General features: G+C 49.6%; 5 protein-coding genes and 1 long non-coding RNA gene across 14 annotated transcripts in view; 2 read left to right on the plus strand and 4 right to left on the minus strand.

Moving 5' to 3' along the window:
* The window catches only part of Dnah2 (dynein, axonemal, heavy chain 2), a 125,053-nt gene extending 124,896 nt beyond the window's left edge, over positions 1 to 157 (minus strand). Inside the window, exon 1 of the mRNA XM_039087612.2 lies at positions 1 to 157. This exon is cut by the window's left edge and continues 388 nt beyond it. The gene's annotated coding sequence lies outside the window, so the exon portion shown is untranslated.
* A 6,779-nt stretch (positions 158 to 6,936) lies between these two features.
* Efnb3 (ephrin B3) lies at positions 6,937 to 14,382 on the minus strand. 3 transcript variants are annotated; one of them, XM_039086314.1, is made up of 5 exons: positions 12,437 to 14,382; positions 10,010 to 10,302; positions 9,732 to 9,824; positions 9,517 to 9,621; positions 6,937 to 8,298 (listed from the first exon to the last, which is right to left on the minus strand). In XM_039086314.1, exons 1-5 carry the CDS (start codon positions 12,556 to 12,558, stop codon positions 8,249 to 8,251), a joined length of 663 nt encoding a protein of 220 aa, XP_038942242.1. In that variant the 5' UTR covers positions 12,559 to 14,382; the 3' UTR covers positions 6,937 to 8,248. The 3 variants fall into 3 exon arrangements, with proteins under 3 accessions (XP_038942242.1, NP_001094450.2, XP_038942243.1); NM_001100980.4 differs by having other exon boundaries at positions 6,937 to 9,093; positions 12,437 to 12,902; XM_039086315.2 differs by lacking the exon at positions 10,010 to 10,302 and having other exon boundaries at positions 6,937 to 9,093; positions 12,437 to 12,563.
* A 145-nt stretch (positions 14,383 to 14,527) lies between these two features.
* Positions 14,528 to 31,574, minus strand: Wrap53 (WD repeat containing, antisense to TP53). 3 transcript variants are annotated; one of them, NM_001007610.1, is made up of 10 exons: positions 30,784 to 31,306; positions 30,564 to 30,662; positions 29,757 to 29,868; positions 16,599 to 16,687; positions 16,285 to 16,375; positions 16,048 to 16,180; positions 15,401 to 15,609; positions 15,151 to 15,254; positions 14,892 to 15,029; positions 14,530 to 14,788 (listed from the first exon to the last, which is right to left on the minus strand). In NM_001007610.1, exons 1-10 carry the CDS (start codon positions 31,164 to 31,166, stop codon positions 14,548 to 14,550), a joined length of 1,599 nt encoding a protein of 532 aa, NP_001007611.1. In that variant the 5' UTR covers positions 31,167 to 31,306; the 3' UTR covers positions 14,530 to 14,547. The 3 variants fall into 3 exon arrangements, with proteins under 3 accessions (XP_038941374.1, NP_001007611.1, XP_038941375.1); XM_039085446.2 differs by lacking the exons at positions 30,564 to 30,662; positions 30,784 to 31,306 and having other exon boundaries at positions 14,528 to 14,788; positions 16,599 to 16,717; positions 29,757 to 29,835; XM_039085447.2 differs by lacking the exons at positions 14,530 to 14,788; positions 14,892 to 15,029; positions 15,151 to 15,254 and having other exon boundaries at positions 15,432 to 15,609; positions 16,064 to 16,180; positions 30,784 to 31,574.
* A 951-nt stretch (positions 31,575 to 32,525) lies between these two features.
* Positions 32,526 to 43,955, plus strand: Tp53 (tumor protein p53). Of its 5 annotated transcripts, none has more exons than NM_030989.3 (10): positions 32,526 to 32,647; positions 39,363 to 39,445; positions 39,708 to 39,729; positions 39,827 to 40,099; positions 40,786 to 40,969; positions 41,048 to 41,270; positions 41,582 to 41,718; positions 41,797 to 41,870; positions 42,713 to 42,819; positions 43,425 to 43,955. In NM_030989.3, the coding sequence occupies exons 2-10, from the start codon at positions 39,372 to 39,374 to the stop codon at positions 43,504 to 43,506; spliced, it is 1,176 nt and encodes a 391-aa protein (NP_112251.2). In that variant the 5' UTR covers positions 32,526 to 32,647; positions 39,363 to 39,371; the 3' UTR covers positions 43,507 to 43,955. The 5 variants fall into 5 exon arrangements, with proteins under 5 accessions (NP_112251.2, XP_008765995.1, XP_017452507.1 ...); XM_008767773.4 differs by having other exon boundaries at positions 32,588 to 32,647; positions 43,330 to 43,955; XM_017597018.3 differs by lacking the exon at positions 32,526 to 32,647 and adding an exon at positions 33,472 to 33,606 and having other exon boundaries at positions 43,330 to 43,955.
* Positions 43,956 to 51,127: 7,172 nt separating this feature from the next.
* On the minus strand, positions 51,128 to 57,363 carry Atp1b2 (ATPase Na+/K+ transporting subunit beta 2). Its single transcript, NM_012507.3, has 7 exons — positions 56,680 to 57,363; positions 54,842 to 54,970; positions 54,452 to 54,556; positions 54,145 to 54,350; positions 53,870 to 53,926; positions 52,937 to 53,035; positions 51,128 to 52,825 (listed from the first exon to the last, which is right to left on the minus strand). Exons 1-7 carry the CDS (start codon positions 56,789 to 56,791, stop codon positions 52,661 to 52,663), a joined length of 873 nt encoding a protein of 290 aa, NP_036639.2. The 5' UTR covers positions 56,792 to 57,363; the 3' UTR covers positions 51,128 to 52,660.
* Positions 57,364 to 57,512: 149 nt separating this feature from the next.
* On the plus strand, positions 57,513 to 59,342 carry LOC134480815 (uncharacterized). Its single transcript, XR_010055667.1, has 2 exons — positions 57,513 to 57,621; positions 58,367 to 59,342. It is a non-coding gene; the product is annotated as an uncharacterized LOC134480815 (long non-coding RNA).
* Positions 59,343 to 60,948: the final 1,606 nt, after the last annotated feature.

The following is a 60,948-nucleotide window of genomic DNA, read 5'->3' on the forward strand; positions in this document are numbered from 1 at the left end:
ACCCGGGCCCCCAGGTGTGTGGGCTCCGGCCTGCACGGGTCCAGCAGGTGGCGCTCGGGGTGCTGCCTGCGAGGTTCGTTCACCTTCTAGAAAACTCTCCAGGATTTCCAAACAGCCACGGCTGCAGCTGGGTCCAGGGGAAAAACCGGGGCTGGAGCACCCCTGCCCTCCTGCTGCTCCCGCTTCTTACCCCGGATTGGGGACTAGTATTGCTGGGAGGCACGGGGCGGGGGAACCGGGTGAAGGCTGGAACTGGATTTTTTTTTTTTTTTTTAAATCAGAGGATTGGCTTTGAAAAGCGTTGCTGGTTTTGGGGGGCGAACGAGAGGCGGGGACTCCCCCGGGGAAGGTGACCCGGCCTGGGAGGAGCTTTGCTCTCCATAGGAACAAAGGCTGCGTCCCAGAGCAGCTTGGAGAGCACTGGAGGGGCAGCACTGAGCGGGTGCTAGGGGGCGCTGCATGTCCTGGTGGCTGGAAGGCGGAAAAGACAACTGTACCCGGGGTCTAAAGACGCTTTGGGGAGACGTGGGAAATGCAGTGAGGAAGCAGAATCATGGGAATAGGGAGGCGCCCTCCCTGCTTCCATCAATAGTGCCTAATTAAGACAAAGCCAGCAGCGAGCCCACTGATTACATTTCCATGAGGAGCTAAATTGATGACATTTTCTTTGCTGGATATGAAGAGACGCTGGCACCTCAGTTCCCATTTTCACACCTGACAGGTCTCATTTTGCCGGAAGTGGCAGTCCCTAGTACTCCTGGAGGCCAATATATTTATCTAAACTCTGACCCAAGCCACCATAATTGACAAGTCCTCCCTTAACACCACCACCTTCCCTGTTTGCAGTGTAGCTCAAGCTGGCGTCAAACTCTCAAACTTCGAGTCCTGCCTCTGCCTCCTGGGTGCTGGAATTACAGGGGTGTGCTGCCACATCTGGCTACCGCCATTATCCTGAAGATGGGTTTCCGGGTTCTGATTTGTGTGGTCTTTGGCCCAGCCCAGACTCGTGTTGCTGAGAGAGCAGGGATTGAAGGAAAAGAGACTCTGCCACACCCTAAAACCAGCAGCTGGGATGGAGCACATAGGTAATCTTCCAGCCAGATAGCAGAGAGGGGTAATGTGACTGGTCAGAATCCCAAGGGAAAGGTCCCAAAGGACTGAAAATTTGTGGGGAGGCTTGGAATGGGGATCCTCCAGGGTGGGTTCCTGAATCCCTCAGGGGAAGGAACTTTGCATAGACCCCTTTTCTCTTCTGACTCCCCTCTCAACTGTGGCTGTGTCTAGGGATCCCAGCCCCCCACATTATGCTAAATAGGTAATCAAACATCTTGCTTTGCTAATTGCTGCTCAATCCGATTAAACACCGCTGAAGCTCATCAACAGAGGTGGAGGTAAAGGGAAGGATGGGGGGGGGGCCGCCACAGCTGTGATGGGGTGCTTGTCCCTAGGGGCTCTAGGGGACAGCTGAGAAACACCCAGCGTAACAAGTCTAAGCACATCCCAAAGGAAAGGGACTGACCATTTGTAGCCTGGAGTCAGTCCCTTAGCCGGGACCACCCCAGATGTAGGCTTTTCCCTCCTGCCAGAACCTTATTACCCTCAGAACCCAGGCATCCGGCCATTCCCACAGCCACCCACACACACCCCTGTCCCAGATTTAATAAGGTCTGTTCTCTCACTGTCAATATTTGATTTCTCAGAGCCATCTCCACGGAGAAGAGGGGCCTCAGTCCTTCTTCCCCCCTACCTTGGTCCTTTTTGGCCCACTCCTAGTCCCTTTGTGCTCCCAACCTTCTCTGAACTTACTGACTTAATGAAATGATATTAAAGTCTTAAGCAACTCCAAGAAGAATGGTTGCTATGGTAAAGGGAGTGGGCAGGACGCCTGGGTCCCTGAGGGGAGTAAGGGCTGAGAGGGAGAGGGAGCCAGAAGCTAAGACCTAGAAGTCACAGGTCCCCTCCACAACCCTCCATGGGTAATAGCAGATTCTGAGTGAGGTAGGGTGCCATACCTCTAGTTCTTGGTGAGAAGCAGGGAATGAGGCTTGGGTGCTAAGAGAAAGTTGAAGGACAGATGTTCAAGGGGCCAGGGTCTCCACTGGCTGACCAGAGCATCCATCAGGAGAGAAGGGCCAGTCTGGGAGACAGGGTCTCTGTGCCAGCAATCTCCCTGCTGACCATGCCCTGGACCAGTCCCGTGAGAACCAGAGTGGATTCATCCACAGCCCTGACTCATCTCTCGGCCCCCTTTCTCCACCAGCAGCCCCCCACAGGTGATTTGTAGCTGATGCCCCCACAGTGGCAGGAACCAGGACGAGTCATTCCATGACATGAAGAACTGAGGACTTCCAAAGAGAACACAGGCCAATGGCTGGAAATCGAAGCCCCACCCCAGCTCCCCACACCCGTCCCCTTCTCACTCCCCTGGGGACCCTGGCCCAGCCCCAGTCCCCTTGGGGTGGTGGGAATGCAGGGACATTTGGCTGAGGCTGATTGATGAGGGAGGAGGAAGCCTGTGCGTGCTAAGGCTGCTGTTTGCTGAGCACACAGATTCCTCCCCACTCACCAGCTGCTGCCCCCTGAGGCTGTTTGTGGGCACCCCCACCCCACCAGTTAGTGCCACTGGGGGAGCCGATGCCTACATTCCTGATAGAGAACCAGGAAGTTGACTGCTTCTTGGATTCCCTCATGAGAATCATAGATACCTGGGACCTGGTGGCTTTGAACTCCTTTCAGACACCTGCCCTGCCACGCATGACTCTTGCGACTCCGTAGTGGCCATTCATTCTGTGTCTTTCTTCCTAGCCCCTACCTACCGCTCCAAGCCCAGGCAAGCCAGCACCCTGCCTCCGAGCCACCCTGCAGCTCCTTTCCCAGCCTACCTGCAGATCTTGACCCTGTCCCTGGGAAGGTGGAGCCCGTTTCTGGGGTGGGGGTGGCCCTTTCCCTTTAGGAAGCCCCCACATTTCATTCTAACGTAAATCTCAGCTTGTAGCATCCACCGGATATTTTTGCTGCAGTCTGGTGAGTTGGCTTGGTGACTCAAGGCACCTGTTGCAGAGCCTGATGTGTTCTATCCTGGGAGCCGGGAGGTAGAAGAACCGATCTGACTCTGCTGGCAGCTTGGCCTCTGCCCTCCACACGCACGCCCTGGCCTGCGTGCATGCTCCCCACCACAAGCACATAAACACACAGTGAAAAGAAGAGACGTCTATCGAAACTCCTCACCCCCTTTCATATTGCCAACACCCCCCCCAACACAAACCAGGGTGACAGTTGTATACCTTAAGCTGCAAAGGCTAGCCAAGCCTGTGCTGCTACAACTCAGCCCCCAGGGACAGCCCAGCTCCATCTTCCTTCCACTGCTGGAAGGGCAGGTTTAGGTGTCTCGGGCGGGCCCTCGCCTACTTGTTCTGTTAGTTCTGCTCTGCTCGTCTGGCCCGCTCTGGACATGGCCCTTTTCATTGTGTTGTTTATTTGAGGCAGGGTTTCCGCTTCGTAGGTTACACTGGCTTCAAACTCAAAAGCCTCCTCCTCCTCCTCCACCACACCTCCCAAATGCTGGGATTACAAGCTCTTACCACCTCACACTCAGCTTCCTGCTCCAGTTTTCATGTCTTCTGAAAGCTCAAAACATCATCTTTGCCCTCCTCCGGCTTAAAAAGCTCTTGAGTAGAACTAGTCCATACACAGGAAACAACGGGGAGAAGAGGAAAGACCAAGCAAGCCAGATGGGTCTCCTCCCTCTCTCTCTCTCTCTCTCTCTCTCTCTCTCTCTCTCTCTCTCTCTCTCTCTCTGTCTCCCTTCCTTCCTTCTTCCTCCTTCCCCCCCGCCCCCCTCTGAGACAGGGTTTCTCCCTGTGGCCCAGGCTGGCCTGGAACTCACTCTGTAGACCAGGCTGACCTCAAACTGAGAGATCCACCTGCCTCTGCCTCTGCCTCCTGAGCGCTGAGATTAAAAGTGTGCGTACACACCTGTCTAGACCAGCTTCTTGGAGTGACTTTCTGCCCCTTGGGCTGTGGCTAGAGACAGACGGAATACCTGGACAAAAATAAGGTGGATGTCTGTCCTTATTACCAAACGCGTCAAAATCTCTCCCTTTGCATCTCTGCTTCTGCCTTTCCCAGTGCAGTTCCTGGCTGCCCCTCTGCTCCCAAACACACACCTCTGAACCGGAAAGGTTCACCTAGTTTCCCTGGGTTTCCTTTGTTTGTTTGAACTTGTTTCATTCTCCACGGTCTCAGCCACTCAGGTTGGCTTCAAACTCCTCCCACCTCAGCCTCAATATTGTTTTCATGAACCGAGGTTGCAAATGCTTGTTCCCCATCAAAATGTGGACTTCAAGTGGGGTGTGGTGGTGCATGCATGCCTTTCATCCGAGCTTTCAGGAGGCAGAGGCAGGTGGAGCTCTGTGAGTTCAAGGCCAGTCTGGTCTGCAAAGTGAGTTCCAGGATAGCCAGGGTCCTGTTACACAGAGAAACTCTGTCTTGAAAAACCACATCACACCCCCCTCCCCCCAAAAAATTATTAATTTTTTAAATTGTGGACTTCAGAAGCTAACCACAGGCCAGAAATGGAGTTGCACACCTTTTATCCCAGCAGTCAGGAAATGAAGACAGGCAGGCAGGCAGGCAGATAGATCTCTTGAGTTTAAGGCCATCCTGGTCTATATAACAAAACCCTACCTTCTTTGTTTTGGGTTGGTTTTTATCTTTTATTTTTTAAAATATTTTTATTTTTTGGTTTGGTTAGTTGTTTTTGATTTGTTTTTCCAGACCCTGGCTGTCCTGGCACTCTCTCTATAGGCTAGACTGTCCTTGAACTCATAGTGGTCCCCCTGCCTCTGCCTCCTGGGTGCTGAAATCAAATGCATATGTCACCATTGACCAGCAAGAACTTGTCTTAAAGTCAATCAATTAGTTAATCAAACAACCAAACACCCTGGGCTAGTGTGAGACCCTGTCTCAAATGCAGGTGAGAGGGAGGCTAGAGGGTCAGTGATGTAGTGGTTAAGAGCATTTACTGCTCGTGCAAAGGACCCAGGTTTGGTTCCCAGCACCTACACAAGGCTCAACAACTCTCTGTAACTCTGCTCATACAGCATCTGATGCTCTCATGACCTCCTCAGGTATGAGACACAACAGGGTACACATGCATACATGCAGGCAAAACTGTTCAAATTAAATACATCTTCTAAAAAGTGGACCTGGGGCTGGGGGCGGGAGGGAGTGTGGTTCTTGTCCAGCATGTTCAAGGATCTAGGTTTGACACTAACACAATGGCAGGGGTGGGGGTGGGAATAAAACCAGTCAATAGACCAAAAAAAAAAAAAGTGATTTTATGAAGCAGGGATTTTCACTTTAGCACGCAGTGCTGAAGTAGCACCTGGAATACAGTAAACACAGAGGAGGGCTGAATGAACAAGTGGACGAAGAAGTAGCTCCCCTCCCTTCTATTCTTGTCATAGTTGTTACCCTGGGAGTGTGTGTGTACTTGTATCCAGAAAGCCAACAGATGGCATGTGCAGTTCTATGTGGAAGTCACCAGCATTTTCAAATAGCTTAAAAGACAGGCAAGTCACTGCGCATGTGAAAGGCTGTAGGTGTTGTGAATGTCAGGTGGTTGGCAGGGGGTCTGTGGATGCCAGTGCTCAGAGGGGGTGTGTCCCAGGGGCTGTGCAGTATGTGCTGTTTCTCTTCCCAGCTGTGCATCCGTCCCCAGGTGTCTTCCTGTCTCTCATCGTGTTATGATGTCCTGGCTGCTTTGGTGATGTGTTTGTCAGGGAGACTATTTATCTCTACTTCTCTCCTCCTCTTGTATCCACCTGTACCTCTGGATGTTTGTGTCAAGGGGACTCTCAGAGCCCTCGTCCCCTCACACTAACAGCCCTACCCCAGTCTTGGACCCCTCCCTTTCTCAGTGGGCCCTGTTGCTGGGCTCTGTGTTGCCATAGTGACGGTTGCCAAGTCCCTGAGGCTGATAGCCAGCGATGGGGCTGTCGGCTCCATCCACGCGGGAGGCTGAGGGGGGCTTCCCATTGTGTAGCGAAGGGGATGTTTCCAAGACGACCAACCCCCACTAAGGGCCAGGGACCAGCCCTTCCAACCCCCTCAAGCCTCCCCACTTTGGGTAGCTCCAGGGTGGGCTCAGAAGGCAAGAGGAAATTCTACACAGCCCAGTACCTGGTCTCTCAGTTTTCAGCTCCCCTCCTCCAGTACCTATACCATAGAAGACTCAGGCATCTTGTTGAGATGGGTTGGGGTCTCTGGGAACAGAGGGGAAGGGGGACCCTTTGACCTCCAGGCAGATGGGAGACAGTGGGAGGGAACCTTAAGTCAGGGGAGGGCAGCCAGGGCAGAGGTTGTGACCCTGCGGACTCGCTCCAGCGATGTTGCTGATGGCAGCTTTTGTGGCTGGAGAATGGGGTAGAGTCTGGGGGGGGGATGGGCACCTGGGCTTTTGGGGGAGAAGAGTCTGGGTATATAAGCAGACACTAGCTGCCTGGGCCCCTGGGGTCTTCCTGCAATTTTTTGATCAGCTCTATCCCCTACAGCAACACTCCCCAAGTACCTTGGGGAGGGGTCGTAGGGAACAGAACCTCCCTCACACAAGTGCACATTAGTATCACGATGCTGCTAATGGTGACTGTGTCCTCTCCCACGTGCTTTGGCTGAGCACAGTACTCCCCCATGTGTGACCAGTATTGGCACATATCACTCCTGGCGTGTTCCAGCAGCTCCTCTCTACAGGTGGTTTCCTTCCTCTGCCTTCTGAGCCCATAATTCCCTCTCCAGAAACTGCCCACCTCACCACCCCAACCAATGTTCTTTCCCCAGGCCCCCCGGGGTTCCCTGTGACCCACCCTCAACCTGAAAGCCATTCTGGCCATCCCCCCCCCTCCCAGATTCATGTCCAGTCATTTTCCAGCCTTCTGGTCAACTTTTAAAGTTTTTTATTTTTTTCTTTGTTTTTTTTTTTTTGTTGTTGTTGTTCTTGTTCAAATTTCCCTTTTACAGTAAAACTATTGAGGTGACGGCCACACCCCGCCACCTCCCCCATGGCAATATCAACTTCCTGTTCCCTAGAAGGAGCTGGGAACTACAGCGCCAGAAAGATGGCTTGACCTCTGGTGGACAAAGCGACCATTTTGGCTGGTGATTGAGGTGGCCAACATGGTGCCCAAGGGCAGCTTTGATCTAATAAAACTGAGCTGGGAGGATACTGAAGCAGCAGCCCACTGCGCACTAAAGGGTGGGAAGAGGTATAGGCTTGTCACTATGGAAACAGCATCCAGTGCTAATAACTGTCATCAGTCCATGGACCACCTCTTCACTAACAAGGGCGCTGGGTTGGGTTTGAAGGGAAGAAGGCATGAACCAGACAGCTGCCTGGTTACGGGGGAGAACATGTGGATTCTTGGGGTAGTCCTGTTGATCAACAGAGATTATATCGGGGTACAGTAAGGGGAGAACAAGACAAATCGGGCCTGCCACAACAGGTGGCAGTCATCTTAGCTGTCCTAAAAACCGCACAGAGCACAAGGGGAGGGGAGTCCTTGGGAAGTGCCACTGAGCACTAAGAAAATTCTCAGTCCACATCTGTCCTCTCACAGTGGTAAGCTCCAGCTTCCTCCTAACACAGGAGGTTCCTCCTGCCCCTTTCTCCACAGGGTAAGAACCATCCACTTCCCATGCCCCCACCCCCACCCCCACCACCTCCCCAGACTAAGCCACTTGGAATTCCAGCCAGACCACTTCCTATTTCAGAAGTGCGACTTCCTGTTCTGGACGAAGGCACTTCCAGTTCCTGCTGCTGCCACTTACTTCCCAGGCCATTTCTGTCCAGGCCTGGTCACTTCTTGTCTGGAACAAGTCACTTCCTATCTGATGCCCATTTAGCATCAGATCCAGTCCATCATGTCTTCACTGCTTCATGTCTTCCTATCAGCCACTGGATACAACAGGACACTTCTTCTCAGGGTAGTTTGCTGTGGCCCAGTAACCACCCCAAATGGCTGGAGTAAGTACATAGAAAGGCAGGGAAAGAGGCCCTGTGCCCATGCCTGGAGCTGGGGGGGTAGAGTGCCAGAATCTCCCCTCCAACCCCCAGAAGCCCCCGTTTTTGGCAGACGGAGGGGAGCAGTTGGTATGAAAAGTTGGAAAGGGCCAAGAGCCGAGGGAGAGATACTTTGATGCCCCAACCTAGGAGACACGTGAGAGGCACAGGAAGGACAAGAAGCCAAGAGGGTTAAAGGAGATGTAAGGAGGAGGAGGCTAGGGAGGAGGAAGAGAACAGACCTAGACACAGGAGAGGGAGAGAGAGAATAAGAAATAGAGAAGAGAAAAACGGTGAGAGGCAGAAAGAGGTGCCAACCAAAAGACAGACCGTTCCCACCCCTACTCTGGGTGGGCGAAGGAAAAGGACACCTGTGTAGTGATTGAAGGAGGCTGAGCCTGTGCCCCCCTCCCCTAAGAGGCAGAGACAGAGGGAGGGCAGGAAGAGGTGTAGTCGAGTCTTAAGGGATCCTAAAACTGGAGATGGGGGCTATAGCCAGAAGGAGCCAAAGAGCCGGTGGGGCAAAGGGGGCCAAAGTCATGGCGCAGGTGTACCTCATACCACAAATTACACTGGAGGAGCACCCCATGGGCGACTGGATTGAGGAGAGCCAAGTGGGAGGAGCCCTCATACCTTGTAGTAGATGTTTGGAGGGCTCTGGGGGGGGCCATCCTGCACAATGTACACAGGGTGTCCGTAGTCACCACTCACCTTCTCATAGTGAGGGCAGAAGGGGGGATCTGCAGCCCCACCACCCCGCAGGGCTATTCCTAGCTCCCCAGGCTCAGCCTCCCGAGGTCCCATCCCCCCTCCACCACCCAGGCCCAGAGACCCTCCTCTCCCAAAGGAGCCAGGACCAGGGTGGCGACTCTCCGAAGGCTTGGCCCGCCGTCTCCGCCAACACATGGCACCCCCAGCCCCTGCCACGCCCAGCAAGAGCAGCGCCAGCCCCCCTGCTGCCCCAGCCACCGCGGGCATGCTGGGAGGGGGCAGGGGGCCTTCAGCACCCCGGGAGGTTGCATTGCTGTTGGGGTCACCTGGCAGGGAAGGGGTGAAGGAGGAAAGAGGGGGAGGGGCTGAAGGAACCATCTGGATATTGGATACACCCAGCCCTGGGGGTCCCCATGGGCTTCCCCAGTAGTGCCCAGGACCCTTAGGTACCCCACATTCCCTCCCCCAAGCCCAGATCGAAATCCAGGTGTCCGGCCTCCAGCTCCCTGCCATGTACACCCCCCCCCCTTTCTCTGACAGCCCTGATTGAAGCAGTGACTTGGCTAATTAGTTCTAATTGAGTCTTTTCCTCATTTGGCTTCCACTTCCCTCCCACCCTCCCATCTTCTCTTCTCCTCTTTCCTGTATCACTGCCCCCAAAAAACGGGAGAGGGAGGGCGGGAGAGGGTGAAGGCAAGGCGGCTGGGGTCTGACAGCAGAGGAGGCAGTGCCTGGCTCCTGGTTCCTACCTGGTATGCTGTCCTTCCCAGGCTCCTGGCTGTGAGCTGCCCCTCGGTCTCTCTCCATGGGCATTTCAGACACAGGTTTTCGGGGTACAGCTCCTCCTCGGGGACCTGAAGATGGGAAAGATGTAAGAAAGAGGGGCTGAAAGAACTGCTCCTGGTTTGCATGTACCACCTAAACTTCCCTCGGCTCCTAGCAGGTGTCCCCTGGCCCCACTCACTTTGTCCCACTCGCAGAAGCACCTTCATGCCTCTGGTTAGGCACACACCTCCCTGCAAGCTCTCCAGGCCTTCCCGGGTCCCATCTGATGTGGCTGGAAATAAGAACAGGAACCCAGGTCAGTACTCCTGGGTCCAGCCCTCCCGTTCCCTGGGGGAGCACTACTGAATGCCAAGGGAGCACTACTGAACGCACAGTGGTGGATTCTAATGGTCCTAACCTTCCTCCCCCTCCATCCCAGGGACACTCTATTTGCCCCTGCCCGATGTCTGGCAGTACCAATTATGTAGTAATCGTGGTGGGATCTGAACTCGTGGCCCCAGAGGTTAGGGCTGTATTCCTGGAACTTGATGGTGAAGCGGAGGTCCAGGTCTGGCCGGTCACATGTGAGAAGAAGGTTTGGGGCAGGGGGTGCCTCACAACGCCGACCCTGGGCACCCCCTACCAGGTACAGTTTGTAGAACTCATAACTAGGAGAGGAGTGGGGGCCAGGAGGCCGGGCCCGGGGACAAAGTAGATCTAGCCGGTCCCCGATCTGAGGGTAAAGCACGTAACCACCCTCTGCCTGGAACCTACAGGGAAGACAAGGTAGGCAGGGAAGAGGTGTCAGGGGTGTGGCGCCCAAAGCTTTCCCTCTCTCACTCCCAACCATCTAGGACAGCAGTTCTTAGCTCCCGCCCATTGCCTTTGTTTGAGTCCTGTGTTCAGTAAGCCCGGGCACTAAGGGCTCTGCAAGCTCACATCAGAAGCAGCAGGAAGCCAGGCTCAGAGGTCTCCTGCCCCTTGGTGTGCCCAAATGCACTCTTCAGCCCGCCCTCACCACATGCACACTGCCATCTCCCGCTCCATCACCGGTGCCGTTGCCATGGCAACAGGATGCCAGTTACCAAGGAGCTGGCCTCTCTGGAACCACACAGCCTACCCCTCCCAGGTGATTTCACTATTCCATGGCAGTCAACCATGGGGATGGAACCTCCCCCTCCTCCAGGCCACCACTGAATTACAGGGCAGAGGGAGGAAGGTAAAGGTTGCGGTGTGGGGGGCATGAGATGGACCAGTTCCCTCAAGTTAGTCAGTTAATGAGACACGAGGCCAATGCTAGTTTGGCAGTGACCAAAATGGGGCTGAGGAGAATGAAAGCATAGGTGCCAACCACTCAGCGTTCTTCTGCATTCCACCTCAGGGCTTAAACTTTTTGAGGGAAGTGCTCCGCTGCCATGGAGTTGAAGTAGTTGATTTCTGTCACACAGCTGACATAAACTCCTAGCAACATCTCCTTGGCCAGCTAGCCAGGGAACGGATGGGCCCAGCAGAGCCACAACCTGCCTCCCACAGCAAGCCCTGCCTGTGCATCCATAGTTGAAACAGGGTCCCACAAGACTGCTACCCAACATCTTTCCAGAAGCCTAGTGACCAGCTCCCACCCAACATCCTAAAGAACCTCAGAAAGCCCCAATGCCTTGTCTCAACCCTATCAGGACAGCCCAATTTATATCCTCAAGGTATACTTAGTGCTCAAAACTGCAGTCAGCAGTGGCTGGCGGGTAGGAGAGCTTGAGATTGATTATTCCCACTGAGATATGGGAGGGAGAGGGGGGTACCAAGATTGGAACAGGGTGGGAGGCCAGGATTCAAGAAAACAGAAACAAAAAGACCCAATCCTACCTCTCCTTTCATGAGTATACAATATGTCCAAATACCTTGTCTCCAATCCTCATAACAGCTGTAAGGACTGAAGACACAAACTCAGAGAGGTTAAGTGACCTGCCTAAGAGCACACAGCTGCAAACAGCAGAGCTAGTGTTAAGACCAACACCTGATGAACTCTCAGGTCCACTCCCCCTCCCACGACCTCTCTCTCACAGCCGCCCAGCGAAGGAAGAAGTTTCTGAAACGCAGAACTCTTGGGCTGGTGGGGATAGGAAATGCCACTGAGGGAGGCGAATCACTTAGATGACCTCCCATAGGTTGTCTGCCCTGTGTGACTGACCCTTGGCCTCTTTCCAAGCAAAGTAAGCAATGGGAGTCCCCGGTGGGAGAGTTTGCAGCCAAGATGACTTAAGAGGTCAGTGGTACCCTCAAGACTCCAGTAGCAAGAGGGAAGGAGGGAGCCTTGAGGGTGCTCCAGAGAGAATCCACCAAACCAGGAAGAATGCGTCCTAGCCAACAAACTGTTCAACCAAAGGTTCGCTAGTCCTCTGGCTGTGAACACAGACTGAGAGTCAAGGAACCTTGGGTGGGCTGTTCTATAGCCCCAAACTGAACCCTCTTCCCTCTCATCTGCAACACAGAGTGCCTCCTGGGAGCTAGGCGTCCCTGCCCTTCCCCTCAGTACCTCAGCAGCACCCATTCAGCACCTCTCTCCTGAGAGCTGACATTAACCAGGCTCCCTTCAACGCAGATGACACAAGTCTCACCAGATCCAAATAGCCACTCCATTGCCCTCTGCTGCCCGGGAACTTTATCTTTGCCCCTTTAAGGTCTCCCAACTCCTGACACATGGTATCACCACCCACATCCAGCTCTGTGAGACTAGGAGTCTGGCTCCCAAGATCATTGCTCTGTCTTGTAACCTGTCACCTCCCCTCAGTGCCACAGCACCCTTCTGCCAGCCTCCGCTCGGCTCGGAATCCTAGCCCGGTAGTCTGAAAGCTGCCATATCCCTTATCTATGGGACTGGAGTCTCCCCAGTCCCAGGCCACTCACCTCTTATTCGCCGAGTTCCAGTAGACAGGCTCCAGGCTGAGTCCAGACACCAGCCCCGCAAAACCTAACAGCAGCAGGGCCCCGACTTGCACACCCCCTGGCCCAAAATGGGGGCCCCCCATGACCCTACCAAGGCCTGGGGGCGGGGCACCAACTCCCCCAAAGTCTCTCACCCCCAGGGGTGGCTACCACGCTGTGGAGCCCCAGTCACCCTGGTGGGTGGCTAGTCACCCCCAGCTCCCACAAGGACCCTCTTTTCTGCGATGCTTGCGCCCCGGCTCCAGAGCGCTCAGCCCCACTAGAACCCTTGCAGGGGCCGTCTGCAGGCGCCCTATGCACCCCCGGCCCACGCGCCGCACCTCGGGATTTGTGCGCCGGGCTACGTGGGGGACATGGGGAGCAGAGGGCCGGGCGGGGGCGACATGGGGCGCCGGGCAAGGCAGCGAAGAAGGAGACACCGAGCTGGAGCCCCAGCCTCGCCGGGATTGAGGGCAGCGGGCTAAGGGAGGAAACCAGTCCCGAGCCCAGGAGGGGGGAGTTAAAGGAGAGGCGGGGAGGGGGAGAGCATGGTGGAGGGAAAAACCGGAGCTGGAGCTCAGTCGGAGCGGGCGTCGCATCCCGCGGCCCACGCCCCCCACACCTCCCTCACCTCGCGCACCTCCGGTCCGCCACCCCGCCTCGCTGCCCGGCGCGGTCTCTCACGCCCCCTTTGTCTCTGGCAGTGTCCGTCTCTGGCTGAGTTTCTGCTTGCTTTCCTTCCTGCCCTCCGATTGCCCGAGCCTTTGGAATCTTCCTCGCTAGCATCCAGAAAGGCTCTTGCCCTCTCCACCCCGAAAAAGCTTCCCCCTTTGCTCCCGTTGCCTGCTCCTCTTCCATTCCAAAACAACACCGCGGCTTTCCGGGCGGCCTGGAGAGGATAATGATAACCTTGAAGGCTAGGCACTTCACAAAGTAACGCTAAGTTGATGGGCTACCTGCGTGAAGTGGGAGGGGGCAGAGATAACCAGGTTGAGAGGGGACCCCGTGACTTGCCCAAGGTCACAAGGGGAGTTTCGGAAAACCCCCCGAAAACACAACCTAGGCTGCTGAACTCCCCCTTTCCTGGAATTTCTTTTGTCACAGCTTTTCTGACCCTTTACTGTTTTCTGTGGGTTAGGTGAAGACCAGGGAGTAGTAAATTTTGGCCCTTCTTGGGTGATCACGGAGAAAAGTAAGACTGGGAGAAGAAAGGGGGTACCTATAACCCCAAAGCTGCAATCCACAGGAAGGGCTGTTTCCAATTATCCTGGGGGAAGGGAGGAGCTGCCTTCTTGGGTGTAAGAACCAAGGCTTTCAGCACCTCCCGGCAGGGGCGACATTCCTCTCCTTCCTGCCCAATCCTCCACAGGCTGCTCCTTTCTCCCTTTGACTGAGGTCCCCACCTTAGCCCCGTTGACAACATCTCTTCAAAGACTCTGATTCTGGGTATTTGACAAGGTGTCTGGGGAGGGGGGAGAGTGGACAGATGGAGAAGCACGAAGAACAAGCAAGCCCCTTGCCCGGGCGCTGCAGCCTAGGGGGAGACCAACAAGCAGCAGCTGTGTTTTTCCATTCTCTCCTTCCTGGGTGTCTTTGCCTCTGCCTACTGGGGTGCTGAGGGACACCGTGTCTTGCACCCTTCTCTTCTGCAGCTGCATGATGGTAAACAGTGTGGTGTGCAGCCATCAGCACTAACTTGTCTGTCACTGTCTACTTAGTCTCACACAGATACGCTCAACAGCCTGACACCAAGCTCCTGCCACCCCCTGCCCAGGCCAGTTCACCCGGACCCCTGATGCAGCCACCTCAGGAGTGAGATTTCAAACAGGTCTGCTCCTCGGTTTACCAAGTTGCCTAGCAACCACACAGTCAATGGCACGAGACCCCACCCCCACCTGCTTGACTTCACACCATGCTCAGCCCCTCATTGGCTCCTGCCTGGTCCCACCTCTCAGCCCCTGGTTTTGGGAACAATGTGCCAGACCCCACAGATGCTGGACAAAGGAACCTACTGCCGCCCCTACCAAACTCCCACCAGTCACGTGCCGCCCCAAACAGACACAATGACTCCAGTGTGATACAAAGTCTTTATATTAACTCATTCCGACAGCCTCTGTCCTTCCTTGTCCCTTCTCATCCTGGTCCTCATCAGGGTTACTGGGGTCAGGTCCCCCTCCACACCACCAGAGCTGTAGCTGACATTCAGGATGGGCGTGGCGCAGGGAGAGCAGGGGAAGGTCCAGCTCCGGCTCACCTTCATCCCCGCTATTGGTGGGCTCTGGAAACATGCGCTGGCCAGAAGCAGTGGCCAGCAGAGGCAAGGTAGGGTGAAGGCTGGAGAAGAGAGCAGTCTGTCAGCACCTAGGTCAGGACAATCCCCGAGAGATCCACCTTCCTCCCAAACCCTGGCCCCAAGCTCCTTCAGTGAACTGAGGACCTGACTCCATTGGTGCAGTCGTCCTGGGGCAGAAAAGTCATCACTGGCTCCAGCTGCTTGCAGTCACTGAACGCTCCACTGATGTCCCACACGGAGACAACTCCACTGGTGTTGCCACTCACTAGGAACTGCCCGCTCCTGGGAAAGAAGGAGACTTGTGCTACACTGGCACCGCCCGTGGGGTAGAGGCCATTCATATCCAGGTGCGGCAAGACTCTGACAGTCTTACTTGAGCCTGGGAGGGGCCACAACCACTTACGGGTCCAGATCAAAGTAGATGCGCTGATTGGTGGTCACTTCCCGACTCAGAGACCACAGGAGGTGGCCCGGCTGCCGGAGATCCCAGCACAGAAGTTCAGCATCCTGAGGACAAGAACAGGCGTCTGGAGTCAGCCTCTCCTCTGACTCCACCTCGGCCTCCCCGAATCCCTCGTACTTGGCACGTCTCAACACGTAACAAATGACATCCCACTCCTGACTACCCATGTGCTTTGGGCCCTGTCCAGTACCTTTCGGGCTCCTGAGAAGAAGAGGTTGCCATCAGGGTGAAAGCAAAGGTGGGTGATACCTCCTTGATGGCCCCCCAGCAAGGCAAGAGGTGAACCATCATCCCAGGCATACAGGCCCAGGGTGCGGCCATAGGAGCCACAGGCATAGAGGGGCTGGGCTGGACTAAAGGCTAGACAGGAGATGATGCCACTCTGGCCCTGCTTTTTGGCTGGGGAGAAAACAAGGAAACAGTTAGCACAGGACATTAACTAGCTACAGACCTCCACCTGCCCTGGACTGACGTGCGTACTGGGACTCATTCCCCCACTGACTGTCGAAAGCAATCTAAAGATCTCTAATGGTTCCCAGATCACTCAGTTCCCAAATGAACTTAGCATCCCTCTTCCCTCTCACACCCAACTTCTCCCTGGAAGGGATAGAGAACTAAAGGCCTACAGGGAACGGGACTCCCCTTCGCTTTCACCTTTCTAAAGTTCAGTGGTACAATGCTTGTCTAACACAAGAGCCTGAGGAGTCTCCTCCATGCTCGGAGGCTTCTGTCTCTCTGGAGCTGGCACGTGCCTCCCAGGTTCCCACAGGTGCCCCAGCTCACTCAAGGCCCCCTCCCAGGAAAGACTCTCTCATCTCCCCCACCTTGGAGGCTTACCAAATGTGGTTCGCACCTCACAGTCTCTGCCAGGCCTGGATGTGGAAAAGACACGCACAGTCCGGTTGAAGCCACAAAAGAGTTGGGAACCATCCGGGGAGAAACAGAGTGAGTGGGCCGCTGTCAACTCGTCCTAGGGGCAAGAGAGGGCTGGAAAAGGTCTGCAAAGCTTCAGTTCTCTTCCAGGAAGGAGGGCCAGGCCACAGGGAGCACAGTGCCGGGCAGGGGAGTCAGTACCAGGTGGTTGTAAGCGCGAAAGGAAGCCCGGAGTTCTCCAGTGAATGCATCCCAGATGTGAATTGGGTTCTCCCGGCTGCTGCTGGCCACACTAAGAGAAACACAGTCACTCAGACCTGGCTCTGACTGTCAAAGGGAAGCCAAGTGCCCAGCCCTCTCAGCTTCTGTCAGAAGGACACTCTTAGCACCTTCTCTCTCCTTTCCTCCCTCCCTCCCTCCTTCCTGGTAGCCCTTCTTGAAACTGGATGTGTGGGCTGGGTAAGGGGATGATGGGGACCACAGTGAAGTGCACAGTGAGAGACACTACCACTTACTAGGAGGTGTCTGGCTGGGTGGAGGACATCAGAGAATACCAGCAGTAATCATAGATGGTGTCACCCTCTACCATTCGCAGGACAGGAACCTGGACAGAGATGTGGGAACGCTGGAGTCACTGGCGGGGGAAAGCAGGCAAAAACTTGTACACTGCCTGAGGGGAGCTGCGACAGTGGGAGACTAACTTAGGAGGTAGGAGAAAGCAGGTGGGGCACAAAGAACAGAACCCTTACTGTTCTAGCATTCAACTCAGGCACTACTGTCAGGCCGGGCCACCAAAGGCAGCAGATTCAGAATTCTTTTAAACACTTGTGGAAGATACAAATAATACCCTAATCTAAAGACAAAGAACCAATCAGGGTCTGTGGCATTCTATCCCTTATAAAAATTACCAGGCCCTAGGGATTTAGCACAGCGGCAACATTGATTGCCTGCCACTCGCAAGGCCCTGAGTCCGATCGTCGGCAATGCAAAAATAAATAAAAGTGCAAAGCTGCAAGGACATCTGAAATACCATGCATGTGTGTGCTCAGACAGCACTGCACCATGTGGAAGCCAGAGGACGACCTCAAGTGATGAATAGGTTCTTTCCTTCCAGTGTATGGCTCTAGAAATCTAACATCTCTACCTGTAGCACCACCCCAGATATTTGCCCCCAGACAGGATTTCCTAGATCCCAGACTGGCCCTGAACTTCTTTTTTTTAATTTATTTATTCTATATAACTACACTGTCACTGTCTTCAGACACACCAGAGGAGGGCGTCAGATCTCTTTACAGATGGTTGTGAGCCACCATGTGGTTGCTGGGAATTGAACTCAGGACCTCTGGAAGAGCAGTCAGTGCTCTTAACCACTGAGCCATCTCTCCAGTACCTGGCCCTGAACTTCTGATCCTCCTGCCTCCACCTCCAGAGGACAGGGTCACAGGTGTGTGTCATCACAGCCTGTTTTGCCGGGAAAGGAACCAAGGGCTTTATGTTTGTGAGACAGGTTCTCTACTGAGCAGGCCGCATCCTCAGCAAACACACAAATGAACACTTAAAAAGCAAAGCGAGGGCTGTGGGCACACTGCAGTGGTAGAAGACCTGTCTGGCCAGCATGAGGCCCTTGGGTCAATCTTCTCTGCCACAAACAAGCAAGTACCTATGACCTTTCTATCCAGCGGTCTCTTGCCTGTAACCCCAGCATTTATTTGAACCCAAGACAGAAGGAACTGCTGTGAGTTCAAGGCCAACCTGTGATGCCTGAAGAATACTAGGCCAGGACTGAAAGATGGTTTAGAGGATCAAGGCAGCCAAAAATGTGTTCCTTTGTTCTTGTTTCTCTGTGTAGTCCTGGCTGTCCTCCAACTCACAGAGATCTGCCTGCCTCTGCCTCCAGGTGTTGGGATTAAAGGTGTGACCACTACTGCCTAGCAAAAATAATAAATCTAAAATAAAATTTTACAGACCAACCTAAGGTCCATGGGAAGATACTGCCTCAAATACTGAAAGACAAGGGGCAGTGGCTGGGTCGGTGCGGAGCTTGCCTGACAGCCACAAAACCCTGGGCTAGATCCCCAGCACCACATAAAACCAGGCATAAATGCCTCGGGCCTGTAATCCAATAATCTTAGTACTCCAGAGGTAGAGAGGCAAGAGGACAGTGAGTTCAAAGTTAATCCTGGATAGTGGCAAGTTTAAAGGGCTACATGAAACTCTCTCCAAACAAAATAAAAACGGAGAAAAACAGGGGTGGAGTGAGTGAGCTCAGTGGGTGAAGGCAACTTAGTTTGTGCAAACCTTAGTTTGATCTCACAGGAAGAAGGAAGGAGAGAAGGCAAGGCTGCCACAGCACACCCGCACCGGTATCTACATCACACGCTCTAATAACAACACGCAAAAAACAAAATAATTTTAAGTTTGACAGTGTGCTGGAATGTGGCTCAAAGCCCTAGCTTTGATCCTCCTCACTACAAAAACAAAACGAGATGCAGGCGATGCCAGGAAGAAAAAGAACGCCAGGCACTTTTAAATGCTGCTGCTGAGAGTAAACAGGGCTGAGCTCCGGAAAACACTGACGTCTCACAAAGCCAGAGGCTGCTCCTCTTCTTGCTTCAGCCTTCAAAGTGGTGGGATTACAAGCAGCTATGGCCGTGCCTGCCTTTTCTGTTCGCTGGCTGTGAAATGGTGTTTTGTTACGGCATAACTTGGTCTTGCCATCCATAATGTAAAGTGAACATAAGATAGTTTGCCCTATTTTTAACTTTTGCTTCATATACTCATTCTTGGGTGACTCTAGGTTCCTGTCAGTTTGGCAGCTAAAGTAAGGATGGTAGGCACACAGGGTGACAGCGTAGAAAATGAAGTCACAATTGGGTGAAGTCAACAAAGAGCTTGGTGTAATACCGTTTAAATACTTAGTAGAAAGATAGATTTAGGGGGCTGGAGAGATGGCTCAGCGGTTAAGAGCACCCGACTGCTCTTCCAGAGGTCCTGAGTTCAATTCCCAGCAACCACATGGTGGCTCACAACCATCTGTAAGGAGATCCGATGCCCTCTTCTGGTGTATCTGAGGACAGCTACAGTGTACTTATATATAATAAATTAATAAATCTTTAAAAAAAAAAAAGATAGATTTAAAAAATTATAGAACGATGTGCCTAAGAAATACAGAGAAAATTAAGCCACATATGGTGGCACATGCTATGAATCCAGAGCTTGGGAAACAAAGATAAAAGACACTACTAGTTCAGAGAACTAAATAGTGAGGCCAGCCTGACCCCATCACCCTGAATCCATACCGCTGCCTACCTGAGGGATAGCTTAGCTCCACTTAGATTCCCACAGGCTCTATTGATCCTTAGCAGACCCAGCAGCTGCTGTTCTGGGCCCCTGTACTGACTTGAGGTCTAGTGTGCACCTATGATACTTGCTTCAGCTGCCAACCTGACAGGAAGCACAGAGGACAAGGGAACTTCCACTGAGGGATCACATAGACCACACTGCCCTGTGGGTATGTTTCTCCATGCTGGTTGATGTAGGAGGGTCCACCCTGTTGTAGGTATGCCATCCCTGGGCTGGTGAACCTGGACTATATTAAGACAGGCTAAACAAGGCCCTGGGTTCGGTCCCCAGCTCCGAAAAAAAGAAAAAAGAAAGAAAGAAAGAAAAAAAAAAAAAAAAAAACCACGGTGGCTAAACATGAGCTTGGGAACAGCCAGTAAGTAAACAGTGCCACTTGTTTCTACTCACAGCCACAGAAAAGCCAACTAAGTTAACACCCCATCCTTAACCAGTCTTTCCATTCCTGGCCTAGCCCAACACCAATCTGCCAAATTTCCCTCCAGGGTTCTGTCTCCTCACTCATCTTTCTTCCTGAGAGCCCATCACAAGCCATAGCCTTCTTGCCAGCTTTTCTGCAGCATCCCAGTGCTCTCCAGACCTCCCTCCACCCTACTTTCAAACCTACCCATCCATGCTCCACACTGGACCCAAGACTTTGTAAGTTCAGATTCTATAGAGTATCATTCATTCTCCTGCTGAAGTATTTCAGAGACTCCACGGAGACCTTTTTCCTTGTGAAGACTTCCACTGTCTGTTCCTACCTGTAATTCACTTATCAAAACTCATCTCGGGGTTGGGGATTTAGCTCAGTGGTAGAGCGCTTGCCTAGCAAGTGCAAGGCCCTGGGTTTGGTCCCCAGCTCCGAAAAAAAAAAAAGAAAGAAAGAAAAAGAAAAACTCATCTCTACTATTGATCCCTACTGATCCTCTCTATTGATAACGCCTTTAATCCCAGTACTCAGGAGGCCAAGGCAAGTGGGATCTCTGTGAGTTTGAGGTCAGCCTGTTCTATAAAGTGAGTCCCAGGACAGCCAGGGCTACACAGAGAAACCCTGACTTGAAAAGCAAGCAAACAAACAAACAAACAAAAATCACAATATCCACTACTTTGATTCTCAGGCCCCAAGAGATAGCAATTCCATTTATTCTCAGCCACAGGCCTCCTAAGAGCAGTCTGTTTATAATGATACTCCTCCCCTTGCTCTGTAACTCCTCCTGATGGAATGTAAATCCCTCCAGAGCCCAGGTGCTCCCTCCTCTGAAAAGCTGTCCACACTTTCACACTCCCTTGCTCTCTGCCCCTCACTGTCATGTCTAACGGAGTCTGAGGATCCTGCCTGCTCTGATCAGCAGTGCTCTCAACATCTAGGGCAAGACAGAGGCTTACTCGTTTATTTTCATTTTACATTTATGAGCACTCTGCCTGCAGGTATGGATGTGCACCACATGTGTGCCCAGTGCCCTCAGAGGTCAGAAAAGGGTGTCAGATCCCCTGCAAGAGGAGTTGCAGATGGTTGTGATCCACCATTTTGGTGCTTGGAATAAAACCTGGGTCCTCTGCAAGATGAACGAGTGCTCTTAACCACTGAGCCACCTCTCCAGTGGGTAAGGAAGGTTCATGAGCATATGGAGACAGGCAGCACTGTTAGGAACGTGAGGCCCCAATTAACTGATCCTGATAAAGTCCAAGGGTGATGGAGTAAAATGGGTGATTAGCAAGATTAGACAGGCTTAACGAGATCAGAGTTTAACGATGCGGGAGGGCAGGGAAGGAGATTACAGGATGACACTCTGGCTTCCGACTTAACTGAGGCCACAATGATGATGGAGACACAGAGAGCTAAGGAGCCAACATCCTCAGAAGTAGGAAATCTTGGCTCTTGCACCGGGGGATGAGGACTCCTCTCTGACCAATACAAAAAGGATACCAAGGATGCAGAGTATCTTAGAGGGCCAGAGGGGCAGCAAGAACACACGGTATGACAAGTCAGGAGACAGGCTGAGGAGCTAAGAGATCTAGAAAGCTCTGAAAAGACAGAGAAGGTAAGAGGGGAAGGTACATGGGGAGAAGGACCTAGTTCACACAGGTATATGGAAATCCAATCTCTTCTCTGTACCACAACATACCAAAAATCTGTTGATGGTCAGTCTCATAGATTATGTAAAATGCTGTAGCATCTGCATAGAACTTACACAAACCCTCTCACATGCCTCAATGTCCAGGTTACTTTTAATCACTACTACAGTGTAAATGCCACAGGGATCGCTGCTATGCTGAATGCTTTAGGAGATGTAATGACGAGAGAAGACACGTTCCAAACGTGTTCAGTACGTTTTATCAGATATTCTGCAGTTGTACATGGTGGAAGCACAGGCAGAGGGCCAGCTATACCAAAACGTCTTCATACACTAGGCAGGCACGCCAGCCCTGAGTTACAGTCCTACTGTAACTGACTCTTACCGGTTTTCAAACACTGAGCTCTCAGACATGGAAAGTGAGACCACTCAGCTAGAGCTAAGGGCAGATGCCTGTAATCCCACACTCCAGAGGCTGAGGCAGAAAGATCTAACTTCAAGGTCAGTTTGGGATATCAAGACCCCACCTATAAAATGGAACCAGGTGAGGACACAGCTCTGCTCTAATAAACATGGATAAAGCTAAGAGTCTGAACCCCAAAACAAACCAGGGATGGGGGAAGAAACCTTTGCAGCAAGGCTGCAAAGGAACAAGTTCACACACAGATTGCTAACAACAAGAAAAATAGAAGGCACAAGAAAAATTCGGAAAACAAATTCTCTATATCATAAACCATTAACATATAAAGAAATACCTATATATAGATATATGATGTAGACATATGTCCACATTCACAAACACTATGGGAGCTACGGTATTTCTTACACATAAATTTCATATAAAAACCTGCCTCAGCTTTTTTTGCTGGGTGTGACAGATCATGTCTTTAATCCTAACAGTAGGAAGGCAGATGCAGGCTCATCTCTGGGTTCCATGCCAGCCCATGTTACAAAGTGAGACTCTTGTCTCAAAAAAGAAAACAAAAAAACAAAAAAACCCAAACTAAATAAAAACACACAGAAAACAGAAATGGGGGTAGGCGGGCAGTGAAAGGGGCTTTCCTGACAGGAAGAGAAAGGGGAAAGACCACTGTAGCCACTGTAGCATGTGGAAATACCCACTGAACAATCTTAGTAATAGTCACTGTGCAGGCCAGGTCGCTTTGACCTCTCAATCCCCCTGCCTCAGCCTCACATGCAGCTGAGTAGCTGAAGAATAATGTCTGCTATTAAAATCCTAGAAACTCAAATGTCCAAAGGAGAAGGGCTTTGTTTTTTTAAACAAAACCTATCAAAAGCACTCAACATACACCATTAAACACAGGAACTATGAAACCTGGACCACTGTAAAAAAAAAAAAAATTTAGCATATAATTGTTGAAAGGAAAAAAGGCAGGAATCAAAACCATGTAGGGTTACAGACACATAAATGGCCCCAGTACTTAGACAGTTTCCAGAAACGACTGAAATGTCAAGTGCTGTCTTGTAAGGTGGTCGGTAATGGTGCCTTTCTCTTCGTTTGCTTATTCGTTTTGAGACAAAGTCTCATTCTGCAGCTCAGAATGGCTTGGAGCTTGCTACATAGCCCAGGATAGCCCATGTCCAGCAACCAGATTTTCCTGTCCAGGTTCTGATGATAACCTCTTCTTCACACCAATCCATTGTAGGCCTAACAAACTCTCACTGGCTCCCTAGAAAGGGCGGACCAGTGGTTCTTAACCTTCCTGATGCTGCGACCTTTCAATACAGTTGTGGTGACCCCCAACCATAAAATTATTTTCACTGCTACCTCATCGCCTGTAATGTTACTGTTAGGAGCTCTAGTGTGAAGCTCGAGGTCAGCCTTGGGTATGTAGTGAGCTTCAGGCCATTCTGAGCTGTAGAATGAGACCTGGTCTCAATACCAACAAACAAACAAAGAGAAAGCCACCATTACCAACCACTTTACAAGACAGCACTTGACCTTTATTTCCATGTTTCCGGAAGCGCTGTCTAAGCACTGGGGCTGTTTACGAGCCTGTAGCCCTGCAGCTCATACTTCTGCCTCCTGCTTTTCAACAGCTGCAGGGAGATGTTTTTCACAGTGCTTCAGGTCCCAAGTCCATGCCTTCCTGAGCTGAGCAGACTCCAGGGCTCACACTCCCCTCCTCAACATATACTTCAAGGTCAGGATGCACAAGATGGAGCCTCTGGAGCTCTGGCTAGCAGCCTACTTAGCCCCTTTTGTCAAGCACCCCACCCATCTTGCTGCCTACAGATCCTTCCGTTACCTTTACTATTGCTGTAACATATGGGTGAAAATGGATGCATGCACATCACAGTGCACACGAGGGCAGAGGACAACTTTAGGAGACAGGTCTCTCTTTCCTCATGGGTCTCATGAATTAAACTCGAGCTCTGAGGTATGCACAGCAAGCACTCCTATCTGCTGAGTCATCTCACTGGAAGATAGCATTTTTTTATTTTTGAAACGGTAATTTTTCCTTTTCTTTTTGGCTGCGTATGTGTGTACCACATGTGTACCTGGTGTTCACAAAGGAGGGTTTGACAAAGGGGGTGTTAGAACCACTGAAGCTGGAGTATAGACCAGTCAGAGCTGCCACGTGAGACTGGGCAATAAAGAGCAGCCAGTGTTCCTAACGGCTGAGCCATCTCTCCAGCCCTCCCTTCGCTCATTCACTGTTCTGTCTGTCTTCCTCTGGGCTCCACTTCCACTCACCCCTTTATCCCCAGGTCTCTGCCTAAGTGTTGCCTTAATAGAGAGGGCTTCTCCAAACACTCTTTTTATTTTTTTCTTATTTCCAAAATAGGGTCTCACTGTGTTCACTGTGTAGCCATGGCTAGCCTTGAACTCCCAAAAATCCACCTGTCTCTGCTTTCTAAGTACTGGGATTAAAGGTATGTGCCAGGTCTAGACTGGGTGGGGTTGGATTTCCAGCACCCACAAGATGCCTCACAACCATCTACAACTCCTGACAACCTCCAGTAACTCCAGTTCCAAAGGATCTGACGCTCTGATGTCCTCTTTTGGCATCTGAGGGCACCCAATATATAAATGATAGATATGCATGCAGGTAAAACACCATGTACATCACAAAAATCAATCAAGACAGGCAAGCAGCACTCTGCCCCACCTACTTAGCCGTCTCTCTCTTTTTTTTTTTTTTTTTTTTTTTTTGGTTCTTTTTTCCGGAGCTGGGGACCGAACCCAGGGCCTTGCGCTTCCTAGGCAAGCGCTCTACCGCTGAGCTAAATCCCCAGCCCCTTGCTTAGCCGTCTCTTAAACCTGTGATTTACCATTACCTTCCTGCTTCATTTTTCCTGTGGCATCTATCAGGTGATACTTTACTTCCTTTTTAGTACCTATTTCTCCCCACAGAATATTAGCTTCACTGTGGACAGGGACTTTGGCCTGTTTTGTGCCTGACTATTCCTCAGGACATAAAATACAGCCCTTTTTACACAATGTTCAACAAAAATTTACTGAACCTGCTTGGCACACTGACATATGCCTAGTCAGTCACTGAGGAAGGAGCAGGTCTGGCTTTGGGGCCAACCTGGCCAGTGTAGTAAGACACTGTCACACAGAACGAGGTCTAAGTTCCTGTGAGCCACCGTGAGGTTCCACCGCTCTGAGTCCACCTCCTTTTCCTTTTTTTTCTTTTTTTCAGAGCTGGGGACCGAACCCAGGGCCTTGCAAGCGCTCTACCACTGAGCTAAACCCCCAACCCCCTCCTTTTCCTTCTACTGTCTTTAAGAAGTTCCCTGAGCCTTTTTACTTTCTCCAAAGCTCCTTTCCTCACCATGTGGCTGTTTGTTCCCATGTGGCTAACCTCGATATCTCTAAAATTGAAAAGTAAGAACAACCACAACGAAAACTACGAAGACAAGGACCAGGGCTGCAGCTCCATGGTTGAGTGCCTATCTCACATGTACCAGGCAAAACGCCATGACCAGCAGCAGCAGCAGCAGCAGCAGCAGCAGCAGCAGCAGCAGCAGCAGCAGCAGCAGCACAGGCCTTTAATCCCAGCACCGAGGAGGCAGAGGTAGACAGAGAGTTCAGAGTTCAGCACAGCCTGGTCTACATGCTGAGTTTCAGGCCAGCCAGGACTTACACAGAGAAACCCTATCACAAAACAACAACTGCTACAACAACCTCACCTGAACAATAACTGACAAGAAGCAATGGATTCGTACTACATGCGGGCCTGAGATATCATGCATCTACTTCCTCAGAACAGCACCCATTCCCCTCAGTTTACATCTGCTTGCTCCAATTGTCAAGTATTTGCTGTGTCCTCAGCGCACAGGCATTACCACCTCAAACCATCAAGTTCACTCACCTTCCTTCCGAGGTTCCACAACCCAATTCTACCAGATGCCTGTAATTCCAGAGCAACTATGACTAGATACAAGATACTAGAGGCAAGACAATCGCCAGAAGCTCAAAGGCCACCTGCAGCACTGAACAAGAGACCCTGTGTCAATCAACGTGGAAATCGGTGACCAATACCCAGAGTGTGTTCTGACCTCTGCACGCCCCAAGATGCATACACACTTATCACACATGCACACAAAGGCTTTTTCCTACCTATGTCTTTGAGCAGGGTATCGCGGCACATGCCTGTGACCCCAGCACTTGGAGATGTAAGCGTGAAGATCAGGAATTCAAGGTCATCCGTGGCTACTTAATGGAACTCAAGATCGATCTGCAGATGAGGCCTTATCTCAAGGGGGTTGGGGGGGGGGGGCTGACAATCCAGAAGCAGATACAACAGGATCTCTGAGTTTGAGGCCAGTCTGCACAGTGAATTCCAGCCAGGGCTCCATAGTAAGACCCTGTCTCAAAAAACATTAAAAAAAGCAGCTAGAGGGCTGGAGAGATGGCTCAGTGGTTAAGAGCACCCGACTGTTCTTCCAGAGGTTATGAGTTCAATTCCCAGCAACCACATGGTGGCTCACAACCATCTGTAAAGAGATCCGATGCCCTCTTCTGGTGTATCTGAAGACAGCTACAGTGTGTACTTATATATAAAAAAAAAAAAAAAAAAAGCAGCTAGAAACACCCTTCTAGAAGAAGGGGGAGGGAGATGGGATAGGAGGCTTATGGACGGGAAACTGGGAAAGGGAATAACATTTGAAATGTTAAAAAAAAAAAAAAAGCCAATTAAAAAAAGGAGAGAAGGGCTGGAGAGATGGCTCAGTGGTTAAGAGCACTGACTGCTCTTCCAGAGGTCCTGAGTTCAATTCCCAGCAACCACATGGTGGCTCAAAAAAAGGAGAAAAAAAAAGCAGGTAGAGAGATGGCTCAGTGCTTAGAACACTGGCTGCCCTTCTAGAGGACCCGGGTTCAACTCCCAGTACACACATGGCAGATCACAGGCTTCTGTGACCAGTTCCAGTGCCCTCTTCTGCCCCCTGCAGGCACATATGTGGTATAGACATATATACAGGCAAAACACCCATATACATTACATGGGCTACATAGTTTCATGCCAGCCAAGGCTACATAGCAAGACCCCATCTCAAAACAAACAAACACTGACAAAAAACAAAGAAAATTAGGATTAAATGAGGTCTGAGTTTGGGTTCCCGGATAAGATTGTTGGATGTATACTACGAGAAAGGGGCTAGCAGTTTAGCTTAGTGGTAGAAGCTTGACAAACGGGTATAGTGGGGGACATGGGACTGTTTCTACAATCCTGCTACATGCTGCCTTAACCTTTGACTTTCCAGCCTCTTAAAACTGAGAGTGTAGATTTCCCGACAGTGCTGGAGTTAAACCCAGGGCCTATGTGCACTAGGCAGGCAACCTCAGCTCTTATAGGTGGAGCCAGCCAATCAGGAATTCAAGGCCATCCTTGGATATTTAGCTGCTTTGAGCTTGAGGCCATCCTTCTCTACCTAAGATTTTGTTGCAAAAGGGTAGGGGAGTAGGGATGCTGAGAGATGGCTCAGCAGTTAAGAGCACTGGGTGCCCTTTTAGATGACCTGGGGTTCAATAACTAGCACCCACATGACAGCTAACAATGGTCTAAAACTCTAGTCCCAGGGGATCTGACCTATCTTCTGGCTTCCATAGGTCCTGTATGGTATGCATGTGGTGCACAAATGTATATTCAGACTCATATACATTAAAACAATTTTAAAGGGGTTGGGGATTTAGCTCAGTGGTAGAGCACTTGCCTAGCAAGCGCAAGGCCCTGGGTTCAGTCCCCAGCTCCGGAAAAAAAGAACCAAAAAAAAAAAAAAAAAAAAAAACAATTTTAAAATTTAAAAACAAACAACAACAAAAACCAACTTTTTACCTGGGCATGACAACAAATGATGCCTGTAGTTTCCAGAACTTGAAAGGAGGGAGGAAAATTAGGAGTTCAAGCCTAGTCTCAGCCACATAATATGTTAGAAGCCAGCATGAGACTTGTCTCAAAGAGGTGGCTAGAAAGATGGCTAAGAGGTTAAGAGCATTTAACTAGCAGAGGACCCAAGTTCAGCACCCATGTCAGATGGTTTCAAACTACCTACAAACTCCAGCTCGGCTCTCTACTGGGAACACAAAGATCCTTGTGCCTCCAGGTAAAAACCCTATTCTTCCATCCAAAAAGTTAGGGACTGAAGTCATTCAATAGTCCTGTGATCTGTGTTATCTGCTGGACCAGGCCATATCAAGTTCCTTCCACCAGGACCAGAGGTGACTAGTAATCTAAATGAACCTCACAGCCAGGGAGTCCCCAGGCTCCCACAACCAGGACCCAAGATGCCTAACAGTCTAAATGGCCTTCGTATCCTCTGTATGGCCAGAGGCTTCCCCACGTTCCCACAACCAGGACTAGAAGTGGCTAACAGCCCCAATGACCTCCATACCACCTGTATAGCCAGGATAAGGCCAGACCCTTCCTTAGGCCCTAAAGCCAGTACAGGCCCTAAGTCTCTAGAGTCCATCTTCTTGGAATAAATGACAAAATGACAAAATGACTCGATGTAATTACGCTCCCTTGTGCACTGAGATTGCATTACACCAGGAAAGTTTCCCAAATTATACTGCACTTACTACTGGGAATAAACTACCTCAGGTCAGACCCCCTAGCACCCAACCTGAACCAGATTCCCTTTCCTGCCTGCTTGCCACCTGCAGAGTCCTCTGAGCTCTGAAGCACATACCCATGCCCATACTTAAAAATTAAAAAGAAATCTTGTTTCGTTTTTTTTTTGTTTGTTTGTTTTTGTTTTTGTTTTTGTTTTTTTTATCAAGACAGGGTTTTCCCATATAACCCTAGCTGCCCTGGAATGCCATCAGTAGACCAGACCAGCCTCAAGCTTCCAGAGATCCACCCACCCCTGCCTCCCAAGTGCTGGGATTAATGGAAAGGAGGAGGGAGAGAGCAAACAGACATGGAGTCTCACAACACTGCTCAGGTGCGCTGCAGCTTGCCGGCTGAAGTAAGCACCTGCCTGGGACTTTTAGAGCATGTGTTTTAATGTGCAATGATTTACTTACTGACATGCATTTGCACACCACCCAGAAAAACACAACCAGCTCTTCAACCACGGTTCACTTCTTTTTTTTTTTTTTGTTTTTTTTTGTTTTTTTTTTTTAAATAAGGTGTTTTTTTTTTTATTTATTTTATTTATTATATATCTAAGTACACTGTAGCTGTCTTCAGATACACCAGAAGAGGGCATCAGATCTCTTTACAGATGGTTGTGAGCCACCATGTGGTTGCTGGGAATTGAACTCATGACCTCTGGAAGAGCAGTTGGGTGCTCTTAACCACTGAGCCATCTCTCCAGCCCCACGGTTCACTTCTACACAAGCCCAACCCAAACACAGGAGTCTAGAGCCTGCTGTCCAGTTGAGGATGACCTCGAATTTATCCCTCTTCTCCACCTCTGGAGAGCTGTGATTACCAGTAAGTCAGCACACCCAGCTGATGCAGTGTCGGGGCTCAAACTCGAGCTCTGAGTGTAACGCTAGGCAAGCACTCTACTGACCGAGCTCCGTCCCCAGTCCCCAGCACCAACTGGAAATCATTCAATAAACACCTAGAAACACACATTGTCACAGAAAACACAGAAAGACTGACTAGTCTTTCAATGACTTCCTAATTCAAGGCAGAAAACGACGTTATGTGGAAATCCACGGTGAAGGAGGAGCCTGTCTGTGAACAGGTGACCCGTGGACACACTGTGTTCATCGGCAGGAAGGGCTCCACCGTGCATCGAGGTGGCTGGTGAAGGTGCAGCCCCTACCCTTACCATTTCGGCATAATCCACCTGCTCGCTTTCACTGTACAGTTCTGGGGGCAGGTTGTAAATCCGTAGGACATTGTCAGCACTATTGGTCAAGATACAGGAACCGTCAGGGGCCCTAAAAACACAGGAAAATTAGAAAACCCGACAGAGCTGCAATCTCCAGCTGTAGTGCTAAGGCTACATTCAGCCTTTGAGTCCTCGAGAAGACACCAGCTCAAGGGAGACAGACTGGTGTGGAGGGAGAGTGGTGACACGCTTCTGTAACTCCAGCTACTGAGAGACTGAGGCAGAGGACCAAGCTCCAGGCCAGGGGGCAACTTGACAAGACCCTATCTCAAAACAAAGCAAAAAGGGGCTGGGCTGCTGGACACCCTGGGGTAAATCCACAATACTAGAATTAGCAGTAAGGAGCCACAGGGGAAGGGAAGGGGAAAAGCCTTAACCTAGGTACTCACCGGTATTCTATTGCTCCTCTACAAACCCTGGGGTTTGTTTTATCTTTTGTTTTGTTTTGCTTTCCCTCCAGACAGTTTCTCTAGGTAGCCCTGGCTGTCCTGGAACTGGACCCATAGACCAGGCTAGCCTCGAACTCAGAGATCTGCCTGACTCTTCCTCCAGTGTGCCCAGATTAAAGGCATGCGCCCGACTTTGTTACTGTTTTTATTTTAAGACAAGGTCTCACACTATGGACAAATCAAGCCAAATAATGTTGAGATTACAGGACTGTCATCCCACCCCGAGGGGCCAAGTATGGGTAGGTTTTAAGATGAAACTCCCGAAGCGGGCCATCTCCTTGCCTGTCATACTTACCACTTGCAACCTTTCAAGAAGTTCTCGGAGCGGGTGCTGAACTCGGACCAGGAGCCACTGAGGTATTGGGGTACCTGAGAGAAGCTGTAGCTCCAAAAGCTGGAAAGGAGATGGACAAACAGACGTGGGTCGGCAGAGCAAAATGGAAGAGGAATGGAGCTGAGGACTGGTGGCTGTCATTTTCACAGGTCCAGGCTCCTCAGATTCCAGAGTCACTTACATGTCCCCCTCATCCACTGCAGCGGGTTCCTCAGACACACCTTCCATGGCTTCCCCTGACTCCAACTCGGGCCGATTCGTTTCTTCTACAGGAAGGCTGGCATTTTCAGGAACTTCTTGCTCCTCGATTCGAGGACTCAACTCACTGGAAATATTAAATTCTACTTCCAGAGGAGCTGAGTCCCCTTGTTGAAGCTCCTGGGACACAACCGAGCTGGCCACGGCATCTGTGGCTACCTGGAGTTGGTCATCTCCACCGCATGGCGGAGGCACCGGTTCAGAGTCTGTATTTTTGTCCGCGGGGGAAGCTTGGAGCACTGGGGCTGGGACCAGGTCAGAAGGGAGGCTATCCGGAGCTAGGCGTAGCTCCTCCGACGTCTTCATTCTGCAGACTTAGCTAGCGGAAGGCAGAGACTAGGCGAGCCTCGTTGAGCCAGCTACCAGCTGCCGAGGCTAGACTGCATTACCGTTCCCAGGGGTCCCGGCGCAGAACTGCACAGCCCCGAGTCTGCTTTCCTCTTCCGGAAAGAGTAAGCTGAACCCCGCAACCAAAAGCAAACAGAGGAAACGAAGGTCCAAAGCGAAGCGCCTAGGGTCGCTAGGCGCCGCCAGAGTTTCTTACTCTCGCGGGAGTCGGGCCACCTTCCGATAGGCTCGCCGCATCTCCACCCGAGTCTAAGCAGTAAGGCGGGAAGGAAGGAACCCTACTGCGCTTGAGAGTTCCTAGAGGTTTCTGGGAGGTGTAGTCTGAACTGGCCTTGGTGAAAAACCACACGAGCTCCCCCTATCATCCCCTGGGGGTAATTCTTAAAGCACCTATCCTCCCTGGCCTGCAGAGGGCGCTTAATTTCTACAGTTTTTGCCCCCCCTTGAATATCTTGCTTTGAATCCCGCAACCTCGAAATAAGATTTCCTTTCTCCCCACCTCCCTCTCGTCCTTTTTCCCCTCTCTCCCTCCGTCCCCCACCTTCCCTTCATTCATTCGACATTTATTATTTAGTTCTTATTTCCTACCCAGCGCTGTACGAGGCAACTGGAAAAAATAGCAATGTATTAAATAGTGTACGAGTTCTTAATCTCCACAAATTTCCGTTGCTGTGCAATTGAAGGCTGTGAAAACAATCTTTACAGATAGTGATAAGGACTGTACAGGAAATTAAACAAGGTGGTGTGATATAAAGTATCTCGGAGAACAGGTTAGTTAGATTGAGATATTAGGAAAAGCCTTTCTAAAGTGACATTTTAGCTGATGAGGGGGAAAACAATTTAGCTGCCCGTGTTGGTTCATCCCTGTACTTGGAAGGCCTAAAGCAGGAAGACTGCCGCAAATCGCAGGCCAGCCCTGGCTACAAAGACTCTGTTTCAAAAAGCCAAAAAGATGACTATGATTATCTAGCTGGATAGGAAAGAGCAGCGCAGTGGCCCACTTAAAATAGATCGTAAAAGCTTAATTCTTTCCGCTCTTTTTACTTGACACAGTGGCAGGAGTCCTCCTAAACGGTTTCCACTAATTTTGTCCTCACAGCTCTATTTTAGACGACTTTTCACAAAGCGTTCGTGCTGGCGGCAACATCTCAAGCAGAACCCTGACTCTGCAAGTCCCCCGCCTCCATTTCTTGCCCTCAACCCACAGAATGACTTGCCCTTACTTGTTATGGCGACTATCCAGCTTTGTGCCAGGAGTCTCGCGGGGTCTGCTGGGATTGGGACTTTCCCCTCCCACGTGCTCACACTGGCTAAAGTTCTGAAGCTCCAGTTCATTGGGACTTATCCTTGCTATAGGTAGCGACTACAGTTAGGGGGTACCTGGCATCCGGGCCCGCACCCTACTTCCCAGCAGGGTGTCACGCTCCCCTGAAGACTGGGTAAGTAACTGAGCGTGATGAGTCCTCTGTGGTCACTGGCTCTCTCGGTTTGCATACATAAATCTAGAGAGAATCGTGGGTTTTGGGGGTGGGGCAGTGGGGGGCACTCAGCGCGGTTGATATGGGGGTGATGGAATACGCTTGGCGGGCGAGATGAACCGGGCTGTATGTCAGAGATGATGTAGTGAGATGATGATGATGATGTTAAGATCAACTAGCCTCACAGTCGTGCACCTGCAAAGTAAACAGAGCATTTGGGGACCACTGAGATGGCCTGAGGAGTTTTCTCTCCGCTACCCCATATACACACTTATGTACCCGCTGCTGGGTGATGGGAACTCCTGAATAACATGGACAAAGCACTATGACTTGAGATTTTTTGAGATTTATAGCTTAAGACTTAAGACCCCGTAGCATCCTGATGAAACCTCGGGCTCCATTTCTTGATAAAATCGGGGTGATCCGGGAAGCCTTAGCTGCTAAAGTCCCGCAACTTCCGGACCTTTGTCCCTGGAGTGATTTCTTTTTTTTTCCAGCCGCTTCTCGACCCTGCTAGATGAAGAAAATCCAAGGAAAGCCTGAAGCACTAGCGGTGCTAGCCAGAAGTGTTTGCCCTCGGGGCCCGACCCAACCTCTTGGTCTGAAAGGCCCGCCGGCCCTGTTATTGTTTGGCTCCACATTTACATTTCTGCCGCTTGCAGGAGCATTTCCGGTTTCTTTTTTTTTTTTTTCGGAGCAGATCACTGCTTACCCGGCGACGGGGGAGTAGCAAAGGGGAAGAAAATATATTCTAGGCCGGTTCTGTTGTTTGAGGAGGAAAACTGCTATCCTCGACATCTTATTTTTCTGGATTACTTGGTTATTGCTTTTGCGAAGGAGGAGGTGTTTATTTAAAAGAGTGCACCGATAGGTCGTTTCTTCGTGCCGGAAAAGCAAATTACCGAGTATCCGGTTTTGGGGTGAGCCATTCCCTTAACGCATTCCGCACGTCCTGAAAGCGGAAGGGGCGGGCCATAGCCCGGGGAGCCCGGAGGTCCTAAGTGCAGTCCGCCCGCACCCGCCGGTTCTTCCCAGTGGGAGGTGACAGAACCCTGTCTGGGCTTGGGTATTACTGTTCCCGCAACTTCAGCTTTTAGAAGAGGTCATTTTATTACAGTTTATTATCGCGCAACAAACTTCGTGCGTGCCTTTTTGTTGCTTCTTTTTATTTTGTAAAAAATACTATTTACACACAGCACTTGGAACGAGAAATAAATTGCTTTTTGTACCTCTGAAGATTTAGTAGTTTTGGTCTAAAGAATAAGTGAACAATAGGTAGACCGGGAAAAAAGCGGGGTTTTTTGTTTGTTTTTGGTGTGTGTGTGTGTGTGTGTGTGTGTGTGTGTGTGTGTGTGTGTGTGTTCAGGTGTAAAACTGAAAGTAAGACTAGGTATTCAGTGGGGTTGGGAATTTAGCTCAGTGGTAGAGCGCTTGCCTAGGAAGAGCAAGGCCCTGGGTTCGGTCCCCAGCTCCGAAAAAAAGAACCAAAAAAAAAAAAAAAAGACTAGGTATTCAAGTTTATAGAGAAGTATACAAATAACTTTGCTTAAACTGTTACTGGAGGAGGGAACCCCTGCGCTGTGAAGGTTAGACAGGACAATCAGCCGTCCAGGGATGCCTTGTTATGCAAATAGTCCCCAGCTCTTGGCAGTCTGTTGACTGAGTTCGGTGTAGAAATCTCTTATGAATGTGAAAAGATCCCAATCCGAAGTAAAAAAGGGGGTTGCCCCAAGGCCCCATCCCTGTTTACGAATGTAGATCTATGTAAATGTTTTACCTAAAGACAACTTTGGGAAGTAGCCTTTATCTAAGAAAGTGTTGCAGTTTCTCTGAATAATTTAGTGCAGAGGGATTTGGGGGTCTGGGATGAGTGTGTTCGCTTAAACTATGCTTAAATCACCTTACATGCACCGTGCAGTGTAAATGCTATTTAAATAAATGCAGTGTTGACTGGAAAAAGGAGCCAGGCTGGACCAGGTGCTGCACGCCTTTAATCCCAACACTGGGGAGGCAAAGCCAGGTCAGTATCTACATTTCAGGCTAGGCACATATACACAGTGAGACCCTATCTCAAAAAGAAAAAGGGGGTCATGCTTTAGTATTCACACAGACACCAGATCTCCTGACAGCAGCAGTTTAGAAGCACTAGAAAGCCTGAAACAGGATAATCTCAAACTCCAGACCGTTGTGTCTGATGCATACCCGGAGTTCAAGGTCAAGTGAGGCCCTATCTTTAAAAACAAGAAAACCTTGAAAAGTAGGAACATAAGTTCAAGGTCATCCTTCTCTATGTAGTTATAGGCCAATTTGGTATAAATGAGACTGTCCACAAAGGGGGGGTACGTAAATTAACATACATTAGCAAATCAGAACCACCAGGCATTTCTCCTGAAAGGGTAGATGAAGTCTAGATGACTAAAGCTGGGGGTGGAGAGGAGAATGGTCGAAAACCAACTTGGACTACATAGTAGGGCCTTGTCTCAGAAAAACAAAGTGGAGATACAGCTCGTGGTAGAGTATTTTACCCAGCAAACATGGTGCTCTTGGTTTAAATCCTGGGACCGCTAAACCCAGCTTGACCAAATGTGATTTGTCCATGGATGGCTGTATTGGAATCGAACAGCAATCTATGTGACTCACGGAGTTAACGCCTGGGAATGCTTCAACAGACCAGGAAAGGGCAGTTAACTGTACCCTCTGACCTTTTTCCCAATCCTTTATTTCTGTTCTATTCATGATTTGGGTCCTAGTGGGGTTTGTTTTCCTGAGACAGGGTTTCCCTGTGTAGCCCTTCCTCTGTAGACCAGGCTGGCCTCCCTGAGATCCAGCTGTCTCTGCCTCCTCTGTGCTGGCATCAAAGGTGCGTGCTACCACCGCCTGGCTTCTTAGATTTGGAACAAGCCTCAGAGTAAACTGAGTGCCTAAGATCCCAGCACTACAGTAGTTAAGACAGTAATGAATTTAAGGCCAGCCTGGAATACATAGTGAGACTGACTCAAGAAAGGGGGCAGGGCAGGGGATAAGTTCCAAAAGTGGTATTTTTCAAGGTGCAAAAGCTATGGTTCCTTAGTTATTAACTTGGTGTCAATTTACACAAACGTAAAGCTGGTAAACTCTTAAGGAAGGAAGCTAACAGTGGGCGGGCACATGTCTTTACATTCTGTTTGTCTGGTTTTGTCTTTGGTAGAATGAACTGTCTGTCTTAGTCTTGGTGTGTGAAAGAGTTACAAGGCTATTTCAAAATTTGCCTCTCCGCTTGCCTAGCAAGTGCAAGGCCCTGGGTTCAGTACCCAGCTCCGGAAAAAAAAAAATTGCCTCTCTTCTGTCCACTTTTTAGTTACATAAACAATAAACAAACAGTCCTAAACTAGATGTGGTATAGTTCATACCTGCAAACCTACAGTCAGGAAGCTGCAACAGAAGAATTGCAGTATAGCTAAGCTACAGAGTGAGGAGACTGTCTCAGAATAGAAAATAAACCAAAAAAAAAAAAAAGAAAAAGAAAATAAACCAAAAATAAAATCATCTTTTATCACGGTGTGTGTGTGTGTGTGTGTGTGTGTGTGTGTGTGTGTAGCTCATACATACTCATTAGCATTCCTGTAAGAGGTGAGTTGACAAACTTAATAGAAATGAATTTTGGGGTAATAAGTCTTGGTACCAAGTGCCTATTCTGGTCACAGACCCATGTATTTCCTGATTTTGTATAAACTTACTTTGAGTTCTTCTACAAATCGTCTTCTTCACCCAATATGTTTCTGAAACATTTTGAAAACTGTGTTTTATTTGTCTATTCCCCACCAACGTGTTGTGATTTCTCCTTGCTCCACACCCAAAATAACGCTGACAGGAGCGGTTTTTGTGCAAGGCCCCTGCTGTCCACAACTGTTCTAGAAGGTGCACCTAGAAATGGCTTTGCTGAGTAAGACGTGTGCTTTAAGCTATGCCAGACACTGCCTTGTTACTTTTTAGAACGGACAATATTATCTGTCCTGATCCTTGGCCCCCCACCCCACCACCACCACTGCCACCTCCACCCCCATTTTTCCAATGCTGAGTGTTGAACCCACAGCCTGAGACATAATACGTAAGAACTCTACCACTGAACTACCCCCAAAGATTTTTATATTAAATTCTATGAAACATTGGGATCATTTTTATTCGGGGCAGAGTGTGGCTTCTGGTTTCCGTCCTTTGGTGGTAGGTAGCACTTATTCCATTTGGTTTGGAGTTGGTTTGAGGGTTGCCATTGACAAGCCTTGAACCCTTCCTTCCAGCTGTTCTACCTCAAGATCCTGGGTCCTGGGTAAATGAATTTATTCCCTTACCCCTGTCAGTAGCTGCCTGCCTGTCTGCCTTTCTCAGGATCAAATGAGATGAACCCTTGAAAACAGGCCTGCCAAGCCTGGAAGACCAGCCAGGGTGTGCTCAAACCTCTCCTGAGTTTATTGCCTTCCCTAGCCAGCATTTTTTTTTTAAATATTTATTTATTATATATACATCATACAGCTTTCTGCCTGCATGTATGCCTGCAGGCCAGAAGAGGGCATCTCGTTACGGATGGTTGTGAGCCACCTTGTTGCTAGGAATTGAACTTAGGACTTTGGAAGAGCAGACAGTGCTCTTAACCTCTGAGCCATCGCTCCAGCCCTAGCCAGCATTTTCTTAAACATCCAGCCTCCCAGGATATTGTGGCCCTCCTCATCTGGTACTTGTGAAAAGTTCCATATTGGTGACTGTTCTTAAGGATCACGGAAAACCTAACTACTACTAATGACCTGGATGGTAGAGCAGGGGGATCTATGTCTGTGTGGCTATGTCTCCAAAATTGAGACATTGGGCCAATATCCCCACTAAACAGTTCCTTGACAGGGCGAACTGGCATTAGTGGGCAGTGGTTAGTGCCACAGAAGCACTGCTAGCTCAGAACAGATGAGGTGCTCATATCAACATTGCCGATGTGTACTGTTAGGGGAGGGGAGCTGAACCCAGGGCCTTTCAGACGAGCTCCACTGCAAGGTCAAATCTCAAATGAGGTCAAAGGGTGACCCTTTCAGGTAGGTACAGTAGATATGATGTTTACAGCAAATGTGATAGTTAAATGCTGTAGTTTTAATTATTAATCTGAAGAAGCTCTGGGCCTCCCTCACACCTTTCCCAAGTCAGCCAGGCTCAGAATGAAGGGCTATAATATCCGAGCCTTCCCTTTCTTCATCTAAGATCAGCCTTAACTGATTACAAGAGAACTGTGCATAAGAGCCTGACATGCACCATATTGTTTGGGTGGCCATCTTTAATAAAAACTCATTCACTTGCCCAGTGTGTGTTCTTGGCAGGTCACCTGTCAAGTGGCAGATGTGACCATCAAGACAGATAAAATAGCCCGTATAGAAAGATTTCTCAAACTCTTTTTTTTTTTTTCCCTTTTTCTTTTTTTTGGAGCTGGGGACCGAACCCAGGGCCTTGCACTTGCTAGGCAAGCGCTCTACCACTGAGCTAAATCCCCAACCCCTCAAACTCTTAAAATAATGAGAAAGTGATTAATCTACCTACAACTGAAAGTAAAGGTTAGGGTTATAATCAATATTGACAGTGATCGTCCGGGAACGGCCGCTAGATTTTGTTGTTAGAAAGGAACCATGATGTCCTAGGAAGCTGACCAGAATTCAATCCCTAGAACCCACTTAACTGAAAGGGGAGAACCAAATCTTTCTAGTTGTCTTCTGACCTCCACACTTGTCTTGGCACCGTTAAATAAGGCACAATAAATAAGTAAATGTTTACGTAAGGAAGACAATGGCTACGTGGCTAATAATAATAGTAAATGAGTAAGAGTATCAAAGTATCATGCAGCTTAATTAACTACTATGAAGAGTGTGTGGCTTGTTGGAGATTGGCTGGCTGTGACTGAATGTCTAAGGAGCTATGGCATACAAGATAAGGGGGAGCCCACCTCAGAAACTGACTTTGCTCTTGTAGAAGTGACCACACTGATTGAGCCAGGAAGTGCTCACAAGAGCCCACAGGGAAGAAGGAAGGCAGTAGGAAACTTACTGAATCTTCAGGAATTTGTAAGGGGTTGGGGAGCTGTCCCAAGGGGACAGGTGAGACACTGATGGGGCCCTCTTAGAAATTTGCCAAGAGGGTTTGAAGAATGGAGCTGTGTGTGAGATGATTGATAAAGGGGGTGAGGGAGGTGTCCCTCCCCAGAGGGAGGGGAGTAGAACTGTAGGGTGCAGATGAGAAGGGCTTGTGGGGGTGGGAAGTACCTCCCTAGTTATCTGTTCCTTAAAGCAGTGTGTGGTTCCAGAAGCCGATAGGAGCAGCCTAAATAAGACAGAAGAGCTGCTCCATTCCTGCTTCTCTGGAAATGGTGTCCCTCACGGTCATCTCAGGTCAGGACCTGACTTCGCCTCAAAGGAGCCTGGCCGACTTCTTGGTTACTTGTAACTTCGAGCTTTCCCGCCTGCGCATAAGTTCCCCAAAATAACAACTCCAAAACTCAAAATATATTTACAAACACCTTGGCCATAAGCTTCGGTCTCTTCTCTGACTTGCTCATTTCATCTCCCTGCCAGATAGTCCACCTTCTTTCTAACCTACCCTTTCCTATAGGCCATAGTTTTTTAATTGACAAACTATGCATCCATACAGTACACAGATGTTCTCTCTGCAGATAACTGTCATGGAGGATTCACAGTCGGATATGAGCATCGAGCTCCCTCTGAGTCAGGAGACATTTTCATGCTTATGGAAACTGTGAGTGGATCTTACAGGGCCCCTGAGGTGCTATCCCCCAGCTGAGGCCTGTGAGAAACAAAACTAATAGTGTTAAAGCACGGTGTGCTATTGGGTGCCTCTGATCCCTGCACTTGGGAGGTGGAGGGAAGGGTATCACACAGAAGTCTAAGATCATCCTTGACTATATAGCAAGTTTGTGGCTAGCCTGGGGTAAGTGAGATTCTGTCTCCAAAGAACGGAAGGAAATCAGCGGAACTAATTCTCTGCTCTTGTTCTCCAGTCTTCCTCCAGATGATATTCTGGTAAGGAGCCGGGCAAGAGGGGACTTAGGCCTTGGTGAGCTGGTGGGTTGGTAGCCCGAGAGCACAATACTGAGGTTCTTCTTTGGCCCATCCACAGCCCACCACAGCGACAGGGTCACCTAATTCCATGGAAGATCTGTTCCTGCCCCAGGATGTTGCAGAGTTGTTAGAAGGCCCAGAGGAAGCCCTCCAAGTGTCAGCTCCTGCAGCACAGGAACCTGGAACTGAGGCCCCTGCACCCGTGGCCCCTGCTTCAGCTACACCGTGGCCTCTGTCATCTTCCGTCCCTTCTCAAAAAACTTACCAAGGCAACTATGGCTTCCACCTGGGCTTCCTGCAGTCAGGGACAGCCAAGTCTGTTATGTGCACGGTCAGTGGGCCTGAAGAGTTGCTTTTCGTCTGACTTTAAATGCCTCTGTCTAGATTTTGGGGTTCCTCTTTAGCCTGTGGACTTTGACTATGCCTCAGAGTTTAATTTCTCCCTGAACCTTTCTTAGCCTTTTATCCTTCCTCTCATATTCTCCGCATCTCTCCAGGGGACATGGAACTTTCTTCCCTCACATTCCTTTCTTGGCTTTTGAAAATAATCTTCTGAAGCCAGGCACAGAGGCATGTGCTGTAGTCCCAGCTGCTAGAGACATTGAGGCAGGATTGCTTAAGGCCAGCCTGAGCATTAAAGCAAGACCCCTCCTCACCAGAACCAAAGCAGAGCCCAGTGGGGTGACCCACCCATATCTCCAGCACTGGGCAGGCTAGGGCAGGAGAAACAAGAGTTCAAGGCCATCCTTGACTACACAGTAAGATGGCCTCTCTGAAAAAGAGAAGGCAGGTGTGGTGGCCATCTCTGGGGTTGAGGACAGTCAGGGCTATATAGAGAAACTGTCTCAAAAAACCAGAGGGAGGAAAACAAACTGGTGTGTAGACTCCAGTCCTGTCACTGCTGGCTGCCGTCTGCCACAGCACTGTTGGACACTGTCTTTCATTAGAGCCCCACTTTGACCCTTGATCCTTAGTTGGCTTGTCCGCTGACCTTTGATTCTTTCTCCTCTCCTACAGTACTCAATTTCCCTCAATAAGCTGTTCTGCCAGCTGGCGAAGACATGCCCTGTGCAGTTGTGGGTCACCTCCACACCTCCACCTGGTACCCGTGTCCGTGCCATGGCCATCTACAAGAAGTCACAACACATGACTGAGGTCGTGAGACGCTGCCCCCACCATGAGCGTTGCTCTGATGGTGACGGTGAGCACTGGGCACTGCCTGTGGGGTTAGAACTGGTTGTCCAGGGTCTCCCGGCCTCTGACTTATTCTTGCTCTTAGGCCTGGCTCCTCCCCAACATCTTATCCGGGTGGAAGGAAATCCGTATGCTGAGTATCTGGACGACAGGCAGACTTTTCGGCACAGCGTGGTGGTACCGTATGAGCCACCTGAGGTCGGCTCCGACTATACCACTATCCACTACAAGTACATGTGCAACAGCTCCTGCATGGGGGGCATGAACCGCCGGCCCATCCTTACCATCATCACGCTGGAAGACTCCAGGTAGGAAGCTGTGTGCCAGGTTGGGCTGGCACCGGTCCTCCCCAGCCTCGGCCTGTTTTTGTTCCATGAGCCCCGCCCCTACCACAGGCCCAGCCCTCTTTACCCTACCCTATCTACATAAATGAAGTCTCCTCTGTTCCCTGGTGGTCTTAGGGACATCTCTTATCTGTGGCATCTTGGGTTCCCTATAACCAGAGCTTCAGCTCCAGATAGGACAAGAGGAGTTGGGAACAGGTAGGGCCTGGTTTACAGTCAGGATGGAGCCCAGCTTTCTTACTGCCTTGTGCTGTGCCTCCTCTTGTCCCGGGTAGTGGGAATCTTCTGGGACGGGACAGCTTTGAGGTTCGTGTTTGTGCCTGTCCTGGGAGAGACCGTCGGACAGAGGAAGAAAATTTCCGCAAAAAAGAAGAGCATTGCCCGGAGCTGCCCCCAGGGAGTGCAAAGAGAGGTGAGCAGGCAGGACAAAGAAGGTGGAGGCGCCCTTCAGCTTCACCCCAAAGTCACCCCTTGCTCTCTCCTTCCATAGCACTGCCCACCAGCACAAGCTCCTCTCCCCAGCAAAAGAAAAAACCACTCGATGGAGAATATTTCACCCTTAAGGTACCAAGGTTATTATTGGATTAATATTCTAAGTCTAGGACACAAAACGCTGTATCTTTTGCAGCTGCTTCTTCTCTAGCTATGACATTATCGTCAGAGCGCATGCTCTGAGGCTGTGGTTTCTCACTTATAACTAACTTGAGAACACCAACTTATAATACATACGTAATACAGGTGCTCCGCTACTTAGGAGGGGAACGTGTCTTAGGAAACTCATCATCGGTTGAAAATACCATATGTCAAAATGTAGTTAGAGGCAGGCCTGGCTGACGTATGCCTGTAATTACAGAACTGAGGAATGTGGTACAAAGCTGGCAGGGAAATGTAACCCAAGAAAGGACATTTGGGTTTAAGGATGTAACTCAGTTCAGAATACGTGCCAAGTGTATACCAAGCCCTGGACTCGATCCCCAGCGGCACACAGTGCATTTAATCCACCTATCCCACTGGATTCCACAGCTCAGCAGCAGGATTGCCCTGTTAAGTGTGTCCCCATCAGTAACAGCATCCTACTCTGTTCCCCCAACTGAAAAAACCCAAGTTTGTTATACACTTTCTACTGAATACCTGTTACTTTCACACCATCATAAAGACCTCCCCAAAAAACCGATAAGTCTAGCCAGCTCGGGTTGGGGATTTAGCTCAGTGGTAGAGCGCTTGCCTAGGAAGTGTGAGGCCCTGGGTTTGGTTCCCAGCTCCGGAAAAAAAAAAAAAAAGAACCAAAAAAAAAAGTCTAGCCAGCTCAAGTTGGGGATCAACTTTCAGAAAGAAAGTTGTTAAAAGGATGAAAGTGGCTCTGTGACTTTGTCCAGCACTTCTGTCCTACTTCATCCTTGCTACAGATCCGTGGGCGTGAGCGCTTCGAGATGTTCCGAGAGCTGAATGAGGCCTTGGAATTAAAGGATGCCCGTGCTGCCGAGGAGTCAGGAGACAGCAGGGCTCACTCCAGGTGAGTGACCTGGGGCAGCGCCTGGCTGTGGTGCTTGCCCCTGACCTCCCTGAGCACGGCCTTTGTGGTAAAAGACAATAACTAACTCCACCAGATGTCCATCGTCCGCCAGACGATGTGGTTATGGTTACTCAGCCCTGGCAAATGCAAGGGTCCTATGAAGTCTTACTACTCAACCATTTCAGGCTCTGGAAAATGGGATGAGGGACAAGGTATGGTATCATGCTCCTATAATCTCAGCAGTAGGGAAGCAGTAAGTCAGGAGGGTTTGGGGAAGTTTGAAGCCTTCATAAACTATATAAAACTTTAGGCTAGCCAGGACTAGCTACATAGCAAGATCCTGTCTCTCGGTGGTGGTGGTGGTGGTGGTGGTGGTGGTGGTGGTGGTGGTGGTGGTGGTGGTGGTGGTGGTCAAAGGGAAGATGAACTGATTCTAGAAGTACTCCGGCATATTCTGTGAATACACCTACTACCCATGGTAGAAGTCATCTTAAATTCCCTTTTTTTCAGCCTCCAGCCTAGAACCTTCCAAGCCTTGATCAAGAAGGAAAGCCCAAACTGCTAGCTCCCATCACTTCATCCCTCCCTTTTCTGTCTTCCTATAGCTACCCGAAGACCAAGAAGGGCCAGTCTACGTCCCGCCATAAAAAACCAATGATCAAGAAAGTGGGGCCTGACTCAGACTGACAGCCTCTGCATCCTGTCCCCATCACCAGCCTCCCCGTCCCCTCCTTTCTTGCCATTTTATGACTTTAGGGCTTGTTATGAGAGCTGACAAGACAATGCTAGTCCCTTCACTGCCTTTTTTTACCTTGTAGATAGTACTCGGCCCCCTCTATGCAAACTGGTTCCTGGCCCAGATTGGGGAATGGGTTGGTAGTTGCTGGGTCTCTGCTGGTCCAGCGAAATCCTATCCGGTCAGTTGTTGGACCTGGCACCTACAGTGAAATTTCACCCCACCCCACCGCCTGTAAGATTCTATCTTGGGCCCTCATACGATCTGTATCCTCCAGGACCCATTTCCTCCACTCTGCAAAGCCTGTCTGCATTTATCCATCCCCCACCCCTCTCCCTCTTTTTATCTCTTTTTATATATCAATTTCTTATTTTACAATAAACTTTTGTTACCACTTGTATGGTTTTTGAGAAGCTGATATCAGCGTAAGCTGCATGGGCCCCCAGGTGCAGGGATGAGTTTGGGAGGCACCCACCTGAGTGCAGGCAGTGTTGGAGTCAGGGATGGAGAACTTGGGTTCCAGAAGAGGAACAAAGCCGGGGACTGGGTCAGTCTGTGGGCTGCATGACAACAAGGGAGCGGGGTGACTCCATTCATAACTTGGGAACCGACTGTCCCTCCTCCCTCCTGCCAGGACTGGCACAGTCCTCACCCACCCCTACTTCTAGGGTTGGGCTCCTGCTGTCCTCCCGGTAGCCTCTCACCAAGGATTAAGGGATTTAAATGTCTGATTTAGCAAACCTGAGCCTCTAGAGGGGCCATCTGCTCCACAAGAAAGGATCAGGGTGCCTGGGTTCCACAGGGAAGGGGGTGACTGCTCCTGGATGAAGAGACAAGTAGGAGGCCTGCCAGCTGGGGTCCCAGGAAACTGGGAGCAGTTAAGGTGAGGTTTGGGGCCTTCCCAGCAGCCCCAGATCCCGGGCCTCGTGCCAGGCGAGTGAATGCATCGAAGCTTTGCGCTTTGCCAGGAAATCCTTTGAAAGGGCTTCTTGGAGTAGGGAGGAGAGTCAGAATTGGGGAGCCCAACACCCTCTTACCCACCCCCTTCCTCAGTGCTGCTGGCTCTCAAAGAGCTGGACTGGGCCAAGCTCCTCATAGCCTGCTGAGCCAGTGCCAGTAGGGAGAGCAGTCGGTGAGCACATGGCTTGGCCATGTCTCTTGGTAATGGAGAGAGGGGTGCTGAGGTCCACAGGGACTTTGGGGCCGCTGTCCCCTGCATGTCCCAGGTTTAAAGAGCCAGTGTGAGTCCTTGCCCAAGACTCCTATACAAGTTGGAAGGGACCAGCCTTAGCCTCAAGACCACCTTTTGTACTTATTTGTGAGGGCCAAACGTTCTCACAGCAAACTAGGCGTTACCTTTTTTGACTTCTAATTTTGTGGGAATGTGTGGTGCTGGTCAAACCCATTATGCTTTTTCCCTGTTTTTGTTCTAAAACTTTACTGAGAGAGAACTAAATCCGAAGAACTGTGTTCAAGGGCCACAAATTTGAGCCCCTTATCGCAAAAAGGGGGGAGGGGCTAAAATGATCGAAATCTACCCACACTCACCATTTGTGCCTGTATGTAAACGTCAAGACAGTGCTCAACAAAAGCGCCACCACCCAACTCCTTTATGTTTTCATTTTCAGACAGTACCTTACTAACTAAGTAGCCCAGGCTACCCTCAACACTGGTCTCTTTATTTAGCTTTCCAAGTGGAGGAAGGGGTCAGACAATGGCCTTCCACATTTCCCTCTATTTTGCCCTTAATTCTGTCCAACTACCTTAACCCTTCAGAAAGCAGCTCTACGAGAGCTGGAGAGATGTTCAGGGATTAAGAGCACTAACTGCTTTTGCAGAGGTCCTGAGTTCAAATCCCAGCAACCACATGGTGGTTCACAACCATCTAAATGAGCTCTGATGCCCTCTTCTGGTGTGTCTGAAGACAGCGACAGTGTACTCACATACATATGATATGAGTAAAATCTCCCAATCTAGGGGGGTTGGGGATTTAGCTCAGTGGTAGAGTGCTTGCCTAGAAAGAGCAAGGCCCTGGGTTCGGTCTCCAGCTCCGAAAAAAAGAAAAAAAAAAAATCTCCCAATCTCCAATCTCCTTATAACTCTAACCTACTTTTACTTTTTAGGTCAATATATTCTTACTTTTTGTTTTTGGAGAAATGGTGAGGTATCAGACCTGGGACCTAGACATGCTAAGCAAGACATTGTACCAGGAGTTAACCCTTCCACCCCCAACTCCATACCTGGGTGGTGATGGGGCAACACCTTTAATCCTGGCACTCAGGAGGCAGAGGCAGGCAGAGTCCAGCCTGGTCTGCAAAGTGAGTTCCAGTACAGGGCTGTACAGAGAAACCCTGTCTCAAAAAATAAAACTCCAAACAAACAAAAAAGTCAACCCCTATCCTGGCTGGATTTTGTTAAGGCTTCAGGATTTTTTATTTGCTGTTTTGTTTTTATTTTGTTCATTTTTGAGATGATGGCGTCTCATATAGCACATGCTAGCCCAAACTTCTAATCCTCCTGCCTCTGCCTCCAAAATGCTGAGATTATAATAAACATGTGTCATGACTCCAAGCATATGTATTTTTTTAATTTAGAAATGTATTTAAGAAGCATATTGGATCTCTAAATTTGAGGCCAGCCTTATCTACAGCACAAGTTCCAGAACAAACACAGACAAACCCTATCTCAAACAAACACAGACAAACCCTACCTCAAACAAGCAAGCAAGAAGCATAGGGGCGGGAGGCAAAGGCAGGCAGAGCTCTGTGAGTTCCAGGGTCACTCCCCTGGTCTACATAGTGAGTTCCAGGTATTCGGGAAAATAAAAGCCCTGAGTGCTGTCATTGTTTAAGGGAGAGAAAATAAAGGAACTTCAGGGCTGGAGAAGTGGCTTAATGATTAAGAGTATATGCTGCGGGCTGGAGAGATGGCTCAGTGGTTAAGAACACCCGACTGTTCTTCCAGAGGTCATGAGTTCAATTCCCAGCAACCACATGGTGTGCTCACAACCATCTGTAAAGAGATCCGATGCCCTCTTCTGGTGTATCTGAAGACAGCTACAGTGTACTTATATATAATAAAATAAATCTTTAAGAAAAAAAAAGTATATGCTGCTCTTCCAGGGTTCTGATCCCAGTGCCCACGTCCAGTGGCTCACAAACACACATCTCCAAGAGATTCAACCTCTTCTTACCTCCAGAGTAACTGCACACACACAGTACACACATACCATCCACACATGGTGTACACACAGTACACACATGCACACGTGGAAACATGCACATGGTACAGGTGCACACATGATACATATACATACACCCAGACACACACAAATAAAGCAAATAACTAAGTCTTCAAGGAACCCACACTCATCCTAAAATTAAAGCTATAAATTGAAAGGACAAACGCAAAACTTGAATCAGGATTTTTAAAAATCCAGAACTTTAAAGTATATGTATACTTGGAAAAGCTAAGGGCTGAGAGTATACTCGGCCGAGACTCAATACGTGCAAAGCCCTGGGCCCATCCCAGTACCATCACCAAAGGAGAAGAGGGAGAAAAGAAAGAGGAACGGAAGGAGAGGGAAATGGGAAAGAAAAGAAAGGAAGGAAGATTTAGGAAGTAACACATCCAGCTGCCCAGCAACTGAGCCCGGAGGATCACTTGAGCTCAGAAATTTCAAGTCTGTTTAGGCAAGATAGTAAGACAGTATCATTGAGAAAGAAGGACAGAGGAGGGAAGGGGGAAACCTAGGAGTCAGAAGTGTAACTCAGTGGGGCTGGGGATTTAGCTCAGTGGTAGAGCGCTTACCTAGGAAGCTCAAGGCCCTGGGTTCGGTCCCCAGCTCCGAAAAAAAGAACCAAAAAAAAAAAAAAAAAGAAGTGTAACTCAGTGTCAGAGCATGTCATCCTGAAGGCATGCTCTTCAATTCCCCACTTCAAAAAAGAAAGGATCTGGAGGTGGTGGCCCATGCCTTTAATCCCAGCGCTCAGGAAGCAGAGGCAGGAGGATCTGTGAGTTCAAGGCCAGACTGGTCTACATAACCATAGTCTACTTAAGCCAGCATGCCAGGTAGCTTGTCCAACATCAGGAGATTCCACCTCAAGACAAACAGAACTTGAGCTAGTCTGAAAGGAAAAATATGAATAAGCAAATGACCCACTATTTATTCTGGGCCATAGGAAAAGAGTAAAATCTCTGACTTTATTTAAAATTATAAGAATCTGGCGTGCTGTCACATGCCTTTAGTACCAGCAATCACTCAGGAGGCAGAAGCAGGAGGATCTCTGTAAATTAGATGCCAGTCTGATCTTCACAGCAAGTGCAAGGCCAGCCAAGGCTGTATAGTGAGACCATGTCAATAAATAATAATATTAATAATAATAATAACACTAAGAGTTAAGAGTGTAGCTCGTGGAGTGTATACATACCATGTTAGAGACTCTTCTTTCCATCCAGAGTGGAAATAAGCTGGTCCCAGCAGTGGTGGCATATGACTTTAATCCCAGTGCCCAGGAGGCAGAGGTAGGCAGATCTTCTGAGTTTCAGAACAGCAAGGGCTACATAGAGAAACCCCATCTAAATAAAACAAAAAAACAACAAAAAACAAAAAGGGGGAAAGAGAAAGAAAGAGGGAAGGAAGGAAGGAAGGAAGGAAGGAAGGAAGGAAGGAAGGAAGGAAACAAACCTGGCCACGTGCCTCAGTCGGTAGAGCATTTGCTTAATATCCATGAAGCTCTGGGTTTAATACTCATCACCAAACAAACGAGGCACCCCAGCATGGTGACATACTCTGTAACCCCAGAACTGAGGAAGTGGAGATAGGGTGATAAGAAGTTTAAGACAGGTCTGGGTTGTATGAGATTTTGTTTTTAAAATACTAAAATAAAAAACTAGAAAACAACTTAACGTCCCAAATATCACAATGCTGAATTTGAGAAATTCTATGTTCTAACCAGTTCATTCCAGAGCCATGGTTTGTTTAGTAACTTAAGATCTATTAATATAATTCATTAGGGTAACAAAAAGGAAAAAATGATATGACCATATCAACAGGTGCTGAAAAGCATTTGATTACATTGCACCTGCCATTCCTTAAAAAATTACATTTTAATTAATTAACGCAGTAATAGACTGCTAATAGAATGCTAATGAGTATATATATACATATACATACTGAATGCTAATATATATATATGCATGCGTGTGTGTGTGTGTGTGTGTGTGTGTGTGTGTACTGAAAGTGAACTGAGGGCCTCACACAGGCTATACAAACACTGTGCTATTCAGTCATACAACCAGCAGATCAATACCATAAATAGGTTAGTGTTAAGTTCATTTTCAGTTGGAATGAAAACCATACAGGACTGTCCACTAACTTTGGTTTTACTGTATTGGAAAAGACCAAAACAAGAGGCTGGAGAGGCTCAGCAGTTAAGAGCATTGGCTGCTCTTCCAGAGGGCTGGAATTCAATTCCTAGCACACACATGGTGGCTCACGACCATCTGTAATTCCAGTTCCAGGCGATCCAATGCATTGTGGTGCATAGATGTACAAGCAAAATACTCTCACATAAAATAGAAACAAATCTTAGCAAGATTGAAATTGAGTTTGATAAGAGAGAGAGAGAGAGAGAGAGAGAGAGAGAGAGAGGAGAGGCCCATGCCTGTCACCCCAGTGCCTGGAGTTAATGCAGGACAGGAAAATGGCAGCAAATTGGAGACTAGCCTAGGCTACTTGCATCCTTGTTTCAAAAGGAGGCAGGAGGCTTTTAATTTCTTTAGACAGGGTCTATAGGCCAAGCTGATGTGAAATTTCCACTGAAGGGGATACTAGCCTTGAATGGTTAGTGGTTCCAGACAGCCTCCTGGAGTTCTGGGATCACAGGCATGCACCACCACCATACCCAGCTTTCTGTGGTCCTGGAAATTAATCCTGCGTGGGTGGGGTGGGGCTTAGGTACGCCAGGCAAGCACTTTCTGGATGAGCTACATTCCCAGGCTTCTGCCTTTTGGGATTGGAGAGGCGGCACTGGAGTTGAACTCAGGGCTTCACACCTGCTACATTTGTTCTCTACCATTAAGCTGCACTTCCGACCAAAACAATTACAAACTCAAAGGCAGATTAAGTAGCCAATAGTGACTGAAAGAGAGAGTGTGGGTTGGGGATTTAGCTCAGTGGTAGAGCACTTGCCTAGGAAGCGCAAGGCCCTGGGTTCGGTCCCCAGCTCCAAAAAAAAGAACCAAAAAAAAAAAAAAAGAAAGAGAGAGTGTTGGGCACATAGCATGTTCAACTCCCAACACTGACAACTGAAAAGGGCAGGGGACAGGGGTGTTCGGGTTGGAGAGGAAACTACAACACAGGGGACCCTGTTTGCCATCATCAAATGTCGGAAAACATACTCTAAAACTTAAAGTTAGGCCGGGTCTGGAGAGATGGCTCAGGTTAGGAATGCATACCCATGTAAGACAGCTCACAAGTGCCTGTAACTCCAGCTCCAGGGGATCCAAACCTCTGGCCTCCTCAGACAGTGCATCCATGTACACAAAGCCACAAGCACACAAACCCACACTCGGACGCACATGCACAGATGTCATTTAACTATGTTTTTAAATAAAAATTGAAGTTAGGAGCTGGCACGCATCTGCAATCCCGGTATTCAGGAAGCAAAGCTCAGAGGACAAGGAGTTCCAGGCCAGTCTGCTTTGGCACTGAATTGGTCTTAGGATTTGCTTAGAACGATAACGTGATAACTTGTACATATGCACGCACAATATCATGAAAGCCAAAACAAAATGTAACACTTAAGGCCTAGGAGGAAAATTACTATTCACTATGAATACATTCCTTCCCCTATACAGATTAGGATCCTGACTGGATACGGTGATACAAACTCGCACTGGGAAGGTAGGAGAAATACCATAAGTGTCAAATACAAAAGAAAAAAACAGAATCCTACAGTTCCTAGTTTTTGTATGTTGGAATCGTCTTCACCTAGTCAACGAATCTGTCTCAAAGCATTTACAAATCCAGTCTCCTAAACTGTAGTCCCAGCTCGGTGCCTTCACCTCTAAGAGAATTCCCCCCTGGAACCCCTGGCAAAAGAAAGAATCCTGTGGTCACCAGCTCATTCTGCCTTCTTGAAGCGCCAGTCTACCTTGGGAGACAGTTTCTCTCGTGTGCTTCTTTTGTGTCTGTTAAACTGGGGCCAAGGATTCTGCTGCTTTCTTTCTTTTTTTTTTTTTTTTTTCCGGAGCTGGGGACCGAACCCAGGGCCTTGCACTTGCTAGGCAAGCGCTCTACCACTGAGCTAAATCCCCAGCCCCTCTGCTGCTTTCTGAAGTATGTACTCATGGTTCCTAAAATCCACAGAGGCGCTTTATAAACCTCAACAAAGTGTGCATCAGCTTAATGACGCTGAAAGGGAAGGGAAGTGATGCTTGGCCACTGGAGGGCAGAGGTCAAAATGGAAGTCGGTGCTTAAGGCCTGGGTAACGGAGTATCTATCGCCCAAATCCATCCTCCAATCATTTCTGGGGGTTCTTCCAGAAAAAGACAAGCACACACCGGGCTCTGTGTTTGATATACATTTATATATATATATATATATAATCGCTCCCATTTTATTGTACTTTATCCTCTTACAGTAGTTCTGACACAGGCATTAAATAACTTCAGGAGACCACCGGGAAGATGAACGGGCAGGAAGAGCTGGATACCCAAAGGGAAGAGATACAGATCCAGTGGGAGGAAAGAGGGAAGAATCCACTTGAGGACAGGATGGGGCTGCAGTGAAGAGGAGGGAGGTTAGGAAGGATAAAGAGAAGCAGAGAGACCAGAGGAAAACGCAGCTATGGTGGAAGAAAACTTGGTACAGGCGGCTCTTTCTTAACATTCTAGGGGCATTCTAGGGGTTGTTTGTTTTTGTTTGTTTGTTTGTTTTTTAAAGGGGAAAGAGTTTGAAGGAGGCGGAGCCAAGAAATTCAGAGCTGAGCTGGAGGAGGGTGTCTGAAGTTTTCGGGCTGGCATGCAGAAAGGGAAGACATTAGTGACCCGTTAGCAACTTGCAAGGAGTAGCCAGAGAGAGGATGGGGGTGGGTAGATCTGGGCTCAGGGAGTCCCCCCCAGCCAGCTGACGTTTCCAAGGTGGCCACTGGGGATAGAGCCAAGACAGCGGCCCCTCCCCCAGAGCTCCCTGGGAAGGAGAACTTGAAAGATATTCTGGGAAGGCCAGTGGGGGAAGGGAGCCATTAGTTTAAAAACAAAGTGGATATTCAGAGCAGGTCAAGCCCGCCTGAGTAGGAGTTGTTTGGATGACAGGAGGGACTAGGAAGAAGTTAAAAGTCTAGGCCTACTAGAGAATTTTCTAGAAGCATTCCGCGAGACTTCTCTTCCAGTCCTCCTTTGGAGTCAGTTGAGGGAGAAGCAGGATGTACCAGGAAGGACGGAAAAGGCCACAGAACCAACCTGTAGTGAGCTACAAATGGCAGCTTTTCAGAGGGGAGGAAGATAAGGGAGAGGTGAGGACAGAACTGCTGGAGGAACCAGAAGCCAAAGCCACCAAGATACTGGCTATGGTGACAGAAGTGTGGAGAGATAAAAGAAAAGCGGCTAGAGCGTTGTAAAGGGAGGGAAAACAATATTCACCCCTGAGAAGCAAATGGCTGGAACGGGGCGTGGGATATGTGGCGGCAGAGGCCGGGTGGATGGGACCGCTTCTCTATAACTCTCGGGGGATGGGAGTAGAAACTGAAACAGGAGCTGTAAGGGCATCTCATTCATCAACTCAGACTAGAACAACTCCATCAGTGCAGAGGCCCTTGTGCATGCTGGGTAAGTCATCTGTCGCCCGGTAACAACTCCAGCTCCTGAACTAGAAAACTCCTGACTCCTCTCTGTCTCTGGCTAAGCTACGGTTGGAAGATGTTGGAAATCGTGTGGACGTCAGGCTAGGTAGAGAAGTTGAGGCAAGGGTGTGAGGCTCAGACAAGTCATAGCTCTGTTATAAAAAATACCTTTGGGGCGGGTGAGGGAGGGATCAGGCAGGGTCAAGGACATTCCAGAAGCATCCACAGGAGGGTATGGGTGAGAGGGGGTGGGGAGCCTCAGGCTTTGTTGATTCGAAGCTTGAAGGCCACGCGGCCAGCAAACTTGTCCCGCTCGTCATCCGTGGCAATATTGGCAGCGTTAATTCGGCATTCTACATTCACCTCCACATTGGGGGTCACATTCAGGAACTTCACAGCCACCAAGGGCTGTGTATAGTTTACCTAGGCCGGACAAAGAAAAAGACTTAAGCCCCTGGTACCTTGGCATCTTTCCCAAGAACCCTATTTTGTCGTTCAGGGCCGCCATCAAGGATCTTCTGTGGCGGGACTTACATGGAACTTTTTGCCATAGTAGGGAAAATACATCAGGTCGATGTTGCCATTGGCAGGGAACATGATGAAGTGTCCAAGATTCTCAGCATCTTCATCTTTCTGTGGGGGTGCGGGAAGGTTAAGGGGAGAGGATGTTAAGAACAGCAGGCACCTGGAAGAGCTCAGAAGACTTCCCTCACACCTCCTTCATCCCAAATCATTCCTCTCAAATTTGTTTTCTTTGAGCTGTGCATCTGCTCGGTAGCTGCGTATGTGTTTGTGTGTGTGCATGCACACATGTTCAAATCTGCATGTCTCCAGAAAGGGCTGGCCTATCTACCATCAGAGTAGATCTTATCATCTTATCGGGGTGCTGACAACACAGTGGGGGCCTCCTACTCTACCATCAACCCCAAATTCTTACCCCATCCTTGGGAATCGGTCTCTGGAGCAGAGCCAAGAAAGAACAGATAAACAGTCAAGGCTCAGTAGGAAGGAGGGGAGCTGCTGGGGAGGTTAGGGGGCAGAGTTTCTAGAGAGGATAGAATTGGGTACAGGGTTCCAAGGACAACTAGTTGTAGCATATGGTGCTAAGTGATCAGCAGCTAGCAGACTTCTAAAGGGAACTGAGAAACGAAGCATGATGGGAGTGTGGAAGAAACACAGAGAACTGAGATGTAAGAGAAGGCTGACAGGGAAGGAACAGAGGCCAGGGCTTTGGTGCAGGAGGGGACAGGTCTGTCTGTCCCCAGAAAGCAGACTCTCTGTATCCTAGAGAGAAGCAACAGGGCTAAGAGCCTTAGAGCTACAACTGTATAGGAACCCACTCTTACCCCCTTGTCCCTATAGTGCTGAGGCCTCTGAAAGAACAAAAAGATAGGGAGATATGGATGAAGCCCTCAGAAACCAGGAAGTATAACCAGGTGGGCTGGTAAGGAGGGCCCACACACTCACCTTCCCAACACAGGTAACGTTCATGCTCTGGTTTGCCCCTGCATAGAAGTTGATGACCTAGAGAAAGGAGAGAGGGTGGATTCAGAAGAAGTTGCCATACCCTGGTTGTCCAGCCTTTGAGCCCCGGGGCTTAGCTTCCAATAGCCCCACCTCTTAGAACAAACTACCAAAAATCTCTTTAATGCCCATTAACCCTAATGAAAGGACACATTAGTTAACAGATGGTGGCCCCAGCTCCCTCCTCCATCCTCCCTGGGGACCAGTGTCATGGGTACCCGGTTCATTTTGATGAAGACACAGGGCTGCCCGGTGCTGTAACCATAGTGAGTAGGGTCCCCAATGCCAGAGCAATTGCCCAGCTGGGTCCGGTTGAACTGGCAGGCACGTTTTGGATAGTTCAGAACCCCATTATCGGGTTGCTCATAATATCGCCCAGGACGGCAGACATCATTCTTTTGAGCTTGGATGGAGTCGTTGTAAGCTAGGAGGTGGGAGGGAGACAGAGAAGGTCAGAGGCCTGATGTTTCACTTCTAGGGTCCTGGATTCCTTCCCCCAAGGTCCTGGACTAGCCCCACACTCACGCTCCAAGAACTTGTTGAGCTTCTGAACATGCTGATCCCAGCTTTCAGTGTCGCTAATGTTGACAATGACATCAAGGTTCTCAGTCTTGGGTCGAATCATCAAGCCTAGAGCCAACATGAGTGAAGACTGGGAGTCACATACAAGAGGAAGATAGATAGGAAGAAGCCCAGGGTCAGGTGGGGGCAAAGATCTGAAATTGCCTTCCTGGGAGGGCAATCTCCTGTGGCATCTGCCACTTCTCCAGACCATGTGACTGCCAGCTGCAGGGCACGGGAAGGAAGGCCAAGTTCGAGAACTCCCCCATCAAACTCGGGAAAGAACTGTCAGTTCCTTGTGAGGGCTTGAAGGCAGCATAGTTAGAGTGACTGGTAAGGGGAAACTTCTCTCACCTGGTGTGGCCAGTCGATCCTGGTACTTGGGGGTATGGTCAGAGACGGTCTGCAGCATTACCCACATGGTGAGGGTGAACATGGCCGTGAGGAAACCATAGAAGACGAGGTAGAAGAGGAGGATGAAGGCTAGGGTGGAGGAACTAGAGTCAGCAGCTTCTACATCTCCTTTATAAAAACCTCATCCAGCCCACCAAGCCCACTCATCCTTCTTCTCTCTCACGCTGTGGACTGGGATAGGCCAAGGAGCAACAGGATATCTTAGGGCCTTCCCCTGGGAGCTAAAGGAAACAAGCTGGAAACCGGCAGAGCCCAGCTCCAGCCCTGACTTCCAGACTCTTCCTGGGGCACAGTGAAGTCCGACCTTTTGGAGGCCACAAGAGACCTAGACTATAGTTGTTGTGACAACTCCAAGAATAGGCCACTGTCATTCTGCATCTAATACACTTCCAACTTCTCAACCATGCATGGCCCTGAAAAGGCATAACATCTGTTCCTGCTGCATTGGAACTCACATTTAGAGCTGTCTTAGCACAAGCATCTGTAACCTGGCATTGGACACCATTCTCAGCCAAATTCTTACCACCTTAGAGCCTAGGCGCCCAGGACTCAAGTAGCAAGATCTGCCTGCCTGTGTGTGTGTGTGTATGTATGTATGTATGTATGTATGTATGTACGTACGTACCTACCTACCTACCTACCTACCTACTTATCTCTTGAAATGAGTCACCCCACCTTTAACTCACACAAGATCTTGGCCAGAGTCAAGAGATAGAATCCCCTAGAAGCCTTCCCTGGACATCATCTCTCGTGATTCCTCTCCTAGACCTCATGTGAGGAGGACTTGCTATTCCAATCACCCTGAACTATCAGTCCTTCCACCTAAGAAGCCAGAGTTCCTCTGTGAAGTCTTCTGAGTATCCCAAGCATTCATTCATTGAGCCTTCACATCCCACAGGGTCTTTGGTTCCCTGAGGACAAGAGCTGCATTGACCTCCCTTCATGGTCCCTAGGCCTTAGGTGGGTGGTCTAATGAAGACTGTGTCCAATCAATGTGGATATATTGTAAATTATGTCACCCTCAGCTCACCAGGTGCCCATCAGCAGTCCCTGGCTACATAAAAGTCCTTGCACATCCCTGAGGTAAGGGTAGAGAGTCCCTCCAAGGCATCTGAGTCCCTTGTAAACACCCTGCCTGAGGATGTACCCATCTGAGCACAGTGACCATTTCTTCCTCCACCTCTGACATCTGAAAAGATCAAGCGTGGAAAAGTCTCATCCCTCCTGGCAGCCCCCCACCCACAAAGCAGCCAGCCACAGAAGGCTCCAAACGCCCAATGGTGGGATATAGACAAACAACTTCCGCTGTTAAGAACGCCCCCCCTCAAGACCCCCCTGCCAGATCCGCCTCCTCATGAATGTTCCCAGGGTCCAAGGGGGTGGGTGAGAGCTAAAAATAAACGAGGTTGGCTAGCTAGTGAGAGCCAGAGGGAGAGTTAGGGCACTCTTCGGGGAGAGGGATGATGACCGTGTGCAGCCGCAGGGCCTGAGCCGGAGCGGGAGCGCCGTGGCACGGACACGCGCGCAGAGCCCGCGACCCCCCGCCCGAGGGGGCTCTGCGGGGAACGGGCAGGCAGTGACCTACTTTCTCCGCCTCCGCAGCGGCCAGTCAGAGAGATTAGACCGCTGATTCGGGCCCCTCCCGATCCAAAGCCCGACAGTGGGGGCTGGACGCCAGGGACCCGGCAGGAGAGCTGGGGCGACGCCCGCGGGACCCTGCGCCCCAAAGGCGTCGCCGAGCGGTCAGCTACCACCTTTCCCGCGCCAGCCCCGCGTACCCCAGCTGGTCCCGGTGCGCCCCATGAACTGGTGCGTCCGAGGATTCCACACGAACTCCTTCCACTCCTCAACCACCTGCCCGCAGCTCTTCTTCTCTTTTTGGATGACCATCTTGGAGGCACGGGGCGAGTCCCGGCGCGCTGCTGGGGGCTGCGGAGAAGCCGGGGCGTTGCGCGCTGAAGCCCTCCACGCACCGAATGAGCGCGGGAGCGAGGCGAGGGAGACTCCGATCACAGATATGCAGCTGTTGCAAATTCCGGGGTGCACAGCCACGCGCTGTGGTCTGCTGGCAGTGCGGCGGAGGTGCACCGAGGCTAGGTCCCCCGACTGCGATAGAAAGGGGGGCTGTCAAAACAGGGAAAGATAACCAGAGGAAGGGATGCCAAGGCACCTTCACCCCACACACCGCCTAAAAGCAAAACAAAAAGGGGTGCAAAACCAGACGGCTCCAAAATTCGAGCGAAACGCAGAAAAAGCGGGGTGCAAAGAAGCAGGGAAAGATGGGGGAGGGAGCCGCCCCGAAATCCGAGATGTAAAGAGGCAGTGGAACGCGGCAGGTGGCCGATTAAGGCTCCTCCGACAAACGGCGACAGCCACACCACAGTTGGCCCAGCCAGTGGGAGCTGGGGCGGGGACGAGCAGTGGGGGGGGGGGCTGGCAAGGATAGGGGCCCCCAATCGGAGGCTCCGCTCCTCAGCAGTGCGGGGAGCGCGGTCCCTGCGCACAGTCTTTATACTCTGTGACTCTAAGGGTGTCCGCCCCCTTCCCACCCACCCCCCAGGAACCCCGCCTCCTCGTTGCTAGCCTAGTAGACCTCATACATATGCAAATTATAGAGGAATTGGACCCGCCCCCTGGTGCGTCTTTTGGTCCTAGCGGGCTCTTCCTTTCCCCAGACCCCTGATACGGTACTGAAACAAGGTGGGAAAAGAAAACAGAAGGTGAGTCTGGGTAGAGTTGAAGGGAAAAAAATCACCCCCTTAGAAGCTCAAACCGAAAAACAAGCCGATACGTACTCAAAAATGGGGGGCTCTGGGCAGGGAATTTAAAAAGAGATAGAGTTACTTCGAAAGCCTCCGGAACAGAGGGCAGAATGTGAGAAGAATAAAGAAAAGCGCCAGACACCAAGAAAGAGCCTAGAAACTAGAACACAGAGAGGGATAGAAGCCTTCACAGGACACCCTTCTCAGTTCCACTGGCTCCTTTGTCCAACCTGTTCTCCAGAACCAGGGTCCCTGCCATCTTCCCAAACTTGTCTGAGGCCCCAGAATTTCCGTGCATCCTTTAACTTAGTTCTACCGCCAGGTCTGCATATGCCCTGCCTCCCAGTCCCCCCACCCACAGGTCTGCTCTCCCCTCCATGTTTGTTGGAGCTCCTACAACTGATGCTCCAGCTCTGAGGAAGCTGTGTTAAATCCCATTAGACTGAAGTTGCAGCCCAATGGCTTAAAAAGAACAGAGGCCATCATCTTTACCTTTCTGTGACAGGAACACCATGGCCCATACTAATAGGAATTGGCTCTCCTCTTCTCCCACGTGGAGGACTGGCCTTGAAGAGGTGCTCCTGCCTCTGCCTCCCAAATTGTGGACTTATAAAAATATATCACTATGATATTTTATTACTTTTAGTGGCCATAATACAGCGGTTTGTTTGTTTTGTTTTTTGTTTTTCTTTTCTTGAGACAGGATCTTATTTGTCCCAGGCTGGTCTGGAGTACCCAAGGATGATTCGAACTCCTGATTCTCCTGAATACTGGGATTGCGGGTGTGTACCATCATATCCAGCTCAGAGTTACCTTCCTCTGCTGAAATTACAGGTGTGCACAACTATGTCTGACTGTAATTCCATATTTACTCCAAATATCATGGGAGTAACTCTAGCATTTAAACTAGCGAAGTGACATAATTAAATTCAATGAATGTACCAGGCATGGTGACCATATCTGGATTCAGCTACTTGGGAGTTGGGAGCCTGGGGTAAAAGGATTGACTGAGGTCAGGAGTTCAAAGTCAAGTCAGGACAGCATAACTAGACCCTAACTCAGGAAAAAAAAAAAAAAAAAAAAAAAAAAAGGAGGAGGAAAGAAGAAAAGGAAGAAGAGCCTGGTATGTTAATCCATGCTCGTAACCCAAACTAAAGGTGTGAGGATAACGTTTGAAGCCTGTTGTGGTTTGTCCTGGAATTATCTGTATTTTGATGCTAATTCCACTGCCTCAAGGACAGCTGCTTAGTCGTGTACTCAGGACTCAGGTGTCTTCACCAGAACCTTCTCCCCATTGAATTTGTAAAATACAAGAGAGGGGCAGGTACAGGATAGAAGGAGGCTTGTCATTGGATGAGAAGAAAGGATGGGTGGGAGAGAAGTTTGAAGGAAGAGGAGGAGACTGGAACAGAAAGGAGGAAGAGACATGGGGAGAGGGCGAGAAGCCATGGCAGGTGACGTTAAGATTCTGCTGTGTGTGGGGTTGGGGATTTAGCTCAGTGGTAGAGCGCTTGCCTAGCAAGCGCAAGGCCCTGGGTTCGGTCCCCAGCTCCGAAAAAAAAGAAAAAAAAAACATTCCGCTCTGTGTATTACAGGTTGTTATTAATGTTCTTAAGGGATGGATGGTACTGGGCTTTGTATGTTTAGGTGGGCAATTATATCTTATCAATTGGGTCAAAGGTTATTGTGTTGTGTGTTCTTTCGAGTGTAGATTTAAGTGTAATGGAGTGGGGGGCGGCTAGGCTGGGCCACTACAGAGTTGGGATGTGTGTTTCTGGCATGGAAACCTGCCTTGGGAACTAGATAGGTAGAGAGATTGCTGCCAGGCTCAGAGAGAGGCCTTTGGCAGTGTGATAGGGGATGAAGCAGAGTGAGTGAGATGCTTTGCTGACTGAGAATTAAGATACCCAGCAGATATCTTGGGGCACCGTGGTGCCGGACCTAGTGGGGGTAAAAGACAACTGTACTTTTTAATTTTTTTATATTTTTACAACAACAGAAGCCAGCCAGGTTACAAAAATAAAGTCAACTTGTGTGTGTGTGTGTGTGTGTGTGTGTGTGTGTGTGTGTGTGTGTGTGTTTGGGTGGGTGGGTGTCATCCTGGGGGAGTTGGAGAAGAATGTGAGTAGATATTATTTAAAAAAATACATTGGGGGTTGGGGATTTAGCTCAGTGGTAGAGCGCTTGCCTAGGAAGCGCAAGGCCTTGGGTTCGGTCCCCGGCTCCGGAAAAAAAAAGAACCAAAAAAAAAAAAAAAATACATTGTATCTGTGCAAAAGATCTCAAAGAATAAATAAAATATTATATATATATTATCCTCACAACACATATTTCTCTGTGTGTGTGTGTGTGTGTGTGTGTGTGTGTGTGTGTTTGGGTGGGTGGGGGAGTTAGTTAAGAGACATTACAGCCTGTAAGCATCCTAGGTAGCTAGGTAGAGTGGCAGCTGACTTGAACAAGGATATCAAGGTGGAAATGAGAGGTAGGAGAATGAGTTAAAGACCTAGTTCAGAAATAGGACGAGGGGGGTTGGGGATTTAGCTCAGTGGTAGAGCACTTGCCTAGCAAGCGCAAGGCCCTGGGTTCGGTCCCCAGCTCCGAAAAAAAAGAAAAAAAAATGGTGGGGACTGGGAGTTACAGTCATTTGTTCATCTTCACACATTTAATAACTCATCCCTTTGATATTCCTTGATGAAATTAATATTTAGGTTCTCTAGTGTCCCGTAGATATCACTGGTTTGTGGGGTTTTTGTTTTTCTTCCTTCCTTCCTTCTTTCACTAATTTACTTTGGTTTCTCTGTGTAGTGGTCCTGACTGTCCTGGAACTTGATTTGTGAACCAGGCTGGCCTGAAACTCAGAGATCTACCTGCCTCAGCCTCCTGAGTGCTGGGATTAAAGGTGTGTGCCTCTAGAACCAGAACTTGTTTTTCCCTTTAGTCATCCTTATTAGGGTCTGGGACTGCATCTCCATATTAGAGCACTTTTTCAGCAAACCCATGGTCCTAGATCAGAGTGCGGTATGGTGGTGATCTATGTAGTGAGTACAGCCAGAACTGTATAGTAAAACCCTGCCTGGAGGGAGGGGGAAGAAGCAGAAACATAAAGAAAGTATATTGCAGCCTAGAAATATAATTCAGTTTGTAGAGGATTTGCCTGGAGCCACAGCACCCTGGCACTGCTTAAATCTGCCATGGTGGCACACACTTGTAGTCCCAGTGCTCAAAGGATAGAGGCAGGAGCATCAGGCATTCACAGGTCGTCTTCAGCTACACAGAGTTGGAAGC

Source organism: Rattus norvegicus, chromosome 10 (genome assembly GCF_036323735.1).
Source record: "Rattus norvegicus strain BN/NHsdMcwi chromosome 10, GRCr8, whole genome shotgun sequence".
Taxonomy (NCBI): Eukaryota; Metazoa; Chordata; class Mammalia; order Rodentia; family Muridae; genus Rattus; species Rattus norvegicus.

What these genes read in the sequence shown, in the direction of transcription:
- Tp53 (NM_030989.3), top strand. Translation starts at nt 39,372, where the DNA reads ATGGAGGATTCACAGTCGGATATGAGCATCGAGCTCCCTCTGAGTCAG. An exon ending in TTCCTCCAGATGATATTCTG is followed by an intron (nt 39,730 to 39,826) that starts GTAAGGAGCCGG and finishes GCCCATCCACAG; the next exon opens with CCCACCACAGCGACAGGGTC. An exon ending in GAGAATATTTCACCCTTAAG is followed by an intron (nt 41,871 to 42,712) that starts GTACCAAGGTTA and finishes TCCTTGCTACAG; the next exon opens with ATCCGTGGGCGTGAGCGCTT.
- Atp1b2 (NM_012507.3), bottom strand. Translation starts at nt 56,791, where the DNA reads ATGGTCATCCAAAAAGAGAAGAAGAGCTGCGGGCAGGTGGTTGAGGAG. An exon ending in GCGCACCGGGACCAGCTGGG is followed by an intron (nt 54,971 to 56,679) that starts GTACGCGGGGCT and finishes CCTCCACCCTAG; the next exon opens with CCTTCATCCTCCTCTTCTAC. An exon ending in ACGTTACCTGTGTTGGGAAG is followed by an intron (nt 53,036 to 53,869) that starts GTGAGTGTGTGG and finishes GCACCCCCACAG; the next exon opens with AAAGATGAAGATGCTGAGAA.
- Efnb3 (NM_001100980.4), bottom strand. Translation starts at nt 12,558, where the DNA reads ATGGGGGGCCCCCATTTTGGGCCAGGGGGTGTGCAAGTCGGGGCCCTG. An exon ending in TGGAACTCGGCGAATAAGAG is followed by an intron (nt 10,303 to 12,436) that starts GTGAGTGGCCTG and finishes TCTTCCCTGTAG; the next exon opens with GTTCCAGGCAGAGGGTGGTT. An exon ending in GCTTCTGCGAGTGGGACAAA is followed by an intron (nt 9,622 to 9,731) that starts GTGAGTGGGGCC and finishes TCCCATCTTCAG; the next exon opens with GTCCCCGAGGAGGAGCTGTA.
- Wrap53 (NM_001007610.1), bottom strand. Translation starts at nt 31,166, where the DNA reads ATGAAGACGTCGGAGGAGCTACGCCTAGCTCCGGATAGCCTCCCTTCT. An exon ending in TCTTCTCAGGAGCCCGAAAG is followed by an intron (nt 15,255 to 15,400) that starts GTACTGGACAGG and finishes TCTTGTCCTCAG; the next exon opens with GATGCTGAACTTCTGTGCTG. An exon ending in GACTGCACCAATGGAGTCAG is followed by an intron (nt 14,789 to 14,891) that starts GTCCTCAGTTCA and finishes TCTCTTCTCCAG; the next exon opens with CCTTCACCCTACCTTGCCTC.